Source organism: Mustelus asterias, chromosome 25 (genome assembly GCF_964213995.1).
Source record: "Mustelus asterias chromosome 25, sMusAst1.hap1.1, whole genome shotgun sequence".
Taxonomy (NCBI): Eukaryota; Metazoa; Chordata; class Chondrichthyes; order Carcharhiniformes; family Triakidae; genus Mustelus; species Mustelus asterias.
The window spans coordinates 7,461,673-7,533,761 of record NC_135825.1 but is presented as its reverse complement, the minus strand read 5'-3'; the positions used below and the strand labels follow the sequence as shown (position 1 = coordinate 7,533,761).

Here is a 72,089-nt window from a genome sequence, read left to right as displayed (position 1 = left end):
CACAGCGCCAGGGACCTGGGTTTGATTCCCAGCTTGAGTCACTGTCTGTACGGAGTTTGCACATTCTCCCCGTGTCTGCGTGGGTTTCCTCCGGGTGCTCCGGTTTCCTCCCACAGTTCAAAAGACATGCTGGTTAGGTGCGTTGGCCATGCTAGATTCTCCCTCAGTGTACCCGGACAGGTGCTGGAGTGTGGCAACTAGGGGAATTTCACAGTAACTTCATTGCAGTGTTAATGTAAGTCTACTTGTGACTAATAAATAAACTTTAACTTTAATTTCTTTCTTTCTTGTCTTCTTTCTCCTCTTCCTTTGTTTTTCTTTTCTTTCATGATGGTGACACAGTGGTTCGCACTGCTGCCTCACAGCGCCAGGGACCCGGGTTCGATTCCCGGCTTGGATCACTGTCTGTGTGGAGTTTGCACATTCTCCCCGTGTCTGCGTGGGTTTTCTCCGGGTGCTCCGGTTTCCTCCCATGGCATGAAAGACATGCTGGTTAGGTGCATTGACCCGAACAGGCGCCGGACTGTGGCGACTAGGGGAATTTCACAGTAACTTCATTGCGGTGTTAATGTAAGCCTTACTTGTGACTAATAAATAAAAGTTTTAAAACTTATTACTGTCTGTGGGATTCTCCCTCAGACCTGATTTGTGAGGTCCTAAGCAATAAAACCACAGATTTCTCTCTTTTCTCCCTTAAGAGTTTAGTGCCTTACGCCATTGTTGGTTGTGAGATGTTGCTGTCTAGAATGGCTGCTTCTGTGAGCTGTCAAGGAACCTTCAGCTTTGCTCCAAGTCTTGGCATTTTCACCTGAAAGACTAAAAGCTGTGGTTTCAAGTCTCACTCCGTAGACTTCAGGACAAAATTTAGGCTGACAATTCAGCACTGACCCTCCAACCATGCAGCACTCCCTCAGTACTGACCCTCCAACCGTGCTGCACTCCCTCAGTACTGAGCCTCCAACCATGCAGCACTCCCTCAGTACTGACCCTCCAACCGTGCAGCACTCCCTCAGTACTGACCCTCCAACCGTGCTGCACTCCCTCAGTACTGACCCTCCAACCGTGCAGCACTCCCTCAGTACTGACCCTCCAACCATGCAGCACTCCCTCAGTACTGACCCTCCAACCATGCAGCACTCCCTCAGTACTGACCCTCCAACCATGCAGCACTCCCTCAGTACTGACCCTCCAACCGTGCTGCACTCCCTCAGTACTGACCCTCCAACCATGCTGCACTCCCTCAGTACTGAGCCTCCAACCATGCAGCACTCCCTCAGTACTGACCCTCCAACCATGCAGCACTCCCTCAGTACTGACCCTCCAACCATGCAGCACTCCCTCAGTACTGACCCTCCAACCGTGCTGCACTCCCTCAGTACTGACCCTCCAACAGTGCAGAATACACCACTTGCCAAATCTAAGTTATTCTCTCAGGTATTTCTACGATGTACACAATCTCTACGTAAATTTTGGCAGATCCAATGGGATGAAGCAGCAGTATAATATGAAGGGTATAATATGAAGCAGTATAATATGAAGGGTACCATTCTTAGCAGTGTAGAGGATCAGAAGGACCTTGGGGTCCGGGTCCATAGGACTCTTAAATCGGCCTCGCAGGTGGAGGATGCGGTCAAGAAGGCGTACGGCGTACTAGCCTTCATTAATCGAGGGATTGAGTTTAGGAGTCGGGAGATAATGCTGCAGCTTTATAGGACCCTGGTTAGACCCCACTTGGAGTACTGCGCGCAGTTCTGGTCACCTCATTACAGGAAAGATGTTGAAGCCATTGAAAGGGTGCAGAGGAGATTTACAAGGATGTTGCCTGGATTGGGGGGCATGCCTTATGAGGATAGGTTGAGGGAGCTTGGTCTCTTCTCCCTGGAGAGACGAAGGATGAGAGGTGACCTGATAGAGGTTTACAAGATGTTGAGAGGTCTGGATAGGGTAGACTCTCAGAGGCTATTTCCAAGGGCTGAAATGGTTGCTACGAGAGGACACAGGTTTAAGGTGCTGGGGGGGTAGGTACAGAGGAGATGTCAGGGGTAAGTTTTTCACTCAGAGGGTGGTGGGTGAGTGGAATCGGCTGACGTCGGTGGTGGTGGAGGCAAACTCGTTGGGGTCTTTTAAGAGACTTCTGGATGAGTACATGGGATTTAATGGGATTGAGGGCTATAGATAGGCCTAGAGGTAGGGATATGATCAGCGCAACTTGTGGGCCGAAGGGCCTGTTTGTGCTGTGGCTTTCTATGTTCTATGTTCTAAATGCAAGTCTCTCTTTCCATTTAAGGAGCAGAAATTTCCTTCTCCTCACAAGAAGAGTGGTGCTCATCTATTTTAAAGCTGTTTTATTTGCTTTTGTTATATGCTCTCCTGCGGTGAATTCCCCCTGTGGTAATATTCTTCCAGGAGCTGGTGATAGATCTTTCTAAAACAAACACTGGTGTCAGGGTAACAGACTGTCTCTCTTCTGCTTCCTCGGCTTGCACAACCTCGATGATGTAATCCTTCGGGGTCAAAGGTTACCCGGTACCTGACATCAATTGTCCTCCAGGGTCGCAGGTCAGCGTTACTCTGAACTCTCCTGCCCTGTGCACTGTCTGCAAGCTCTCTGCGAAAGTAAGGGGTGGATTCTCCCAGCCATGTGGAGACAGGGTAGGTGGCAGAGGGAGTCAGGAAAATAGTGGGGAGCCATGTTATGACAGCTCCCCCATGCGTTCCTGACTCCGGGCGACTTTCCCAGGGACAGAATGGGAACCATACCTGCCACTTGCTTCATGGAGGAATGCAGCCAATTAAAGCATCCTTTAGGGGACCATTCTGCGCCTGAACCGGTATTTTGCCAATTTTGATGAAAACTTTCACTCCATTCTTAAAGTCACCAAGCCAATTATCAGAGTAGACCGGACAAGCCTGAATCCATCTCCTTGCTTGCTCCAAAAAAAAGATTCAAATTGAATCCAATTCATGGCTCCCGCAAGAGAGACAAACAAGGTCCAAGCTGACAAGATAAGGCATTGGGCCCTTTCCTGGGTTTGGTCTTAGCCAAAAGGCTGAGAAGGGGGTGGAAAGCCACACGCCATCCTGACTTGGAAATATATCACCGTTCCTTCACTGTCGCTGGGTCAAAATCCTGGAACTCCCCCCCCCGAACACCACCGTTGGGTGTATTCACACCACGTGTACTGCAGTGGTTCAAGAAGGCCACCACCTTCTTGAGGGCATTTAGGGATGGGCAATAAATGCTGGCGATGCCCACATCATGTGAAAAAATGAAGAAAATTCCCCTCCCCTTCCGGTCATTCAATCGCGGCTGCCGTCTGCAGGCTGGCCGGGGGGGGGGGGGGGGGGGGGGGCTATCGGGAAAAGAAACCCCACTCCCCATTCATGGGGTCACTGGGAAGAAAGGCTGCAGCCATTTCCATTTTCCCTCCAAACTGATGGCTCGACCTGGCTGAGGTTCCTCCATGTTGAAGCGCCCATGCTAGTTGTCTGCCTCAGTAACTTTCCCAGAGGGGCTGCTGGTCTGGGGTCGCTGTGTAGGTTGAGCCCCCAGCAATGGGAGGCTGCCATCTCTCCTTAATATGACTGTGAGTGTAAAGGCGACCAATTAGGAGACCACCTCCTGGAAAGATACGCCTGCGGACATGTTGCAGACCTGGTTGGGCTCCATAGAATAATGAGGAGCATAGATAAGGTGGATAGTCAACATCTTTTCTCAAAGGTAGGGGAATCTAAAACTAGAAAGCATAGGTTTAAGGTGAGAGATAGAAAATAATCCAGAGGGGCAATTTTTTCACACAGAGGGTGGTGAGTGTCTGGAACGAGCTGCCAGAGGCAGTAGTAGAGGCGGGTACAATTTTGTCTTTTAAAAAGCATTTACATGGGTAAGATGGGTATGGAGGGATATTGGCCAAATGCGGGTAATTGGGACTAGCTTAGTGATAAAAACTGGGCGGCATGGACAGGTTGGGCCAAAGGGCCTGTTTCCATGCTGTAAACATCTATGACTCTATGAGAGCCCCATACTCAATGCCCACTGGAAAATTTAGCCCAGAGTCTCATCTCCATGGACTTATGCAGCAATGACAATGTGGAATCAACCGGTCAGTGATGGCATTTGTCATTGAAGTTGTGGCCACCCCTGTTCCCAAATTCATTTATCACCATTTCCCTTCAGCCTGATCTATTCCTGAATGCTAACGTGGTCTCTGCCTCACTCACCAGCACATCACTCCGCAGCCTCAGAGCCTACAGCCTACAGTCAGTGAAATGTACCCATTGCATGGCCTGCTGTGACAGTAATGGGAAAAGTTGTTTCCACAACACCAAGCATTCCTTCCATTCCTCTCATGAGCCGGTTAAAGACAAGGCTGTCAGGACCTGTTGATATTGGCAGCTCGATGTTTCGGTTGTACATCGGCAAGCATTCCTCAACAACCACAACGTAAACCCACCTGTCCCATAGCAGTGCATTAATCTGCAAACATATCATTCTCCCTCCACCTTCATCCCCAATGTGTTGAAAGGAAGACTTGTCACCTTGTCCCCTTCCACAATACGTTCTTCTCCCGGTATAAAAGCTCACCAACTCTCCCCAAGTCTTCTCTTGCTTCTTTTACAGAAAGACATTCTGAAATACAAACTTGGCGATACCTAATCATCCTGGTCTTCTGAGCAACTTCTTTCTGTGAGCCGCCAATGGACGTTCAGCTTTGCTCTAAGTCTTGGCATTTTCACCTGAAACACTAAAAGCTGTGGTTTCAAGTCTCACTCCGTAGACTTCAGGACAAAATTTAGGCTGACAATTCAGTACTGACCCTCCAACCGTGCCGCACTCCCTCAGTACTGACCCTCCAACCGTGCAGCACTCCCTCAGCACTGACCCTCCAACCGTGCAGCACTCCCTCAGTACTGACCCTCCCACCGTGCTGCACTCCTTCAGCACTGACCCTCCAACCGTGCAGCACTCCCTCAGTACTGACCCTCCAACCGTGCGGCACTCCCTCAGCACTGACCCTCCAACAGTGCAGCACTCCCTCAGTACTGACCCTCCAACAGTGTGGCATTCCCTCAGTACTGACCCTCCAACAGTGCAGCACTCCCTCAGCACTGACCCTCCAACAGTGCAGCACTCCCTCAGTACTGACCCTCCAACAGTGCAGCACTCTCTCAGTACTGACACTCCAACAGTGCAGCGCTCCCTCAGTCCTGATCCTCTGGCAGTGCAGCACTCCTTCAGTACTGACCCTCCAACAATGCGGCACTCCCTCAGTACTGCCCCCCTGACAGCGCGGCACTCCCTCAGCATTGATCCTCCAACAGTGCAGCACTCTCAATACTGATCCTCCAACAGTGCAGCACTCCCTCAATACTGATCCTCCAACAGTGCGGCAGTCCCTCAGTACTGACCCTCTGACAGTGCGGCACTCCCTCAGTACCGACCCTCTGACAGTGCGGCACTCCCTCAGTACTGACCCTCTGACAGTGCGGCACTCCCTCAGCACTGACCCTCTGACAGTGCGGCACTCCCTCAGCACTGACCCTCTAACAGTGCGGCACTCCCTCAGCACTGACCCTCCGACAGTGCGGCACTCCCTCAGCACTGACCCTCTGACAGTGCAGCACTCCCTCAGTACTGACCCTCTGACAGTGCAGCACTCCCTCAGTACTGACCCTCTGACAGTGCAGCACTCCCTCAGTACTGACGCTCTGACAGTGCGGCACTCCCTCAGCACTGACCCTCTGACAGTGCGACACTCCCTCAGTACTGACCCTCTGACAGTGCAGCACTCCCTCAGTACTGACCCTCTGACAGTGCAGCACTCCCTCAGCACTGACCCTCTGACAGTGCGGCACTCCCTCAGTACTGACCCTCTGACAGTGCGGCACTCCCTCAGTACTGACGCTCTGACAGTGCAGCACTCCCTCAGTACTGACCCTCTGACAGTGCGGCACTCCCTCATCACTGACCCTCTGACAGTGCAGCACTCCCTCAGGACTGCCCCTCTGACTGTGCAGCACTCCCTCAGCACTGACCCTCTGACAGTGCGGCAGTCCCTCAGCACTGACCCTCTGACAGTGCGGCACTCCCTCAGCACTGACCCTCTGACAGTGCGGCACTCCCTCAGCACTGACCCTCTGACAGTGCAGCACTCCCTCAGCACTGACCCTCTGACAGTGCAGCACTCCCTCAGCACTGACCCTCTGACAGTGCGGCACTCCCTCAGTACTCTACTGGAAACATCAGCCGAGATTTTATGTTTAAGTCTCTAAGTTCGGACAAAGTCATGACATTCACACTTTAAAAGCCAGTCATTGTTTTTTCCAAAATTATTTGGAAACTGACACTTAAAAACAGGAGCGAGGTGCTGGAATTGGACAGAAGCAGCCAGGTTCCTGCCGTTTGTTACTGAGCTCTTTTCACTCTCTCCCTGTCTGCGTTTCCAGTGTGGATATTGTGTTCTCCATTCCTTGTGGCCAAGTCATTTGCAGTAAGGAGGAGCGGCCTAACGCGCACTGTTCAACAAATGAAAAATAAAGCCAGTGTTATCAGGAGACTGATTCCGCTGCTGCTAGATAATTCAGAAACGCTTACACAGGAAACCAGTTTAACTCAACTGCACTTCCTTCCAATGCATGTGCCAATTCCCATTGGGATATGGAATGCACAGAGACCTTGCGGAAGATTATTGATGTGGAGTGTGGGGTACAGATAGGGTTGTGAAACAATGTGATTGTAGAGGCATTAGGCCCCATTCTGCCCTGGCCTGTTATCCGTGTACAGAATGCTGATCAGAAACGGGAAAGGGGATTGATATATTCTATTTCTTAGAACCAGGAGGCACTCATGACAACTTGTCATGTTCTTCCAGTCCCTACCTCCTCATTCTGTAAAGCCCTCCACCATCAGTTGCTGATCACAGAATCCCTACACTTCCCTCAGAAGGAGGCCATTTGGCCCATCGAGTCTGCACAAACTCTCTGACAGGACATCTTACCCAGGCCCCACCCCCTGCCCTATCCTCGTAACTTCATGCATTTACCCCGATTATCCCCCCTAACCTACACAACCTGGGACACAATTTAGCTAATCCACCTTAGGTGCTAATCCACCTAACCTGCACATCTTTGGATTGTGGGAGGAAACCGGAGCACCCGGAGGAAACCCACGCAGACACGGGGAGAATGTGCAGACTCCGCACAGACAGTGGCCCGAGGCCGGAATTGAACCCGGGTCCCTGGCGCTGTGAGGCTGCAGTGCTAACCACTGTGCCACCGTGCCGGCCTTAAAGGATGTCAAGGATTTGCTTAGCAGCAAAAATAACAAGAATATAAATGGTCTGAAAGTTGGAAATCCGCCCAGCGACAGTAGCAGCCAGTATTTCCAGGGGCAGGCAAGCCTCTAGAAGTGATCAGGGAAGTCCACACTTCATAGTTAGAAGACAGTCTGCACCTCACAGCCAGGAGGTTGGGACCCATTTCACAGCCAAGGGTTCAGGTAACATCTTTTGTGTCTCAGAGATGTCGTACTGTTGCATGTAAGTCCTAAAACTGAAGCATTTCCAGAAACATGGAATCCCTACAGTGCAGAAGGAGGCCATTTGGCCCATCGAATCTGCACTGACCACGATCCCACCCCGCCACGACCCTCATATATTTACCCTGTTAGTCCCCTGACACTAAGGGGCAATTTTTGCATGGCCAATCTGCCTAACCCGCACATCTTTGGACTGTGGGAGGAAACCGGAGCGCCCGGAGAAAACCCAGGCAGGGAGAATGTGCAAACTCCACACAGACAGTGACCCAAGGCCGGAATTGAACTTGGATCCCTGGCGCTGTGAGGCAGCAGTGCTAACCACTGTGCCACCGTGCGCCTTTGCAAAGGCAGTTTAAATATCTTCATTGGACCAGGAAAAGGTGTTTCCCAGACTTGATCATCAGCCCTGCATTGTGTGGTAACTGTAAGTTGGATATGACTGATAGAATTATTTAATTTGAAGGTTGTTCGGGAAAGGGAAGTCTTAGTGAGTTCAGAGATTGCAGATATAACTTGGAGCAATAGTTAATTTCTACATGAACTCCATATATGTTAGTTATTCATGTACTTAAATGTCTTAGAGTATTACAGTCCTTTTCATTTGTAAAGTCAATAAATATTCTCTAATAGTTGTTTATATGATGACTAGACTGGATCCTCACTGGGGTTTTATTTGACTCCTCACAATATTCCAAAAAACTTACACCACCTTGAACCAGTGTTTCAAGTTGGGACACCCTGACAAGCAACATCTGTGTGTTTCGAGACAGTGATCGCTGTCTATTAGTGGACACATGATTGCAAGGGAGAGCGAGAGAGAGACAGGAGTGACCAAGTCTCTACAACACTGCTGAACTCTACAGTTCAGAACACATTGACTGTAAATTTATACCAGATTAAACTGATATTCTTGCCTTGTTTGAACTCCACCACAAAACAGAGCTTGTACCCTACAGCACAGGAGTGAATGGGATAGGGAGAAACGGAGGAATTAAACCTTTTAATATTGAGAGGGATGTTATCTGAGTCTATAACCACCAGGAGAGGATGGAGAAGGTAGCAGGTACCCGATTTTCTCTGCAAGACAAAAGGCTGAGAAGTGACCTGACAGAATTCTTTAAAATTATGTAAGTTTCGGAGAGAGTAGCCACAAAGGGTGTTCCCTACTTAAATTTCATTTATTTGTGTTACAAGTAGGCTTACATTAACACTGCAATGAAGTTACTGTGAAATCCCCTAGTCACCACAATCCAGCGCCTGTTCGGGTACACTGAGGGAGAATTTAGAATGGCCAATGCATCTAACCAGCACGTCTTTCAGATTGTGGGAGGAAACCAGAGCATCCGGAGGAAACCCACGCAGACGCAGGGAGAACATGCAGACAGGGCACAAACAGTGATCCAAGCCAGGAATCAAAACCAGGTCCCTGGCACTGTGAGGCAGCAGTGCTAACCACTGTGCCACCCTGTCGCCCACCTGTGGCTGAGAACAAAATTAAAGGTCACAAATGTAACACAGTCATTAAGAATCAAATTGGGAACTTGAGAGAAGCCTCTTTGCCAGAGAGTGGTGGGAATGTGGAACTCGCAACCACAGGGAGCAGCGAGGCAAATAGAATAGACGCATTGAAGGGCAAGCTGGATAAGTAGAGGAAGGAGAAAGATAAGCTCGTAGGGTGAGATGAAGAGGGGATGCAAGGAGTCTCAGTTGAAGCATAAATACTGAGACACACTGGGTGGGGTCAAGTGGTCTCTTTCTGCCCTGTATATCTTATGTAATTAGAAACTTAGAAACATTGCTTCAAGCCGGCTTCACCATTCAATATGATCACGGCACGGTGGCACAGTGGTTAGCACTGCTGCCTCACAGCGCCAGGGACCCGGGTTCGATTCCGGCCTTGGGTCACTGTCTGTGTGGAGTTTGCACATTCTTCCCGTGTCTGTGTGGGTTTCCTCCGGGTGCTCCTGTTTCCTCCCACATCCCAAAGATGTGCAGATTAGGTGGATTGGCCATGACAAATTGTCCATTCGTGTCAGGGGGATTAGCAGGGTAAATACATGGAATTACAGGGATAGGGTCTGGGTGGGATCATGGTCGGTGCAGACTCGATGGGCCGAATGGCTTCCTTCTGCACTGTCGGGATTCTATTCTACGGTTGATTCTCTATCTCAACACCATACCCCAGCACGCTCCCCACACCTCTTGACACCTTGAGGGCGGATTTCTCCAGCCGTGCTGGTCTAAAAGCCGGAAATCCCACTTGACCATCAATGGGGTTTCACATTATCTGCAACCCACCTGCTACAATTCCAGTGGTGGACACGATGGGAGAATTCCGGCCTTAGAGTCTAGAAATCTTAAATATGGGGTTGGACAATGGTTCAAGGAAAGACCAGACACAGCTAAGTTTTAGGGCGGCACGGTGGCACAGTGGCTAGCACTGCTGCCTCACAGCGCCAGGGACCCGGGTTCGATTCCTGGCTTGGGTCACTGTCTGTGTGGAGTCTGCACATTCTCCCTGTGTCTGCGTGGGTTTCCTCCCTCAGTCCAAAAATGTGCGGGTTAGGTGGATTGGCCATACTAAATTGCCCCATAGCGCCAAGGGAATTAACTGGGGTAAATGCATGGGGTTATGTGGATGGGGCCTGGGTGGGATTGTGGTCGGTGCAGACTAGAGGGGCTGAATGGCCTCCTTCTGCACTGTAGGAATCTATGCTCCAAATTCAGTGACCTGGCCTCCACAACCTTCTGTGGGAGAGAATTCCACAGGTTCAACAGCCTCTGAGTAAAGAGGTTTCTCTTCACCTCAGTCCTAAGCGGCCGACCCAGTATGGGGAAATATTCAGGGACTGTGGTTCCTTATTTTTTATTCTCTACCCCCACCCTCTCTTCAAAGTTTAATGCATTGTTTAAAAAGAAAGCACAGCGAGATTAAAAATGGACAGGAAGAATATGCAGGAAGCTCATTATAGTCAAAATAGTCCAACAAGAGCAATATTCAGCCTTGCTGGACTACTGTAGACTGAAGCTCTGCCAGTCCCTGTGCTTTACAACCCAGTGCAAGCACTTTGAACATTGTAATGCATTCCAGTGGCTTTTTTTTTTCAAATTAATCAAAATACTTGGAGTGAGGTGAATTTTCTGTTTGTTGGTTTTAAGGATTATTGTGACTAAAATTGGGGTTGTCTGTCATGACTCATGTTCTATATCAGTCTTACAGAGTACAGCCAGGATTATTCAGTAACTTTCCAGCATCACTGAGCTCTCCTACTGCCACCTAGTGTTTTATCATCCCATCATGAGGAAATCACAACAGCTACAACCTTGAGTTCTCAGCTGAAACACTTGCATACACTCAAAGCTCTCTCAGATCTTTTGTCTCATTGTTACATTTTAACTGGTATGATACTGAGCTCCACATAACAGGAAGCCTCTGTAAAGGGCAGCACGGTGGTTAGCACTGCTGCCTCACCGCTCCAGGGACCTGGGTTCGATTCCGGCCTCGGGTCACTGTCTGTGTGGGGTTTGCACGTTCTCCCCGTGTATGCGTGGGTTTCCTCCGGGTGCTCCGGTTTCCTCCCACAGTCCAAAGATTGTGCGTGCGGATTAGGTGATTGGCCGTGCTAAATTGCCCCTTAGTATCAGGGGGATTAGCAGGGTAAATATGTGAGTTTGCGGGAATAGGGCCTGGGTGGGATTGTGTTCGGTGCAGACTTGATAGGCTGAATGGCCTCCTTCTGCACTGTAGGGATTCTATTCTATGATAAAGTAAATCTCGTTTCAAAGTTTAGTGGTTTTCCCCTGAATCAGAATATTGGGAGTTTAATTCTCACTCCAGACATTGAAGTGTATAACCTTCTCATGAGGTATTGTTACTCTGCTAAACCGAACCCCTCCCCCTTGTCTTGGGTGGGCATGGAACGTCCCATTTTGAAGAAGAGTGGGGGAATTCTCCCACATCATCCCTCAACCAACAGTGAAAGCGTTTTCACCTTCTTACTTATCTTATTGTGTGTGGGACCTTCCAGTGTTCAAATTGTATTTTTAAAATTCATTTTTATGGGAAGTGGGTGTCACTGGCTAGGCCAGCATTTATTGCCCATCCCTAGTTGCCCTTCAGGAGGCAGATGCCTTCTTGAATCGCTGCAGTCCCTGAGGTGTAGGTAGATCCACAGTGCTGTTAGGGAGGGAGTTCCAGGATTTTGGCCCACTGAAAGTAAAGGAACAACGATATATTTCCAAGTCAGGATGGTGAATGACTTGGAGGGGAACCTCCAGGTGGTGGTGTTCCCAGGTATCTGCTACCCTTGTCCTTCGTGATAGTAGTGGTCATGAGTTTGGAAGGTGCTGTCTAAGGAACCCTGATCAGTTTCCTCAATGCATCTTGGAGATGTAACACACTGCTGCCACTGTTTGTCAGTAGTGGAGGGATTGAATGTTTGTGGAAGGGGTAGCAATCAAGCGGGATGCTTTGTCCTGGATGGTGTCGAGCTTCTTGAGTGTTGTTGGAGCTGCACCCACTCAGGCAAGTGAAGAGAATTCCACCACACTCCTGACTTATGCCATATAGATGGTGGCCAGGATTTGGAGAATCAGCAGGTCAGTTACCCGCCCCAGGATTCCTAGCCTTTGACCTGCTCTTGTAGCCACTGTGTTTATGTGGCTGGGTCCAGTTTAGTTTCTAGTCAATGGTAACCCCAGGATGTTGCTAGTGGGGGTTCAGCAATGGGAATGCCATTAAATTTAAGGAGAGATTGCCAGATTCTCTCTTGCTGGCTTTTTGAAAAATCTATCCAATTAGACCCACTGCTCCCACACTTTCACCTTATCCCTGCAAGTGATTCATAGAATCCCTACAGTGCAGAAGGAGGCCCATCGAGCCTGACAATCCCACCCAGACCCTATCCCCGCAACTCCATGTATTTACCCTGCTAATCCCCCCGACACTAAGGGGCAATTTAGCATGGCCAATCAACCTAACCCGCACATCTTTGGACTGTGGGAGGAAACCGGAGCACCCGGAGGAAACCCACGCGGACACGGGGAGAACGTGCAAACTCCACACAGACAATGACCCCGAGGCTGGAATTGAACCCGGGTCCCTGGCGCTGTGAGGCAGCAGTGCTAACCACCATGCCTCTGCTGGTGGATCATCCAGTTCCTCTTTGAAGGTTATTATTGAATCTGCTTCCGCCACTCTTTCTGACTGTGCGTTCCAGATCACAACCTGCCTCAAAGAAAAAACTTTCCTCTTAATTTCTGCAGATTGACATCCATGAAGAGAAACAGTGAGCGAAATGTTTGAGTTTGATGCCTGTTCCTCATCCAGAATTCAGAAGAGCACTGTTCTCCCAATACAGAAAAACATTACAGAGTGATTTGATAGAGGTGTTTCAAGTTGTAAAGGGATGGAACAGAGCAGATAGAAACTGAGGGGGTGATTCTCCCAGCCCACTGCGCTGCTCGAGTAGTGCAACGGGCGCGATACATCAGCAGCAGCCATTTTGCGGACTTCCCGCCGGGCTTCGCTGCCTCAGTGCATCTCCAAAGGTAGGTTTTTTGGCGTCATCAGCTGCGCACCGATTATCATGTGGAAATGTCATTCAAATTGATATTTCCATATGATTAGCGGGTCGGGATGGGATTCCAAGGCTGCTCGCACCTCTCGCACTGCTCACACCCCCCTCTCACCTCCCCCCCCCACCTCTCCTCCCCCCCCCCCCACCTCTCCTCCCCCCCCCACCTCTCCCCCCCCCACCTCTCCTCCCCCCCCACCTCTCCTCCCCCCCCACACCTCTCCCCCCCACCTCTCTTCCCCCCCCCACCTCTCCTCCCCCCCACCTCTCCTCCCCCCCCCACCTCTCCTCCCCCCCCCCCACACCTCTCCTCCCCCCCCCACACCTCTCCTCCCCCCCACCCCTCCCACTTCCCCCACACCCCACCCCCACCCCCACCGCCACCTCCCTACTGCTGGGAGCGGTTCCCTCCAGCGTCTTTTACAACTGCTCCCCACTTCCGGATAATAGCTAAGCTGCTTTATTTTGTTGGAGATATCATTAAACTGTGTAATTAAATAAAGTTTGTTTTTACTGTATAAGATCCCTAATCTGTCAGCGGAATCACTCCTGGAGTGAAGCATCCTTTCCTCACATTTGTGCCAAAATAGAAATTTTGTTGGGATCTTGCCTGGTTTCCTGGTGTAATTCGGGATTCTGGTTCAAGGCCCAAATAACATCGCTATGGTTCTGAAGTTGCATGTAGGCCAGACCAGGTAAGGATGGAATAGATTCATCAAATATTTGGTTAGTTGAACTGAACGTGTGTTTATCCAGGAAGATGCTTGTTACTGGCATGCACATGTGCTCAAATTCTTTCAGCAATATTTCAGGATCCTCCTTCTCTTCTCCCATTTGAGAGACAAATGAATTGTATTTCTCAACTGCCTTGGGACCTGCTAAACTTAGGAGTGCGTACAACTGTCTGATAGGCTGGCACGCACGGTGGCACAGTGGTTAGCATGGCTGCTTCACAGCACCAGGGACCGGGGCTCAATTCCCGGCTTGGGTCACTGTCTGTGCGGAGTCTGCGCATTCTCCCCGTGGGTTTCCTCCCACAGTCCAAAGACGTGCCGGTTAGGTGAATTGACCATGCTAAAATTCTCGCTCAGTGTACCCAAACAGGCGCTGGAGTGTGGCGACTAGGGGATTTTTGCAGTAACTTATTGCAGTGTTAATGTAAGCCTACTTGTGAATAATAGATGAAACTTGAAAAAAAACTTTAACTTTAGATTTGCCACTAATTTTCTCATCTTGTCCAGTTGTCTGCAACATCTCTGTCACTTACAAGTGGGAAGTGGAAAGTCACTCACAAGTGGAAACCTGAAGAAGGGGCTTAAGGCTCCGAAAGCTTGTGTGGCTTTTGCTATCAAATAAACCTGTTGGACTTTAACCTGGTGTTGTTAAACTTCTTACTGTGTTTACCCCAGTCCAACGCCGGCATCTCCACATCATGACTCACAAGTGTGTCAATGTAGTGATTTCCCTGTGCCAACTCCTGACACCATGTAGAAATACTGTGTTCCAATAACTGGTGACCAGGGATTAATCACAGTATGGCCTGGACCAGCAGGGGTAATCGGGTTGAGGCTGGGGTTAAAGTTTTTAAAAGTTTATTTATTAGTGTTACAAGTAGGCTTACGTTAACACTGCAATGAAGTTACTGTGAAAAAGCCCTAGTCGCCACATTCCAGCGCCTGTTCGGGTACACTGAGGGAGAATTTAGCGTGGCCAATGCACTGAACCAGCACGTCTTTCAGATCGTAGGAGGAAACTAGAGCACCCGGAGGAAACCCATGCAGACACGGGAAGAACGTGCAAACTCTACACAGACAGTGACCCAAGCCGGGAATCGAACCTGGATCCCTGGCGCTGTGAGGCAGCAGTGCTAATTACTGTGCCACTGTGCCACCCTCAGTCTGGGTGTTTAAATAATCATTCTGGGGATAGAAGTGATTTTATTTTCTTTCTAACTCTTTCAGAATAACTTTCAGGGTAAAACTGGCAGAACCATCTGAAGTTAGTGATTTAAATCACCTTGTCGGATGGTTCCTAGTCCAATTGTCCAGTGGAATTTAGCCCCTCTAGACAATTGCCTTATGTGGGAATTTTCTCGAGGGATTCCCCAGTACATCATTGGGGTAATCCCCAAATCTGATGCTGGAGAATCAGGAAATTACGGGTCTATATGTTTATTAACAATGACTGAACAGCTCTTACATGCTGTGTCTCTGCCGGCGTTCCGGGGAGAACTCCCGTGCTCCCAACACGTGACCCTTTTTTGTACGTGCAACATACCCAACATGCATTGGGCCACTCAAGGAGACACAGGTATAAGAATAAGTATTAGGGCGTAGGTGGCACGGTGGCACAGTTGGCACTGCTGCCTCACAGATCTAGGGACCTGGATTTGATTCCCGACTGGGTCACTGTCTGTGTGGAGTTTGCACATTCTCCCCGTGTCTGCGTGGGTTTCCTCCGGGTGCTCCGGTTTCCTCCCACAGTCCAAAGATGTGCGGGTTAGGTGCATTGGCTATGCTAAATTGCCCCTTAGTGTCCCAGGATGCATGGGTTAGAGGGATTTGTGGGGTAAATATGTGGGGTTACGGGAATAGGCCCTGGGTGGGATTGTTGTTGGTGCGGACTCAGTGGGCTGAGTGGCCTCCATCTGCACTGTAGGAATTCGATTCCATGAATAAACATGAAGGATTTGGGACAGAGAGCTTGAGGAACTTGTTTCATATCGAAGGATGTGTGGAATTTATTCGTGGAGTTAACAGTTGAAACAGAGAGCATGTCAAGATTTTAAAACAGTAAAAACATCTTGAGGAAAAGGGGAACAAAGAACATGGGGTCATAATCTCAGGATAAGGTGTCAGCAATTTAGGACTGAGATAAGGAGATATTTCTTTATCCAGAATATTGTGAATCTTTGGAATTCCTTTTCCCAATGAGTTATATGCTCCTCCTCGAGTATCTTCAAGATTGAGATTGATGGATTTTTTCCATATTAAAGGATTATGGGGATAGGACATAAAATTGGAGTATAATTGGAATGGTTGAGGACTCTGGGTCTGTACTCGTTGGAGTTTAGAAGGATGAGGGGGGATCTTACTGAAACTTACAGGATACTGCGAGGCCAGGATAGAGTGGACGTGGAGAGGATGTTTCCACAAGTGGGAAAAACTAGAATCAGAGAGCACAACCTCAGGCTAAAGGGACGATCCTTTAAAACAGAGATGAGGAGGAATTTCTTCAGCCAGAGAGTGGTGAATCTGTGGAACTCTTTGCCGCAGAAGGCTTTGGAGGCCAGGTCATTGAGTGTCTTAAAGACAGAGATAGATAGGTTCTTGATTAATAAGGGGATCAGGGGTTATGGGGAAAAGGCAGGAGAATGGGGATGAGAAAAATATCAGCCATGATTGACTGGCGGAGCAGATTCGATGGGCCAAGTGGCCTAATTCTGCTCCTATGTCTTATGGTCTTATGGTCTATATATCAAAAGTTAGCTATGGTGTTACTGAATGGCAAAGCAGGCTTGAGGGGTCGAATGGGCTACTCCTGCTCCTAGTTCTTGTGCTGTTATGACTTGTGTCAGTGGAATATGCTCTTGGAGTTAGTGATTGAAGAGGAAACTATGTCAACATCGTACAATAGGTTGTTAAATAGTTGGTTGAGGGAAATATAGGAAAGGCAGGGTGGCACGGTGGCACAGTGGTTAGCACTGCTGCCTCACAACGCCAGGGACCCGGGTTCAATTCCAGCCTCGGGAACTGTCTGTGTGAAGTTTACACCTTCTCCCTGTGTCTGCATGGGTTTCCTACGGGTGCTCCGAGTTCCTCCCCCATTCCAAAGATGTGCGGGTTAGGTGGTTTGGCTGTGCTAAATTGCTCCTTAGTGTCCAAAGATGTGTAGGTTAGGGGGATTAGCAGGGTAAATATGTAGGCCTGGGTAAGGTGCTCTATTAGAGAGTCGATGCAAATCGGATGGGCGGAATGGCCTCCTTCTGCACTGTAGGGATTTGATAACAGGGTGGGTATGTGGGATTAGGGTTCAGGAAGATCAAAGTAACACAGACAGGACAGATTGTGTTATAATTTCTGAGAAATTTGGTCTTTCTCTATAGATTCTGAGTGGCCTGCTGCGTGTTTCTACATTTTCTGTTTTCATAGAATTATAGAATCCCGACAGCGTAGAAGGAGGCCATTCGGCCCATCGAGTCTGCACCAACCACAATCCCACCCAGGCCCTACCCTCATAACCCCATGTATTTACCCTAGCTAGTCCCCCTGACACTAAGGGGCAATTCAGCATGGCCAATCCACCTAACCCCCCCACAGCTTTGGACTGTGGGAGGAAACCGGAGCACCCGGAGGAAACTGACGCAGACACGGGGAGAATGTGCAAACTCCAAGCAGACAGTGACCCAAGCCGGGAATCGAACCCGGGTCCCTGGCGCTGTGAGGCAGCAGTGCTGACCACTGTGCCGCCCCAAGTGAGAAAAAGTTGTACTTGAGGTAGGAATATAATTAATGACTATTTAAGGGTAATAATTTAAAATTTATTTTCATTTAAAGGTAAAATGATATATTTATCTCTCCATGTATATTTATTGGCAAGGAGTAATCCATCACGTGACTTGTCCAGTGAGATAACAATGTACACCCACACAAGGCAAAGACAAGGAAACAATCACATTCATTGAAGCATAGAAAAGGCTGTGAATAGTAAACTAGTCTCCAATTGTCTGTACATTTACATTTTGGCCGTAAATCAAAATATCTTAATGGTGAGCTGTAGGCATCTGAGTTGCTACACAATTCCTAAAGTTTGCTGAGTGAGATAACTGCACACTTAATGAAGTCCTTCATTTATTCATTGTTCTTGTGTTTTATGAGTTAAAATGGCTGGCAGCTATTTTGTGCAGCATTAACGCTGGGATTACATATATAAAAAAGAGAACTTGCATTTACAATGTACCTTTCATGTCTTCAAGACTTCCTGAGGCGATTTCCAATCAATGAGGTACTTCTGAATTGTAGTCACTGTTGCAGTGCAGGAAACCCAGCAAGCAAATTATGCATAGCAAGCTGCCAAAAGCAGCAATGTGATACGCGATGATGTTTTATCGATGTTGGTTGAAGGGTAAGCATTGACCACAATGCCGGGGTGATCTCACACCCCAACTGCCCCCCCCCCACCCCCACACCCGCACCCTTTGCCTCCCCCCCCGCCCCCCCACCCACCCCACCCCACTCCCAACCGCATTTCTTCAAATTAGTCCTATGGAATATTTTGGATCCACCCAAGGAGTTAAGCAATACCTTGGTTTAGCTTCTCATTCCAAACTCTGACAGTGCAGCACACCCTCAGCATTCCACCGGAGTGTTGGCCTAGATTATGCACTGATATCTCTGGACCACATTTGGAATATTGTGTGCAGTTCTGGTCACCTCACTATAAGAAGGTTGTGGAAGCGCTGGAAAGAGTGCAGAGGAGATTTACCAGGATGCTGCCTGGTTTGGAGGGTAGGTCTTATGAGGAAAGGTTGAGGGAGCCGGGGCTGTTCTCTCTGGAGCGGAGGAGGCTGAGGGGAGACTTAATAGAGGTTTATAAAATGATGAAGGGGATAGATAGAGTGAACGTCCAAAGACTATTTCCTCGGGTGGATGGAGCTATTACAAGGGGGCATAACTATAGGGTTCGTGGTGGGAGATACAGGAAGGATATCAGAGGTAGGTTCTTTACGCAGAGAGTGGTTGGGGTGTGGAATGGACTGCCTGCAGTGATAGTGGAGTCAGACACTTTAGGAACATTTAAGCGGTTATTGGATAGGCACATGGAGCACACCAGGATGATAGGGAGTGGGATAGCTTGATCTTGGTTTCAGATAAAGCTCGGCACAACATCGTGGGCTGAAGGGCCTGTTCTGTGCTGTACTGTTCTAGGTTCTATGTTCTATGACTTGGGCAGGCATCCATGACCTGCTCGCTGATGCCAAGACGGGAGACAGCAACACCACCCCCCCCCGCCCCCCACTCCCTCCTCCCCCCCCCCCCCCCCCCCCCACTCCCTCCTCCCCCCACCCACCCCCAGCCACAACTGGCGGAGAAACAAGGCACAAGGCACATCAGATAGTCCTTGCCAACATTGTTTTATTTTAAAACTATTTCTTTTTCCGTGAGGGAGCTGAATTCCTCAGTGTCTCCCCATTGATTATTTTGCTGGGGGGTGCCTGTGTGGTTAACTCCCAGACATCTCTCCCCAATGACCACACAGTGAGTAATGTTGGAACCTGTCCACTTATCGATTTTGGAGTGAGGTAAGGACTGAACTGTTGCCAGCTCCTGAGGAGTGTCCCAGAATTAAAGATTAATCTCCAGTACACTGCGGAGAACAACGTAGAGGAAAGAAAATCCTTAAAATTCTTATTTTCTTTGAGCTCTATTGTGCATAAAAACATCAAACAGAGAGAAGAAAGACGATTAACAGAATCATTCAATTAGGTAATGAAGAATCTGTTTATTTTCATAGAATCCCTACAGTGCAGAAGGAGGCCATTTGGCCCATCAAGTCTGCACTGACTACAATCCCACCCTGGCCCTATCCCCGTAACCCCACATATTTACCTTGCTAATCCCGCTGACACTAAGGCGCAGTTTAGCATGGTCAATCCACCTAACCCGCTCATCTTTAGGCTGTGGGAGGAAACCGGAGCACCCGGAGGAAACCCACGCAGACACGGGGAGAATGTGCAAACTCCACACAGACAGTGACCCGAGCCGGGAATCGAACCCAGGTCCCTGGCGCTGTGAGGCAGCAGTGCTAACCACCGTGCCACCGTGCCGCCCCATTGGTTGAGGCTGGTGGGGCAGGCAGTTGGAGGTGACGGCTGGCTAATGTTGGGAATGGGGGCGGGGGTGGGGCAGTTGGATGCTGGAGATGATGTGATCAAACAGCCAGGAATATGTCCGGCCAGAGTTGGCAACTCCAGCAGCACTGTCCCCCCAGACGATTGGCTGACCTGTCAACGCTTATTGTTCATGTCCCTGTGTGAGATCCCAGAGGATGTTCATTGCCCGAAACAGTCGCTGAGGAGACAAAAAAGGGAAACTGTGGGAGGCGGCAAGAGAAGGAGTAGCCAACTGTAGCCGTTAAAGCTTGTCAGAGGTTTTCCTTGTGTTGCCCCCGTATCCTGTCCCTGATCACAATGAGTATTCCATCTTCTCAGCCCAGGCTGTTATCTTATTTAAAGTTTATTTATTAATGTCACAAGTTGGCTTACATTAACACTGCAATGAAGTTACCGTGAAAATCCCCGAGTCGCCACACTCCGGCGCCCGTTCGGGTACATTGAGGGAGAATTTAGCATGGCCAATGCACCTAACCAGCACGTCTTTTGGACATATTCCAGTGACCCAAGCCGGGAATCAAACTGGATCCCTGGCACTCTAAACCTAATTATAGTTTAGAGTCATAGAGGTTTACAGCATGGAAACAGGCCCTTCGGCCCAAATTGGCCATGCTGTCCCATTTTTTAACCCCTAAGCTAGTTCCAATTCCCCGCATTTGGCCCATTTCCCTCTATACCCATCTTACCCATGTAACTGTCTAAACGTTTTTTAAAAGACAAAATTGTACCCACCTCTGGCAGCTCGTTCCAGACGCTCACCACCCTCTGTGTGAAAAAATTGGCCCTCTGGACCCTTTTGTATCTCTCCCCTCTCACCTTAAACCTATGCCCTCTAGTTTTGGACTCCCCTACCTTTGGGAAACGATGTTGACTATCTAGCTGATCTGCGCCCCTCTATTTTATAGGCCTCTATAAGATCACCCCTCAGCCTCCTACGCTCTAGGGGAAAATGTCCCAGTCTATCCAGCCTCTGTCTCTGAGTGTGTTTGATGAACACTTCTTAAACAAACACACTTAGAGACAGAGCAGCCATGAATTGTAAAGTGCGCATTAAGGGATTCCGAATGTGACCTATTTGAGTATCTTGATGTTGTTCCAATATACAACAGTCCGCGATGGATTCAGCACACTGTGTGTGTGTGTGTGTTGGTGCCAGCAATGCTAACTGGATACAGACTTCCTACTTATAAATCCTGAAGGTGATTCACCCATTGTTTGGCTTCTGATGACGGCTTTAATCAATAAATCTTTGAACTTGAGATTTAAGGTCAACCATCCTTTCCATCAATACACATTTCAACAGCAGTTCCAATGGTACAAGGAGCGATTGTAGGTTTCAGTGTTTTTAATTACTCCTGCACATTATCACTTTCGTGGGCAATATTCTTTTGCTGTTGCCATTCTCTAATCATCATCTGTCTGTCATCCTATTGTCCACAAGCCAACCTGTCAGTCCCAGGAAAAGATCACCATATTGTCCTCATTTTCACAATCTCTGCTTTATTCCTCTGTCATTTTGTCGAACATAATTTCACCCCAGTGCCTTCTCCTTTTCGATCAGGATTTGTGGCAGGCATTGACGATGCAAGTGCCAGTAAACGTGGGAATGACTAGGCTTTGTATGAGGCTGAGTAAAATTTCAGGAAGACCGAAGTCATTGGTGGGGCCATTTCCAACAAAAGAAATCTAAGTGCCCAAAGGGCGGGAGGACGGGAGAAGCACAGAGAGCCAAAATTCATCCCACCCGGGCTTTTGGGCCTAGTTAGTGGGATGAATTTTGGCACTCTGGGATTCGCTGAGTCCGCCAGGGGATTCACACCACTAAGGTGGGGCAAGGTCTAATCCCCGCCCGAGGCCGGCGTCAGCGCGCTGACGGGGCCATTGCGCATGTGTCGATCTGTGACTGGGGAGATTGGTGCATGCGTACTGCCCCCCCCACCCCCATCGTCGGCCTCCGTGACCCACCCCCCGATTGCCGGCCTCCGTGATCCCTCCACCCCCGATCGTCAGCCTCCATGACCCCACCCATGGCCAACCCTGAACCCTTCTTAATGGCGAGCCCCGAAACCCCCCCACAGCCAGCCCTGATCGCTTGCCTCACTCCCCCTCCCACTGATCCCTAATGCAGAGTGTGCGGCAGGTCCCCCCACTACCACCACCGATCGCCCCCACCCCAAGTAGGCGCCACCCTCTCAAGCCCCACCCTCTTGGCACTGCCCAGTGGGAAGTGTCAGGGTGTCTGGTGGGCAGTGTCAGTGTGCCCGGTGGGCTCTGCCAGGCTGGCACTGCCCAAGGGGCAGCCCCCCTGTCCCTGACCTCCTCGGGGGGGGCCTCAATCCCCACCAGTGGGGTGATCACGCCTGATCCCTGTTGATGGGGACCATACGTGATCCCCATTGGTGGGAATCTCTCCCAGTGGGGTGGGGAACATTAGCGAGCCTGGACAATACCATCCCGGGCTTGCTAATGATATGGAAATGACGATATCCTTGTTGTATTCAGCATCACACCGGGAATCAGCATTGGGAATAATGGCCTGGGTAAGCCATGATCGGCTGGACGCTAGTCCTGAATCCCGCTACAGGCCCCTGCTGACATTTCCCGTCCTGCTGCGTTACTGCGCTAATAGGTGACTTCACTCTCTGCCTCACGACTGGGTCTATTCATAGAATCATAGAATCCCTACAGTGCAGAAGGAGGCCATTCAGACCATCGAGTCTGTACTGACCACAATTCCACATGGGGCCCATTCCCCGTAGCTCCATGTGTTTACCCTGCTAGTCTCCCTGACACTAAGGGTCAATTTAGCACGGCCAATCCACCTAATCCACATACCTTTGGACTGTGGGAGGAAACCGGAGGAAACCCATGCAGACACGGGGAGAACGTGCAAACTCCACATAGACAGTGACCCAAGCCGGGAATCGAACCCGGGTCCCTGGCGCTGTGAGACAGCAGTGCTAATCACTGTGCCACCGTGCCACCCCAAATTAATAGAAACGACCGGCTGTGATTAGTTATTCATTTGACAGTACGGAACTTGAGTATTGTTGAAAAAAACACACGTCAGCCAATCAGAGCTCTCTTCTCAGGTAGTATAAATTGTTGTTCCTTTTACATTTTAGTATTCTTGCAATTTGTCCTGATGAGTGCAAAACCAAAAGCTTCAACCGCATGTGTATTTTTCAGCATCTTTATTATTACTGTATCATGTGACCAGCAGGATACTAGTAGCCAAACTAGATGAATCCTGGTCTTTCTTCAGTTAGTAATTCCCACATTCCTACGGAATTCGGTAAAACTGTTTCATTTCGAGTGAACACCATATAAAAGTGACCACGGAAGCTCCTGGAATGGCACAGCTGACTCACCAATAGATTTCGGAAAACACCAGTCCCAAATTATGCGGGTGAATCTCAGTGCCCTCTGGGAAGGTCGAGTAAACTAACTGTGTGGTCAGGGCAACTAGGAATGGGCAATATACCCCTGACATCCTCAGAGCAATGAAAAGATAAAACAATCTCCGACCTATTTCAAACATCCCTCTGTTTGATTCAATCACCAGAACAGTTCACTATTCCCATGGACAATACTTACACGCCATGGTTCAATGAATAGTGCTCACTGTTGTCGTGTACCTTTAAGGGATTGCAGCATGGCATCACTTTTAGGGAAGTGTGTCAGTTTCACATCGGGCTGGAGCACAACACGCACACACAAACTCATACACTCACACACTCACATGCACACACACACACACACTCTCACACGCACACACATACATGCACACACACACACACACACACGCACATACACGCACTCACTCACACCCACTCACACACTCACACGCACATATGCTCACACTCACATACACACACACACTCACACACACACGTACACACACACGTACACACACACGTACACACACACGTACACACACATACACACACACACGTACACACATACACACTCACATACACATACACACTCACATACACACACACACACTCACACACACACGTACACACACACACACACACACACATACACACACACACACACACGTACACACATACACACTCACATACACACAATAAGTTAAATGGAAAGATTCACCCAGTATGCACCACATATGACAGAACATTCTAGAAGCTGTGAGTACCGTGTGATGTACCGCAGAGTGCAACATGACCAGTGTATATAGTTTGAAAAGAATTGCACTCTCCGCAATGAAAATATTGAAATGTTTGTAATGTTCTCATTACTGAATTGAAGCATCTCAGAGTGCGTCTGGATCTTGTGAATATCGTTGCACTTTACTGTTAGAACAATTGAAGTGAAAATGGTCGAGAGCTTCAAGTTTCTCTGTGTCCAGATCACCAGCAACCTGTCCTGGTCCCTCCACGCTGATGCTTTAGTTAAGAAAGCCCAACAATGTTTCTACTTTCTCAGGAGGCTAAGGAAATTCAGCATGTCCACGATTCTCATCAATTTTTACAGATGCACCATAGAAAGCTTTCTTTCTGGTTGTATCACAGCTTGGTATGGCCCCTGCTCTGCCCAAGACCACAAGAAACTAAAGTTTAAAGTTTATTTATTAGTCACAAGTAAAGCTTACATTAACACTGCAATGAAGTTACTGTGAAAGTCCCCTAATCACCACTGTCTGATGCCTATTTGGTCAATGTACCTAACCAGCACATCTTTCAGACTGTGGGAGGAAACCGGAGCACCCGGAGGAAACCCACACAGTCACAGGGAGAATGTGCAAACTCCACACAGACAGTGACCCAAGCCGGGAATCGAACTCAGGTCCCTGGCACTGTGAAGCAGCAGTGCTAACCACTGTGCTACCGTGCCTCCCCGGTACAAAGGGTTGCGAACGTAGCCCAATCCATCAGGTAAGCCAGCCTCCCATCCATTGGCTCTGTCTACACATCCCGCTGCCTCAGAAAAGCACAATCAAGGACCTCACACACCCCGGACATTCTCTCTTCCACCTTCTTCCATTGGGAAAAAGATACAAAAGTCTGAGGTCACGTATCAACCGACTCAAGAACAGCTTCTTCCCTGCTGCCATCAGACATTTGAATGGGCCTACCTTGCATTAAGTTGATCTTTCTCTACACCCTAGCTATGACTGTAACGCTACAGTCTGCACTCTCTTCTTTCCTTCTCTATGAACGGTATGTTTTGTCTGAATAGCGCGCAAGAAACAATACTTTTCACTGTATGTTAATACATGTGACAATAATAAATCAAATCAAATGGAAATGTTTTGTTCCACGTCTTTTAGATTTTATATGAATAAAGTATATTTTTGCAACAAGAAAAATCTCAGTGTGGTGCAAACTTGCTGTGCGTACAAAATGAAATGGGAAGGGCTCGGGGAAAGGGCACTGGAATAATTAGCGATCAGCAAACATTTAGTTAAACAGCAATCTGCAGATTTACTGATCGTGATCCTGGATTTAGAAATATTTCACTCAGCCACAATTGTCTTATTTCAATAGAAAGGGTCTTTAACCTCAATGCAAAACTTTTCAAACATTCCTTCTGTTTCAGAAACAGTAAAGGCCAATTAGCTCATCGCAAATACTGTTTAAACTTAAAGCAAATAAGAAATAATTAATGTTTTTGTTTTCAGATGTGGTTTCGTTCACTCCTGTGCAACTCTGGGCATGTTGAGGCGAGAAGAATTCTTTTCAGTGAGACCAAGAACTTTTGTCTTTTTTCCAAAACTTGTTTCCAACTTGTGGTTTGAATGAAATAAAAGCAAAATACTGCGGATGCAGGTGATCTGAACTAACAAAAACAGAAAGCGCTGGGAAAACTCAGCCGGTCTGACAGCATCTGTGGAGGGAGAAATGTTTCGAGCTCAGTACGACTCTTCTACGGAAGAATAATAATTTTGGACTCAAAACATTAACTCTGTTTCTCTCTCCACAGATGCTGCCAGACCTGCTGAGTATTTTTGCACCCCTAACTTAGGGGTTTAAAAAAAAAGGGTGCAATGGACAAGTTGGGCCAAAGGGCCTGTTTCCATGCTGTAAAACTCTATGTCTCTATGGTCCTCTGTACTTCCTAGTGTCCTACCTTTCATTGTGTATTCCCTTGCCTTGTCAGTCCATAACATATAGGAGCAGAATTAGGCCACTCGGCCCAACGAGTCTGCTCCACCATTCAATCATGGCTGATATTTTTCTCATCCCCATTCTCCTGCCTTTTCCCTATAACCCCTGATCCCCTTATTAATCAAGAACCTATCTCTGTCTTAAAGACACTCAACAACTTGGCTTCCACAGCCCTCTGTGGCAATGGGTTCCACAGATTCACCACTCTCTGGCTCAAGAAATTCCTCCTCATCTCAGTTTTAGAGGAGCGTCCCTTCACTCTGAGGTTGTGCCCTCGAGTTCTAGTCTCTCCCACGAGTGGGGGCCCAGACTCCTCAACTGCTCCTCATATAACAAGCCCTTCATTCCTAGGATCATTCTTGTGAACGTCCTCTGGACCCCCTCCAGGGCCAGCACATCCTTCCTTAGATACGGGGCCCAAAGCTGCTCACAATATTCCAAATGGGGTCTGACCAGAGCCTTATACAGCCTGAGTAGCACATCCCTGCTCTTGTATTCTAGCCCGCTAGAAATGAACGCTAATATTGAATTTTCCTTCCTCCCAAAATGCATCAACTCACACTTACACTGTTGTGTTCTCCAGGAGGAGAAGGTGAAAGGGTGTTGACAGAGCAAAAAACTCCACCGAAAGCCCTCCAGTTTGAAGGGGAAACCACTGATAACATGTTAGTCTTTAATCCTGCTTCACATTTTCTTTCCTAATATCCTCTTTACAAAATGTTAGTCCTGATGTCTTGTTGTGACTGTTTGTTACAGACTGACACATCAACTAATCTCATTCGCACCTCAAGTTTCCACTGTGAACCTCAGCCCTCCTGCAACTTCACCAAGAACAGTCAGACTTGACCCAATCAGATGGTTATTCCCAGATTGTACGTTTAAAACAAATAACACGACTAATCGCTTCCAGCACCCTTCCCAGGACTGCATTACAAATTCTTTCACACCTAGAACATGCCAGGCGTATGGGCTACAGCGCTGTAGCAACAATGTCATTACACCAGTAATGATGTGGAGATGATTTCCACTCCATCTGATGAAGGAGCAGCTCTCCGAAAGCTAATGGTATTTGCTACCAAATAAACCTGTTGGACTTTAACCTGGTGTTGTTAAAACTCTTACTGATTACACCAGTAATCCAGAGACTGGAATGAGCCAGAATAATAAAATGACAGCAAGTCACACATTGAAATATTAGGACAAATGAAACGGAGACGTTATGAGACATCTGAAGCATCCATTGACTCCATCTACACTTCCGTCTACACTTAGGGGCGGCACAGTGGCACAGTGGTTAGCACTGCTGCCTCACAGCGCCCAGGATCCCAGGTTCAATTCCGGCCTCGGGTCACTGTCTGTGTGGAGTTTGCACATTCTTCCCGTGTCTGCATGGGTTTCCTCCGGGTGCTTTGGTTTCCTCCCACAGTCTAAAGATGTGCAGGTTAGGTTGATTGGCCATGTTCAATTGACCCGAGTGTCAGGGGGATTAGCACGGTAAATGCATGGAGTTGCGGGGATAGGGTCTGGGTGGGATTGTGGTCAGTGCAGACTTGATGGGCCGAATGGCCTCCTTCTGCACTGTAGGGATTCTATTCTATGATTCCCGCTGCCTCGGCAAAGCAGCCAGCATAATTAAGGGCCCCACGCACCCCGGACATTCTCTCTTCCACCTTCTTCCGTCAGGAAAAAGATACAGAAGTCTGAGGTCACAGACCAACCGACTCAAGAACAGCTTCTTCCCTGCTGCTGTCAGACTTTTGAATGGACCTACCTCGCATTAAGTTGATCTTTCTCTGCACCCTAGCTATGACTGTAACACTACATTCTGCACTCTCTCCTTTCCTTCTCTATGAACGGTATGCTTTGACTGTATATTGCGCAAGAAACAACACTTTTCACTGTATCCCAATACATGTGACAATAATAAATCAAATCAAATCTCTGAAAAGGAGAGATGGAAAAAGAGAGGTGCAGAGATTTAGGGAGGAAATCCCAGACCTTAGAAAGCTGAGATCATAGCCATGAGAAATGGTGGATATCAGATATCTCAGAGGGAGGTTATAGTGAGAGAGACGAAAGGGTTTGGAGGGATTTTGAAACAAGGGTGAGAAACTTAAGATCGAGGTGTTGTCGATATAGGTTAACAAGCACCGCCAACATTGCATTTCTCCCAGACACAGGCAAGACACAGGCTGCTCAGCCAACCAGCTGACCAGGATGCATGGCGGCCAAGGTTAGTTTTCTCCTCCTATGCAGTCACACCTTTGACTCTTTTCTCAAATGTTCATCGGTTCTGGGCACCATCGGCAAGGCCTAACATTTATCGTCCGTCCTTCATTGATCTTGAGAAAAAGTCACCTTCTTGACGAGAGCTGAGTGGGTTTGTTGGGCCAATGTGGAGAGAACTTCAGGGTCTGAGCCACATTGCTGTGGGTCTGGAATCACAACCAAGACGGACCAGGTAAGGATGGCAGATTTCCTTCCTTGAAGAAGGACATCAGTGAACTAGATGGGTTTTGAAAGGGTTTTGTTTGACAATAGATAAAAGCAAATTACTGCGGATGCTGGAATCTGAAACCAAAAGAGAAAATGCTGGAAAATCTCAGCAGGTCTGGCAGCATCTGTAAGGAGAGAAAAGAGCTGACGTTTCGAGTCCAGATGACCCTTTGTCAAAGTGTCAAAGCTTTGCTTTGCTTTGACAAAGGGTCATCTGGACTTGAAATTTCAGCTTTTTTCTCTCCTTACCGATGCTGCCAGACCTGCTGAGATTTTCCAGCATTTTCTCTTTTGTTTGACAATGTTCTGCTGAAGCACCTTGGGACGGCTTATGGGTGGCACGGTGGCACAGTGGTTAGCACTGCTGCCTCACAGTGCCAGGGACCCGGGTTCAATTCCGGCCTCGGGTCACTGTCTGTGTGGAGTTAGCACATTCTCCCCGTGTCTGCGTGGGTTTCCTCCGGGTGCTCCGGTTTCCTCCCACAGTCCAAAGATGTGCGGGTTAGGTTGATTGGCCAGGATAAATTGCCACTTAGTGTCAGGGGGACTAGGAGGGTAAATATGTGGGGTTACGGGGATAGGACCTGGGTGGGATTGTTGTCGGTGCAGGCTCACTGCTGATTCCATGATTATCTTTTAAAGATGTTATAAATTGTTATTCTTCACATTGTTGGGTTGAGCAGCACTAGAAAGTTCCTGGTCATTCAGAAGGAGGGTTAACTGGTGAACATTGTAAATGTCAGATATGATTGCTTCATTGCACTGATGCTAGGACCCCAATCCCCCTCTTCCTTCCCCCCACAACCCCTCTAATCCCCCCCTAACCCTCTAATGCACCCCAACCCCCACCTCCAATTCACCTCAACCTCTGTAAATTGGAGAAAATGTTTCTAGTTGAAGTGACGCTCCGTGATACAGATGGCCAGGGAGGAAGGTGGAGCTGTGAGCTGACCTTGCTGCCTCTGATTTGTCGTGTGATAGTTAATCTATCTTATCTGTCTTTTGAAGAAATTGCAAGAGATTCTGTAAATTGCAAAATTTAAAAGCGGCTATTGCTAAACACACAGTAAGCACCACCATTTCCATTGCCAACTGGACTAATACATCAAAGGATAATAATGTGTTAATGAGAAATCAGCTCCCATGCGAATGGAAGTGACTCTCCTTACTGTAATAACTAATCATGGTCAACAATTAAATCCCCACAGCAGCTTAGTGAGGTACACAAGTCTATGGCTGTTTCCTTCGAGTTCACAAGGCAATTTGCAGTTTATCAAACAGCTGAGAGGTTGTAACTATCAGAAAAGATTGAACAGGCTGGGACCTGCTTCTCTAATAGACAAGACTAATAGTCTTGGGCTCTGGTCAGACCCCATTTGGAGTATTGTGAGCAGTTTTGGGCCCTGTAGCTAAGGAAGGATGTGCTGGCCTTGGAAAGGGTCCAGAGGAGGTTCACAAGAATGATCCCTGGAATCAAGAGCTTGTCGTATGAGGAACGGTTGAGGACTCTGGGTCCGTACTCATTGGAGTTTAGAAGGATGAGGGGAGATCTTATTGAAACTTACAGGATACTGCGAGGCCTGGATAAAGTGGACGTGGAGAGGATGTTTCCACTAGAAGGAAAAACTAGAACCAGAGGGCACAACCTCAGGCTAAAGGGACGATCCTTTAAAACAGAGATGAGGAGGAATTTCTTCAGCCAGAGAGTGGTGAATCTGTGGAACTCATTGCTGCAGAAGGCTGTGGAGGCCAGGTCATTGAGTGTCTTTAAGACAGAGATAGATAGGTTCTTGATCAATAAGGGGATCAGGGGTTATGGGGAAAAGGCAGGAGAATGGGGATGAGAAAAATATCAGCCATGATTGAATGGTGGAGCAGACTCGATGGGCTGAATGGCCTAATTCTGCTCCTATGTCTTATGGTCTTATGATAGAATTCCTCAAGATTATGAAAGGGTTTTGGCAGGTCACCTGCAGACAAGACCACAACTTGAGGCCATAAGTATAAGGCAATCATTGATAAATTCAGTAGGGGTTCAGAAGAAACGCCTTCACCCAGAGAGTGCTTAGAATGCGGAGCTTGCTGCCATAGGCTGTAGTTTAGACAAATACTATAGATGTATTTGAGGAGAAGCTGTGTAATCAGGTGAGGGAGAAAAGTATAGAAGAATAACAGTCGAACAGCCCAAAGATGTATGGGTTAGGTGGATTGGCCATGTTAAATTGCCCCTTAGTGTCAGGGGGACTAGCTAGGTTATGGGGATAGGGCCTGGGTGGGATTGTGGTTGGTGCAGGCTCGATGGGCCGAATGGCCTACTTCAATGATTCTATAATATTCTGATTGTCTAAGAGGAAGAGGAATGAGACAAGTGTGGCACATAAATACTAGATAAATACTTCTTGCTGTGTTTACCCCAGTCCAACGCCAGCATCTCCACAACATAAATACTAAGCATGGACGTGTTTCTGTGCTGTAAATACTTTTAAAATCTCTTCCTATCTCTTGTATTCTCCTCCAGCCCTTTAACTCTCGGAGATCTCTGCATCCCCCCAATTCTGACCTCTTGTGCATTGTTGATTTGAATCATTCCGTCAACTCTCTGGGCTGTAAACTCTGGAATTCCCTCCCCAAGCCTCTCCACCCCTCTACCCACCTCCTTCTTTGAGACACTCATTAAAATCTACCTCTTTGACCAAAATCGTGGTCACATGACCTAATGTCACCATAGGTGTGAAGTTTTACTGTGAAGCCCTTTGAGATGTTTTACACGGTGGCACAGTGGTTAGCACTGCTGCCTAACGGCGCCAGGGACACGGGTTCGATTCCCGGCTAGGGTCACTGTCTGTGCGGAGTTTGCATGTTCTCCCCATGTCTGCATGGGTTTCCTCTGGGTGCTCTGGTTTCCTCCCACAGTCCGAAAGACGTGTTGGTTAGGGTGCATTGGCCATGCTAAATTCTCCCTCAGTGTACCCGAACAGGCGCTGGAGTGTGGTGACTAGGGGATTTTCACAGTAACTTCATTGCAGTGTTAATGTCAGCCTACTTGTGACACTAATAAATAAACTTCAACGTTCAAGGTGCTGTATTAAAGCAGCTTATTGTTGTTGCTGCAGTGGTACCGCCCTCTTCAATTATCATAGAATCCCATTCGGCCCATCGAATCTGCACCAACCACAATCTCACCCAGGGCCTAACCCCTTGCATTTACCCTAGCTAGTCCCCCTAAGGGGCAATTTAGCGTGGCCAATTCACCTAACCAGCACATCTTTGGACTGTGGGAGGAAACTGGAGCACCCAGAGGAAATCCATGCAGACAGATGGAGAACGTGCAAACTCCACACAGACAGTGACCCGAGCTGGGAATCGAACCCGGATCCCTGGTGCTGCGAGGCAGCAGTGCTAACCACTGTGCCACCCATGTTTCAATCAACAGGCCACCTTATTATTCGAGTCCCAGGGCTGTAAGTTAGTACAAGGCCCCTTGTAGGTCTCCCATTTGTGGCTTACAACTAGTCTAAAATTAGGCCTTTGACCTTTAGGTCAGGTACTAATTGCACTTCCAGTGTGTCCATTTGAAGCAGATTAATTTTGGTTCAAATTGCCCCCCCCAGTCTAAAATCACCTTACAATCCATTGGGAGCAATAGTTAAACTTGGCCTGGGAGCAATGCTCTGTGTTAAAACTCTTCACTCTGCATGTTCCTCGCACAGTTCAACGGGAAGTCAGAATTTTGTTTCACAAAGGCTGGACACATTCACGTGGGCCCAACCTTAACTCACTTAAAGCCCATTCACTTAGAATCATAGTATCTCTACAGTGCAGAAGGCGGCCATTTGGCCCATCGAGTCTCCACCAACAACAATCCCACCCAGGCCCCATTCCCGTAACCCCACGTATTTACCCTGCTGATCCCCCTGACACTAAGGGGCAATTTGGCATGGCCAATCCACCTAACCCGCACATCTCTTCTCCAATCACACCTCCCATATCAGAAAGTGTGGCCAACACTAATACCTATATTATTACACAGAAATTACAGTGCAGCAACAGGCCATTCGACCCGCTTGGCCCATACAGGTCTTTTTTTCCACATGTGCTTCTTCCCACTTCCTGCATCTAACCCTATCAGCAGAACCTTTCTCTCTCATCTGATTATCTAGCTTCCCCTTGAAGGCATCAATGCTATTTGCCTCCACAGCACACTCTACATCAGGGCTACAGGGAGAAGGCGAAGGAATGGCCTTTCAGGGAGCCAGCAGAGATACAATAGGCCGAATGGCCTTCCTCTGTGTTATAATGATTCTGTGATTCTTTTGTCCAAGGGCTGAGAGATATGGTAACACTGCTGAAATACATAAATTATAGAAAGTCAGAGAATAGTACACCTATAATAATGTAGCGAGCATTATAATCACGATGTGGAGATGCCGGCGTTGGACTGGGGTGGGCACAGTAAGAAGTCTCACAACACCAGGTTAAAGTCCAACAGGTTTATTTGGTAGCACAAGCCACAAGCCCTCTGAAAGCTTGTGACTTGTGCTACCAAATAAACCTGTTGGACTTTAACCTGGTGTTAAAGAACAAAGAAAATTACAGCGCAGGAACAGGCCCTTTGGCCCTCCAAGCCTGCACCGACCATGCTGCCCGACTGAACTAAAACCCCCTACCCTTCCGGGGACCATATCCCTCTATTCCCATCCTATTTATGTATTTGTCAAGATGCCCCTTAAAAGTCACTACAGAATCCGCTTCCACTACCTCCCCCGGCAGCAAGTTCCAGGCACCCACCGCCCTCTGTGTAAAAAATCTGCCTCGTACATCTCCTTTAAACCTTGCCCCTCGCACTGTAAACCTATGCCCCCTAGTAATTGACTCTTCCACCCTGCGAAAAAGCTTCTGACTATCCACTCTGTCCATGCCCCTCATAATCTTGTAGACTTCTATCAGGTCGCCCCTCAGCCTCCGTTGTTCCAGTGAGACTTCTTACTCCATTATAATCACACCAGTGCTAATGCAATATGCAATAACAATCAGCCGTCTCAAACTTTCCTGCAATACTTGTTTTGCTGTCTTGTTGGGTGACAGCCTCAGTGTCTTGTCTGAGTTAAAAAGTTTCTCTGAGAAATTACCAAGTAGTAAACTATTGGAATTATCAGTGACCTTCTAACGATCATGATGCTTGGTTTTGGACTTCCCCCACAAGTGCAAATACCTTCAGATGGAGAAGCGGATGTACATGAATAGTATCCATTCTAATTACAGTACGTGCTCAGAATTCTCCTAGTGGCTAAGTCCAGGTATTTAGAACCTTTTATCTAACTCCTATCAAGCACAGGGTTTAGATTAAACTGCCCTGAGACTGTGGCGGAGGCTTGTCCAATCGAGGCATTCCGGAGGGAATTGGATTATTATCAGAAAAGGGGGAAAGTGCAGGAGAAGGTGAGGGAGTGGCATTAGATGTATTACTCCTTCAGGCAGCCAGCACAAACTGGATGGGTTGAATGGCCTCCTTCTGTGTTGTAATGACTCTATGATTCTGTTGTCTAAGGGCCGAGGTATATGGTAACACTGCTGAATTATATCAGTTATATACAGAGTTGCGATACAGGGAACAACGCAGCTACACTAACACAGTTAACATTCTAGTCACACCAGCACCATTGCAGTATGTGGGATCACACACTCTGCAGTTTCCTAATATGTGCTTGCTGGGTCATCCAATTGGCTGTCTTGTTGGTTAACAGTCTTGCACCTCAAACCTGGTACACCCTTTGCCATGGGGTAGTGGCACAGCAGCGCAAGGGGAAAGTACCATAAAGTGCGAACTGGAATTCCCTCCTGTGGTGTGTGGGCGCGCAAGGGGACTCAAAGAGCCTTCCCGATTGGTCAACGTGATGCACTCAACACTTATTGAACATCTGGAAGCATCCACAGGTGCTTGTGCTCAGGAACTTTGTCTGAATAAGTTAGCTTGTGTAGAGTCCGTATTCAGGAATGGCAAAGGTTCTTGGTGCCTTGTTAGAGACAAAGCTGTGGTCTGTTCAGGTTCCTGGTCGAGGCAAAGCATCGAGAGATCTTATTTTCAACCAACCTGCCCCTGGTTGGTCGATTAAGTTGGCTAATTAATATTTTTCTGCCCATGCCCTCTGTTCGGTTTCCTCCGGTTGCTCCGGTTTCCTCCCATAGTCCGAAAGACGTGCTGGTTAGGGTGCATTGGCCATGCTAAATTCTCCCTCAGTGTACCCGAACAGGCGCCAGAGTGTGGTGACTAGGAGATTTTCACAGTAACTTCATTGCAGTGTTAATGTAAGCCTTACTTGTGACTAATAAATAAACTTTAAACTTTACGAAACATTGTTGACGATTAACATTGGTGACTCCGCCCTTCCAATAAATTCCTCTATTAAAAAACATACTCTATCTCCAGGACAGTTAACAATTCAGTGACTGCTACTTCCAAGAGAAACAAAAACTCTTGGACAAGTTCCCTGAGCTCTGGGGGAGAGGCTGAGGAGGGAGGAAGGGAGGGGATTGGACGTCCTAGGACTGAAACTTTGTGTTCCATGGAGAAGGGGCAGTGAGACTGTGAGCCAAGGCCCCACTGGAATGGCCTGAACTAAATCACAGGAGCTAAATGACAAGAGTTGAAGGATTCGCCTGCCGTGTCCCAGGGGGAGTGAAGGAACTTAGCTCCCTCCTGCATTCCGACACTGGAGTTGAGCAGAGAATGCAACAGCCTTCCTGTTGAATACCCAGGAACAAAAGTGAATTAAACCCTCGAGCAGGAGGCTTTCGTTCAGCCCTGGATGAGGGCTCCTCCATCCTCTCAGCCATCTTGAGCATCTACGAGTCTGCCAGGTACAGAGCTTCCACTGCGTTGCTGGGCCCATGTGACACTCCACCAATGACCAGGAGACGGTTCTTAAAGACGATACTGGAGCAGGAGCAGCGGGCGGTGGGCATGGGTGGCAGCCGCTCCCACCTATTCTTGATTGGGTGAAAGGCCTCAGCTGAGCCCAGGACTGTTGGCTGGTCACCTGAGAAAACAGACACACCTGTTAATGCATCCTGACCTCGTCTGCAGGCTGTGCCACACATTTGGTCCCCATTCCCCGAGCGCTGGAGATGTCCATTCCCCGAGCGATGGAGATGTCACCGGGGGCGGGGGGGGGGCTAAATCCAAATTGGATTGGGTCGAAAGGTCTGAGTAAAAATTAGCACTGCTGCCTCACAGCGCCAGGGACCCGGGTTCAATTCCCGGCTCGGGTCACTGTCTGTGTGGAGTTTGTACGTTCTCCCCGTGTCTGCGTGGGTTTCCTCCGGGTGCTCCGGTTTCCTCCCACAGTCTGAAAGACGTGCGGGTTAGGTGCTAAATTCTCCCTCAGTGTTACCCGAACAGGCGCTGGAGTCTGGCAATAGAGGATTTTCATGGTAACTTCATTGCAGTGTTAATGTAAGCCTCACTTGTGACACTGATCAATAAACTAACTTAAACTAAATTCAGTGAAAGGTTTGCCTTGTGTCTGCAATATTTAATTCCTTTGCCCTCCTGCCCAGTTTGTTCCCCTCATTTGGTGGTTCACACTGGGTAATGGTCTCCATGGAAACATGATGACATGCCACCTTTCACCTGTGAGAAATCAGGGAGTGAGTGTTTGCAAGCTATTCAACTGCAGGAAGCATCACAGCCACAGCTGCTCCCATCATCCTTTCAACCCACAGACTTGCACAACCTCAGCAGAAAGCAAAGGCATTTTTAAACCCTGGTTGGATCAAATTATTTTTTGATTGATGGGTCTTCACTCAGATCGATTGCTGTTCTCTCTGCTACCGCGACCCCTTGCACTGATTGTATTGGGGGAAAAGCAGCATCAATGTGCAAAGGGGGCCCCATCCCTGGCCCCCACCCATCCGCGATTCCCGGCTCTCTGCCAACTGCTCCCACCCTCTACCTTGTGATCTGCCCCACCTGTCCCTGCGTCCTCTCTGGCGTTCCCCTGCCACCATTCCCTGTACCCCTCCACGCTCCCCAGCTGTCTGTCTCCAGCTGGTCTCAATACTGATCCACTCAATACTGACCTGCTCACTGCAGGAACAGTGCTGAAAGTTCAGGACAAGAAGGGAAAGGTTTGGCTTATGTTGAACTGGATGAAGGGAACCATTGCAGGATGGGAAGTGTTTCTAGAGAAAAGGTGAAATCTGCCTGAATTTGATGAGTGAGTACTCGACCTGGCTTCGCTGTGGCTCCAATCCTAGCCCAACGCGGCTGATTCCGAACTGCCCTCTGAAATTCCAGGGAAGGTTTCATCAAAGCTGCTGAAGTGAGATTTCTTCCTGACACAAAGTGGCAGCTTAGGCTCAGTTTGGTCTCGCTCCCAACTCCAACCTTTTTAAAAATTAATTCATGGGACATGGGCGTCGCTGGCTAGGCCAGCGTTTATTGCCCATTCCTAGTTGCCCCTTGAGAAGGTGGTGGTGAGCTGCCTTCTTGAATCGCTGCAGTTCATGTTCTGTGGGTTGACCCACAATGACATTTTGGAGAGAATTCCAGGATTTTGACCCAGCGACTGCGAAGGAACAGCGATATATTTCCAAGTCAGGATGGTGAATGGCTTGGAGGGGAACTTGCAGGTGGTGGTGTTCCCATGTATCTGCTGCCCTTGTCGTTCTAGATGGAAATGGTCGTGGGTTTGGAAGGTGCTGTCTAAGGATCTTTGGTGAATTGCTGCAGTGCATCTTGTAGATAGTACACACTGCTGCTACTGAGCGTCGGTGGTGGAGGGAGTGGATGTTTGTGGATGTGGTGCCAATCAAGTGGGCTGCTTAGTCCTGGATGGTGTCAAGTTTCTTGAGTGTTGTTGGAGCTGCACCCATCCAGGCAAGTGGAGAGTATTCCATCACACTCCTGACTTATGCCTTGTAGATGGTGGACAGGCTTTGGGGAGTCGAGTTACTCACCGCAGTATTCCTAGCCTCTTGTAGCCACAGTGTTTATGTGGTGAGTCCAGTTGAGTTTCTGGTCAATGGTAACCCCAAGGATGTTGACAGTGGGGGATTCAGTGATGGTAACACCATTGAATGTCAAGGGGCGGTGTCTCTTATTGGTGATGGTCATACCTGGCATTTGTGTGGTGCTAATGTTACTTGCCACTTGTCAGCCCAAGCCAGGATATTGTCCAGATCTTGTTGCATTTGAATATGGACTGTTTCAGTATCTGAGGAGTCGCGAATGGTGCTGAACATTGTGCAATCATCGGCGAACATCCCCACTTCTGACCTTATGATGGAGGGAAGGTCATTGGTAGCTTCATCAGCAGCTGAAGATGGTTGGACCTAGGACACTCCCCTGAGGGATTCCTGCAGAGATGTCCATCTTCTTATGTCATGATGTGGAGATGCCGGCGTTGGACTGGGGTAAACACAGTAAGAGTTTTAACAACACCAGGTTAAAGTCCAACAGATTTATTTGGTAGCAAATGCCATTAGCTTTCGGAGCGCTGCTCCTTCGTCAGATGGAGTGGAAATCTGCTCTCAAACAGGGCACAAAGACACAAAATCAAGTTACAGAATACTGATTAGAATGCGAATCTCTACAACCAACCAGGTCTTAAAGATACAGACAATGTGAGTGGAGGGAGCATTCAGCACATCTTCTTATGTACCAGGTATGACTCCAACCAGCGGAGAGTTTGCCTTCTGATGCCCATTGATTCCAGTTTCGCCAGGGCTCCATGATGCCACACTCGATCAAATGCGGCCTTGATGTTAAGGGCTGTCACTCTCACCTCATCTCTGGAATTCAGCTCTTCTGTCCATGTTTGAACCAAGGCTGCAATGAGGTCAGGAGCTGAGTGACTCTGGTGAAACCCAACCTGGATGAGCAGGTGCTGCTTGATAGCACTGTTGATGACCCCCTCCCATCACTTTACTGATGATCAAGAGTAGACTGATTGGGCGGTAATTGGCCAGGTTGGATTTGTCCTGCTTTTTGTGTATAGGACATACCTGGGCAGTTTTCCACATCGTCGGGTAGATCCAGTGTTGTGACTGTACTGGAAGATCTTGGCTAGGGGAGCGGCAAGTTCTGGAGCTCAAGTCTTCAGTACTATTGCCGGAACGTTATCAAGGCCCATTGCCTTTGCAGTATCAGTGCCTCCAACCACTTCTTGATATCATGTGGAGTGAATCGAATTGGTTGGAGACTGACATCTGAGAAGCTGGGGACCACTGGAGGAGGCCGAGATGGATCATCCACTCGGCACTTCTGGCTGAAGATTGTTGCGAATGCTTCAGCCTTATCTTTTGCACTGACGCGCTGGGCTCCTCCATCATTGAGGATGGGGATATTTGTGGAGCCTCCCCCTCCAGTGAGTTGTTTAATTGTCCACCACCATTCACGGCTGGATGTAGCAGGACTGCAGAGCCTAGATCTGATCCCTTGGTTATGGGATCACTTAGCTCTGTCTATCACTTGCTGTTTGGCATGCAAGTAGTCCTGTTTGGTAGCTTCACCAGGTTGACACCTCATTTTTAGGTATGCCTGGTGCCACTCCTGGCATGCCCTCCTGCACTCTCCATTCATGTGTTGAAGATTAAATGCTCAGAATCCATCCCAGAGACTTGAGGCTGACACTCCAGTGTAATACCGAGGGAGTGCTGTGCTGTTGGAGGGGCTGTGTTTCAGAGGGGTTCTGTTTACCCTCTGAGGTGAATGTTAAAGATCACGTGGCACTATTCAAAGAGCCAATACCCCTCAAAACCGCTAGAGTACTACCAGCCATTATCACCTTGCTGTTTGTGGGAGCTTGTTGTGTGAAGATTGCTTTTCCCATCCTACAGGAGTGACAACACTTCAAAAAGTGCTTCATTAGCTGTGAAGACATCCTGACGTATGAAGAGTGTTGTAGAACAGCAGGCATTCAAAAGAGTAGTCAACACATGAATGGAATGGAATTCTCAGTAGGACGCTTGGGGCTTTGGAGTAATTGAACAGATAGTTTGATGCTGTATGAGGAAAGACAAGGGTTTTTCACCTGGGCAAACAACCAACCTTATTCATCCCCAGCTTGTGACAATTTTGCTTCTCTTTGCCTCTGGCTACCTCTGCTGGTGACACCTGAGAATTGCAACCCCTTGAATTAAAGGCTGCAGACATTTCTTCGAAAATAAAACCGACGAAAGCGCTCCCTTGACTCTTCCGCCTTTCCTTGGGTCTCCTCGCTGAAGATGAGGAGGAACTTCTTCAGCCAGAAGGTGGTGAATCTGTGGAATTCACTGCCACAGCCAGGTCATTGAGTGTATTTATGACAGAGATTGATAGGTTCTTGATTGGTAAGGGGATCAAAGGTTACGGGGAAAAGGCGGGAGAATGGGGTTGAGAAGCTTATCAGCCATGATCGAATGGCGGAGCAGACTTGATGGGCCGAATGGCCTTATTCTGTCCCTATATTTATGATCTCACCCAAAACACATTCCCACTTGGGGAGGGAGGTGAGTGAGAGGCTGCAAGGACACTCTGAAAAGAAGAGGGGGCCACTGAACATTCTGGAGTGACTAGCAGTCTGTTACTGGCAGCTTGTGTCAGCTCTGGCTCAGTGGGAGGGTCTCGCGAAGTTCAGTCACAAGGTTAAAGATTCAAGTTCCACTCCAGAGACTCGAGCACAAAATAAGAACGTAAAGAGCATAAGAAAGAGGAACAGGAGTGAGGTAATTCAGCCCCTCAAGCTTGCTTCACCACTCAATATGGTCATGGCTGATCTCACCTCAGCCTCACCTAGGCTGACGCTCCATGGTGCCAGTGCTGGAGGACAGCTGCACTGCCAGAGGTCATGTTCCCTACATTACTTCAAAAACTACTCCATTGGCTGTTTAAGATGTCCTGAGCCTGTGCAAGGCGCTACAGGAATGCAAGTCTTTCTTTCTTCAACTAAGTGATAGGATCTGGACACGTCGGCTGCACAGTTTGATAGGCTTCATAAAGTGTGACCTGAAATGGGAGGCACGGTGGCGCAGTGGTTAGCACTGCTGCCTCACAGCACCAGAGACCAGGGTTCGATTCCCGGCCTTGGGTCACTCTCTGTACGGAGTCTGCACATTCTCCCCATGTCTGTGTGGGTTTCCTCTGAGTGCTCCAGTTTCCTCCCACACTCCAAAGATGTACAGGTTGGGTTGATTGGCCATGCTAAATTGACCCTTAGTGTCAGGGGGGACTAGCTAGGGTAAATGCATGGGGTTACAGGGATAAGGCTTGGGTGGGGTTGTGGTCGGTACAGGCTTGATGGGCTGAATGGCCTCCTTCTGTACTGTAGGGATTCTATTCTATGATGGAAATGCTACTTTATTTGGTCCGGGCTAATGCTCTGGGGTTTCAGGTTCAAATCCCTTCACAGAGGCTGGTGAAATTTAAATCCAATTAATAATGGGCAACATGATAGCACAGTGGTTAGCACTGCTGCCTCACAGTGCCAGGGACCCAGGTTCGATTCCCGGCTTGGGTCACTGTCTGTGTGGAGTCTGCACATTCTCCCCGTGTCTGCGCGGGTTTCCTCCCACAATCTGAAAGATGTGCTGGTTAGGGTACATTGACCCAAAAAGTCTGTGGTGACGAGGGGAATTTCACAGTAACTTCATTGCAGTGTTAATGTCAGCCTTACTTGGGACTAATAAATAAACTTTAAACTTTTAGAATTCCGACAGTGTAGAAGGAGGCCATTCAGCCCATCGAGTCTACACCGGTTGGGATGAATGACCTGTTTTGGACAATATTTAAACACTGGCTGTAAGATTCTATCATTCTATGAAAATTCTGGACACTCAATGTAAAGAACGAGGCAGTGTTAACAGGGCAGGATGACCACAAGAGCTGTGAAGATGAGGAAGCACATCCCGCCCATTTCCATTCATCCCTCCAAAGCAACCCGACACTCAGTCCAGTTGATGTATCTTTGTTTCCGAATGGTTTCCAGACCACCAGCTTGGTTACTCTGTCCAGAGTCCATTCCAAATGTTGATGAAGTTTCCATTAATTTTCCCCACGATGGCTCTCTCAACACCTCACGTGTGATTCTGTTGCTGGACTCCAGATTCTTGGACTCATGTGTTCAAAACCCAACAAAGAAGTTTGAGAATTTAAATGAAGTACATAAAACTCTGGAAATAAAGAGCTTGCATCAGTAACAGTCACCAGGAAGATGCTGGATTGTTGCATAAACCAAACCGGTTCATTCATGTCCGTTAGAGAAGGAAACTTGTCCTCCTTACCCAGCCTGGTCTATATGTGACTCCCATCCCACATCAACTTGTGGTTGACTCTTAATCGCTTTCTGCATGGCCTGAAAATCAAGCGGTTGTATCAAACTTTCTGAAAGGTAACTAGCACCACACAATAAATGCTGGCCTTTCCAGTAACACTCAGATCAACCATTTTAAACATCCACTCCCTCGTCATAATGGCAGCAGGGTGAACCATCTATAAGATGCATTGTAGCAACTCGCTAAAGCTGCTTTGACAGCGCCTTCCAAATGCTTGACCTCGACCTCCTAAAAGGACAAGGGCAGCAGATACAAGGGAACACCACCACCTGCAAGGTCCCCTCCAAACCACTCACCATCCTAATTTGGAACGGTCACGCCATTCCTTCACTGTGACTGGGTCAAAATCCTGGAGCCAATATCACTGTGGGTGTACCTACACCACGTGGACTGCAGCGATTCGGGAAGGCAGCTCACCACCACCTTCTCAAGGGGAGGTGATGGGCTAGTGTTATTATCGCTGGACTATTAATCCAGAAACCCAGCTAATGTTCTGGGGACCCTGATTTGAATCCCGTCACGGCAGATGGTGGAATTTGAATTGTATAAAAAATATCTGGAATTAAGAATCTACTGATGACCATGAAATCACTGTCGATTGTTGGAAAAACCCATCTGGTTCACTGACGTCCTTTAGGGAAGGGAATCTGCCGTCTTTACCTGGTCTGGCCTACATGTGACCATTCCAACCAATATTCATGTAAATTGAGTCTGTGTCTTTATAAGCTCTGTTTGTGAACAGAATTCCCACTCACCTGAAGAAGGGGCTGAGAGCTCCGAAAGCTTGTGTGGCTTTTGCTACCAAATAAACCTGTTGGACTTTAACCTGGTGTTGTTAAACTTCTTACTACATGTGACTCCAGAGCCACAGCAATGTGGTTGACTCTCAACTGCCCTCCAAAGGCAACTAGGGATGGGCAATAAATGCTGGCCCAGCCAGCAAAGCCCATGTCCCACGAATATAAATAAAAATTAGAATTGGCGATAAATGCTGGCCCAGCCAGCTCACATCTCATAATTGAATCAATTTTTTTTTAAAGTCACAAGAGTGAAGCATTTTTTTAAAAGATGCAGAGTGAATTCCAAATCTGAAACCAAAAGAGAAAATGCTGGAAAATCTCAGCAGGTCTGGCAGCATCTGTAGGGAGTGAAAAGAGCTGACGTTTCGGGTCCAGACGCGAGAAACAATCGAATTCAAGCACCATCTAGTGGCTGGAGGTATTTGGAACATCAACAAGCTGCAAGCAGCTAACCCAGACTATCGCCAAACGGTACAAGAGAACCTCAACACTGCACAAAAGGTGGACCGATATTCCGATGGGATAGGTGAGTGAGTTACCTAGGCCTCCGGCCACGATCACCCTGCCTCGGAGATATTCCGCCACAAAGTCTGCTCGCTTCTTCTTCATGTTTAAACGCTGCTCTGTCTTCATCCAGCCTCCTGGTTCGTAAACAGGAAAAGGGCAGAGAAGAAAATTAGATTGTTAGCAAAATATGGAAAGAAGAGAAAGTGAGAGAGAGAGAGAGACGGAGAGAGGGAAGGAGAAAATACAGTGATGGACAATTGGTGAGGCAGAGAACACAAGAACTTGAGAAATATGATTAAATCGTTATGAAGTTCTTCGAAAGGTTAGTCATGGCACGAATCAATTCCAGCCTCCCAGACTACCTGGATCCACTACAGTTTGCCTATCGCCGCAACATGTCCACAGCAGACGCCATTTCCCTGGCCCTGCACTCAACCCTGGAACACCTGGATAACAAGGACACCGATGTCAGACTTCTACTTATTGACTACAGCTCAGCCTTCAACACTATTATTCCCACGAAACTCATCTCCAAACTCCGTGGCCTGGGCCTTGGCACCTCTCCCTCTGCGACTGGATCCTGAACTTCCTAACTCACAGACCACAATCAGTAAGGAGAGGCAACAACACCTCCTCCACGATCATCCTCAACACCGGTGCCCCACAAGGCTGTGTTCTCAGCCCCCTACTATACTCCTTATGCACCTGTGACTGTGTGGCCAAATTCCCCTCCAATTCGATTTTCAAGTTTGCTGATGACACCACCGTAGTGGGTCGGCTCTCAAACAATGACGTGACGGAGTACAGGAATGAGATAGAGAATCTGGTGAACTGGTGCAGGAACAATAATCTCTCCCTCAATGTCAACAAAATGAAGGAGATAGTCGTCGACTTCAGGAAGCGTAGTGGAGAACATGCCCCTGTCTACATCAATGGGGACAAAGTAGAAAGGGTCGAGAGCTTCAAGATTTTAGGTGTCCAGATCACCAACACTCTGTCCTGGTCCCTCTATGCCGACACTATAGTTAAGAAAGCCCACCAACACCTCTATTTTCTCAGAAGACTAAGGAAATTTGGCATGTCAGCTATGATTCTCACCAACGTTTACAGATGCTCCATAGAAAGCATTCTTTCTGGTTGTATCACAGCTTGGTTTGACTCCTGCTCTGCCCAAGACTGCAAGGAACTACAAAAGATTGTGAATGTAGCCCAATCCATCACACAAACCAGCCTCCCATCCATTGACTCTGTCTACACTTCCCACTGCCTCGGCAAGGCAGCCAGCATAATTAAGGACCCCACACACCCCAGACATTCTCTCTTCCACCTTCTTCCTTCAGGAAAAAGATACAAAAGTCTGAGGTCACGTACCAATCAACTCAAGAACAGCTTCTTCCCTGCTGCTGTCAGACTTTTGAATGGATTCGCCTTGCATTAAGTTGATCTTCCTCTATACCCTAGCTATGACTGTAACACTACATTCTGCACTCTCTCGTTTCCTTCTCTATGAATGGTATGTTTTGTCTGTATAGCGCGCAAGAAACGATACTTTCACTGTATGTTAATATATGTGACAATAATAAATCAACTCAAATCAAATAGGATCTGGAGTGACTCACTGTGGGCATTATGGTCGTTCAGATCTGTTCTGCCATCCAATAAGATCATAGTTGATCTTCTACATCATCCTCACTTTCCTGCACTATTCCCACCTCAATTGATTCCCTTAGAATCCAAACTACTGCTGGAGCCTAAACCAGGGTGGCTACTTGTTTGAAAGACTTCTCAGTTTGCTTTCCATTCCAATGAAGACAATGGAAAGTTAAGGCTGCATCCATAACTCACATCACCCACAGTCTGTCTGGGAATAATAGTGATTGTGAAACAAAGCATTCAGCTTGAGGACAGTGCCTGCACAAGCCTCATTCCATCCCCTTTATTTAACTCTCTTATCCCTCAATCCTTCCTCCTGCATCTCCCCCAGGGTTAGACAGGGTAGGTTCAGAAATAATGTTCCCAATGGTGGGGGAGTCCAGAACTAGGGGTCATAGTTTGAGGATAAGGGGTTAACCTTTTAGAACTGAGGTGAGGAGAAATTTCTTCACCCAGAGGGTGGTGAATGTGTGGAATTCACTACCACAGAATGTAGTTGAGGCCAAAACGCTGTCTGATTTCAAGAAGAAATTCGATATAGCTCTTGGGGCTAAAGGGATCAAGGGATATGGGGGGGAAGGGGGGATCAGGATTTTGAATTCGATGATCAGCCATGATCAAAATGAATGGTGGAGCAGGTTCGAAGGGCCGAATGGCCTACTCCTGCTTCTATTTTGCATGTTTCTATGTTTCTATCTATATTATTTGCCTCAACTGCTACCTGTGTAGAGTTCTTCATTCCAACAACTCGCTGGTTAAAGAAGTTTTCTCCTGAATTTCTCACTGGGTTTATTAGTGATTATCTTTGATTTATGGCTCCTACTTTTGGCTGGCCTGCAATTTATTGAGGAAAGTTGAAGATTAGCCCCGGGGGATACTGGTGATGAATGTTTCAGCTCAGTCTAAATAATCCCTTTATCAAGTGTGATTTACAGTCACAGAGACCTCACCACTGAATGCTTAGTAAGCGAAATACTCTAAAACAGAGGAGTTAGCGGCACGGTGGCACAGTGGTTAGCACTGCTGCCTCACAGCGCCAGGGACCCGGGTTCGATTCCTGGCTTGGGTCACTGTCTGTGTGGAGTTTGCATGTTCTCCCCATGTCTGCTTGGGTTTCCTCCGGGTGCTCCGGTTTCCTCCCACACTCCAAAGATGTGCAGGTCAGGTGCGTTGGCCATGCTAAATTCTCCCTCAGTGTACCCGAACAGGCGCCGGAGTGTGGCGACTAGGGGATTTTCACAGTAACTTCATTGCAGTGTTAATGTAAGCCTACTTGTGACTAATAAATAAACTTTAACTTATGAAGAATTAGCACAAACATTTCACTGAATACTGGCACATCAGAAGCAGACTGGGGAAATGCCAGGATTTATCTCTGGCTGTGACTGAGCAAGCTTCTCCCAGGTGAAGTTCCAGAAATTAACCATTACAGTTCCAGGTCCAGAAAGAGTAAAAGGACAGTGGGTGGGATTTTCCTGCCGCGCCCGCCCCAAAACCAGAAACCCCCACCTGAGGTCGACGGACCTTTGCGTGTTCTGCCCCCTGCCCCACCCACCCACTACGAGGATAAGGGGTTAACCTTTTAGAACTGAGGTGAGGATAAATTTCTTCACCCAGAGGGTGGTGAATGTGTGGAATTCACTCCCACAGAATGTAGTTGAGGCCAAAACATTGTCTGATTTCAAGAAGAAATTAGATACAGCTCTTGGGGCTAAAGGGATCAAGGGATATGGGGGGAAGGGGGGATCAGGATTTTGGATCAGGGACCCGGGTTCGATTCCTGGCTTGGGTCACTGTCTGTGTGGAGTTTGCACGTTCTCCCCGTGTCTGCTTGGGTTTCCTCCGGGTGCTCCGGTTTCCTCCCACACTCCAAAGATGTGCAGGTCAGGTGCGTTGGCCATGCTAAGTTCTCCCTCAGTGTACCCGAACAGGCGCCGTAGTGTGGCGACTAGGGGATTTTCACAGTAACTTCATTGCAGTGTTAATGTAAGCCTACTTGTGACAGGCAGGATGGGAACATGTATCCTGCTCCTGATCACTGTTTAGTGATCCTTCCAGTAAACGTGTCCAAATAGATGTCAGATCGGAGCAGGATTTTGACCCAGTGGCAGTGAAGGAACATGTCCCCTGCTCCATCACGGAATATCCTGCATACACTAGGTGATCAGGGGATTCAAGAGGGCTGGTAGAGAGAAACTATTTCCTCTGGTGGGGAATTCCAAACTGGGTGATATATAATCTGAAAGTTAGAACTCAGTCAATCAGGAGAAGAATCAGGAAGCTCTTTTTCACATCAGGAGTAGTGGAAAAATGGGGCTCTCGCCTCTTAGAAACTGTGAGTCCCTGGGGAGCAATTGGAGCTTTTAATTCCATGAAGGATAGTGGTGGCGTTCCCATGTATCTGCTGCCCTCGTCCTTCTTGATGGAAGTGGTTGTGGGTTTGGAAGGTGCTGTCTAAGGATCTTTGGTGAATTGCTGCCGTGCATCTTGTAGATAGTGCACACTGCTGCTACTGAGCGTCGGTGGTGGAGGGAGTGGATTTTTGTAGATGTGGTGCCAATCAAGCGGGCTGCTTTGTCCTGGATGGTGTTGAGCTTCTTAAGTGTTTGTTGGAGCTGCACCCATCCAGGCAAGTGGGGAGTATTCCATTCCTGACTTGTGCCTTGTAGATGGTGGACAGGCTTTGGGGAGTCAGGAGGTGAGTTACTCACCGCAGTATTCCTAGCCTCTGACCTGCTCTTATAGCCACTGTGTTTATGTGGGGAGTCCAGTTTCTGGTCAATGGTAAACTCAAGGATGGCGGAGCAGGCTTGACAGGCCAAAGTGCTCCTGTTCCTTTGTTCCTAACATGTTCCTTCACTGCCGCTGGGTCAAAATCCTGGAATTCTCTCACTAAGAGCATTGTGGATGTACCGAGACCACATCACCACCTTCTCAAGGGCAATTAGGGATGGGTAACAAATGCTGGCCTAGCCACATCCTGAAGAGGAATAAAAAGCAACACCGAGTATCACATACTCTCCATCTACCAGACACCCATACATCAGAACTTTCTTCGAGGTTGACCTCTACTTACTTTAAAGTTTATTTATTTATTTGAGTCACAAGTAGGCTTACATTGACACTGCAATGAAGTTACTCTGGTCGCCACACCCCGGCGCCGGTTTGGGTACACTGAGGGACAATTTAGCATGGCCAGTGCACCTAACCTGCACATCTTTGGAGTGTGGGAGGAAACTGGAACACCCGGAGGAAACCCATGCAGACATGGGGAGAACATGCAGACTCCACACTGACAGTGACCCTGGCGCTGTGAGGCAGCAATGCTAACCACTGTGCCACCGTGCCGCCTTACTGGGCTGGTACTCTCCACTGGGGGGACAGCGAGGGGGGAGTGGCGCACATACCCTGCTCAATGTCAAACACATCAACTGTCTTCACAAACTTGGGCCTCTTGTAGCCTCGATTCTGCTGTAAGCCTCCGAGGCTAAAGAAGTTCTTCTCGGTCATCACACAGCTGGAGAAGGCGCGGCGGGTAGGAATGTTGGGAAGCCTGGTCCATGACTTTGCCTCAATGTCATAGACCTCAAAGGCAGTGACCGGATTCTTCGCCTGTCTCCCACCTGCCACAGGACAAACATACAACATTATTTCAGCTCCAGCTGCAGAAATTCACAGCCGCAGATGCCAAACAGGAAAATCTTCAGGAGTAGAGGGGAGAGAAAGGTGAAGGAGAAGAGAATCAGAACTGTTCAAAAAGCAACATTAAACAACACTTCTCCAGGGCAGGACTGAGGGAGTGCTGCACAGTCCGAAGTGTTGTCTTTCAGAATGACATGTTAAACTGAGACCCTCTCAGGTGAGTGTGAAAGACCTCATGGCATTAATTGAAGGAGAGACGGAAGTTCTCCCTGGTGCTCTGGCCATTAATTATCCTTCAAACAACATTAGAACAAAGAACAAAGAAAAATACAGCACAGGAACAGACCCTTCAGCCCTCCAAGCCTGTGCCGATCATGATGATGGCCTGAACTAAAACCGTATGCACTTACAGAGTCCATATCCTTCCATTCCCACCCTATTCATGTATTCATCTAGTTGTTCCTTAAATGACGCTATTAATAAGGTCGTTATCATTTTGGGAGGGGAGGGTAAAATGCACTCCTGGGTGGAAATTTGAGATTTGGGGCTATTTTAACCCCTGAACCTAAAACTTTACTAGTTGTAAAGTTAGAGAAAGGAGGTTTGCAGAGAGGCTCTCAATGGGTAAGGAGGGCAGGAGAGACTATAGGGAATGACAGAGTGTTCCCACTCCTCCCCAACACCACAAAGGAAGGTAAACATTAATTAGTTCATTAGAATCATAGAATCCTACAGTGCAGAAGGAGGCCATTCAGCCCATCGAGTCTGCACCGACCACAATCCCACCCAGGCCCTATCCCTATAACCCCATGCATTTACCCTCACACTAAGGGGCAATTTAGCAGGACCAATCTGCCTAACCCGCACATCTTCGGACTGTGGGAGGAAACCGGAGCACCCGGAGGAAACCCACGCAGACATGGGGAGAATGTGCAAACTCCACACAGACAGTGACCCAAGCCGGGAATTGAACCCGGGTCCCTGACGCTGTGAGGCAGCAGCGCTAACCACTGTGTCACCCTTACGGCCTCCCCATCTTCCCGGCAGTTCCTGACTCTCATTAGCCCGGGTGAAAAGTCCCTTTGCCCGAACCGGAGTTTAAATCACAGAGTCCAATCTGCATAGTGAAGGAAGGACCCCGCTGTCTTTGGGGACTGGTTTAGCTGTCCATTCAAAATCCCGAGTAAATATTGGAGATATCGGAGTAGATTTTCAGCGGTTCACTGGACTCAGGCTGGGGTTAAACTGTTTTAATGTTGAATACAATCAGTTGGGATACAGATCGCACCCTCTGATCTCATTGAATGGCAGAGCAGGCCGAATGGCCTACTCCTGTTCTGAGTCACACTGAGCATCATGGTTCTGCCAAGAACCAACAGAATCGAGAAAGCAAAGGGAGAAACAGTTGAAGCTCTGGAAATCTCAGAGCAAACACAACGTGGCCAGAATTTTACATCACTCTGGCAAGCGCACACCCAACCTGGAAGTGCGTGAAATCGTGTGAGAGGGTCTCGGACCCGCCCCTCAATGCCATCCTGCACTCACGCAATGCTTCAGTCAGCGGGCCTGAGCGAGAGTTTGAAGTGGACCATTGACAATCAAGGTGGCAATTTAACCCCATTAAGGGGCTAATTGAATACAGTTTAACCTGTGGCCCCTTTGTCTTTATGGTTGGCGGAGCGACGGATTGGCCAAGTGGCCTTTACGTTTCAGCTACCACCTCGATCCAGGGCAGGGTGAAAGGTCAGGGCTGGAATCACATTTGAAAAGGTGTCTGGGGACTGAGCTTTGTGTTTGAATGTGCTGCCCACACACTCTTTGCAGCATTCCTCCATTGTGATGTATTTGTTACAGGTCTGCAGCTCCCTGAGACCGCTCCGCAGCTGCTGTCCCACCCACTGAGGGAGCACATTATAAACCTCAGCCTGCACCCCCCCCTATTCTCAGCGCCCACCCTGTTCCTGTCCCCCCTCCGGCAACGCTGAGCCTTTCCCAGTGTACATTTCACACTGGCTACCCGTTAATTTGCCGACCAACATGAAGTCGCATTCAGATTGTAGCCGGAATCATGTTTCTTGCCCACTTCCAGACCCGCCCAAGCCCACATGGCCAACAGGCACAGAATGATAGAACCCCGACAGTGCAGAAGGAGGCCATTCAGCCCATCAGGTCTGCACCAACTCTTACCCAGACTTACCCCATCATCCCACGTATTTATCCTGCTAATCCCCCAATTTATATATCTTGGGACACTAAGGGACAATTGTGCATGACCAATCCACCTAACCCGCACATCTCTGGACTGTGGGAGGAAACCGGAGCACCCGGAGGAAACCCACGCAGACACGGGGAAAATGTGAAAACTCCACACAGACAGTCACCCAAGGTCGGGATCGAACTCGAGTCCCTGGCGCTGTGAGGCAGCAGTGCTAACCACTGGGCCACATAAAATTCAGGCCTGTGTTAACAAGAGGAGTGTCCCTGGCTGCCACAGGAGCCCCGCCTCCTGTTAATGAACAGGAAAACCTTGGCTGACACTCGCCGTACGGAGGGAGTACTGTCGGAGATGTCTACCGGAATTTTATCACCTCGCCCGCCCGAGGCTCGTAAGATCCTGCCCGAGGTCAACGGAGAATACCATTCTGCTAGCCTCACCCCCATCCCCCCCCCCCCCCGCCCCCCCCACACACACCGATTCCGGGACGGGCATGTTGGTAAAATTCCAGCCGCCATCTTTGCATAAATTTAGCTGATCACAGGCAGAGTGGCAGCGAACCCCCCCTTCCCCCCCACCCCCAACCGATCTCAAGCAGAGAGCTGTCAGACGCTAGGCACCTACCTCCTCACTAACTGGCGCGCCCGAATTGGAGTTCTATGGAGCACGTCTGTTTCACGTTGTATCTGGATGGGCGTACACGGTGGTAGAGGGGGAAGTGGCGGTAAAGTTGGGCGTGCAGCCCATTGAGTCAATTTAAATGCATGCGGTCGGTCCCGATCGTGGCCATTTTCGGGCCTTGGCAAAGGGGGAACTGGCGCGGAGGAGGGCGCAGACAGCGCTATTTGCCTCACACCCGACTTTACCAAGTTTTCAAGCCCGAAAACAGGAGCAATGCGATGGTAAAATCGGGCCCGCTGTTTCTGGGAGCTTGCTGCGTGCAAACTGAGTGCCACATTTTAAAAGTACTTCATTGGCTCTGAAGCACTTTGGGATGTCCCAAGGTCCTTCAAGTTGCTCTGTTGATGCAAGTTTTCCTTTATTGATCTCTCAGGACTTACCAAACACGTATATCTTGCTCCCTCGAAGGAAGGTGCTGGCCGCATATCTGGGTGTAGGCATGGCCGGGAGTGAGAGCCAGAGGTCCTTCATGATATCGTATTGCTGGAGGTGGGCTTGCGGACATATGTCCGATCCCATTCCGCCCACTGCATACACGCGACAGTCTGGAATCACACAAGTCTTTGAACTCATCACAAGTTTCAAACCAAACATTAGTTATCCAACAATCCTCCACAACATCCCCACCCTCCTCTCTGCTGGAACCGACCACTGCTAGCTCGAGGCAGCCTCCTGCTCCCTTAGCTCACTAACAGCCTATCCATGTATCTGAATTTAGATAGTGACCTGTTGGACCACTGGCCTAATCCAGTCTGAAGCAAATTTGAAGTCCACGCGTGTACAGAGAAAAAAGAATGTGCATTTAAGTTTAAGTTTATTTATTAGTGTCACAAGTAGGCTTAGTTTCGTTTTATTTTAGTGTTAAGGCTCCCTCAAGAACTTCAGCACAAAAATCGAGGTGGACACTTCCAGTACGGTACTGAGGGAGTGTGGCACTGTCAGATGTACAGTCTGCCAGGTAAGACATTAAAATGAGATTCCATCTTCTCTCTCAGGTGGAGGTAAATGATCCCATTGCACTATTTCATAGGAAGTTAGGGGAATTATCCAAGATGGCCTGTCCAATATTTATCTCTCAATTAACATCATTAAAGGACAAATTATCTGATCATTGATATTTGAGGGAGTTTGCTGCCACACTTCCTACATTACAGCAGTGGCTAAACTTCAAAAATACTTCATTGACTGTAAAACACTTTGAGATATGCTGAGGTTGTGAAAGACACAACAGAAATACAAAGCTTTCTTTTTAAAAAAAATTTTCCTTCAACAAAATCCCCCATAATTTTGAACAACTCTATGAAATCTCTCCTTAACCTTTCTGCTCTCGGGGGAACAATCCCAGCGTCTCTCCGCCTAACTGAAGTCAGTTGTCCCCAGGATCAAGGTTACCTTTTACCGTCACAGACACTCCCATGGCAGCTTCGCACAAGGAACTCTTCTGCACCCACTTGCCCTCTTCCACGTTGTACATCTCCACCGTTGACAGGGGGTTCTGATGGACTCCCACACCCCCAATTACCAGTATCTGTTTGCCCAGGGCAACCACGGCCACACCTACCCGTGGCGTGGGCATGGGTGGCAGGGTGGTCCACTGATTGGCCTCCGGGGAGTAAACCTCGCAGTTGCTCATCGGGGTCCCATCTTCATCGCAGCCTCCGATGAGGTAAACCTGCCCCCCGCTCTCCACAGGTGTGCAGTAGACACGGCCGGCGGGTAAGGGTGCCAGGGGCTGCCAATGGAATGACTTGGTGCTGGGCACAGCCATCGCCTTCGACCGTGTGTGTTAGTGGGAATTCACCCCCATTTCCTGTCAAGCAGCCCTCCGAAGTGTCAGAATGAGAAGCCCATCGTAGTAAGCCTTGTCTTCATTTCCATAGATCTTTCTTGAATCAGCCAACTGCAAGTGCTGAGTCAATTGGAAGGGAGTTGAGGCTGGAAAGAAGAAAAGAAGGCAAATGATTTGATTTGATTTATTAGAACATAGAACATAGAACAGTACAGCACAGAACAGGCCCTTCGGCCCACGATGTTGTGCTGAGCTTTGTCTGAAACCCAGATCAAGCTATTTCATCCCTATCATCCCGAAGTACTCCATATGCCTATCCAATAGCTTCTTAAATGTTCCTAAAGTTTCTGACTCCACTATCCCTGCAGGCAGTCCATTCCACACCCCAACCACTCTCTGAGTAAAAAACCCACCTCGGACATCCTTCCTATATCTCCCACCATGAACCCTATAGTTATGCCCCCTAGTTACCGCTCCATTCACCCGAGGAAATAGTCTTTGAACGTTCACTCTATCTATCCCCCCTCATCATCTTATGAACCTCTATCAAGTCTCCTCAACCTCCTCCGCTCCAAAGAGAAAAGCCCAAGTTCCCTCAACCTTTCCTCATAAGACCTACCCTCCAAACCAGGCAGCATCCTGTTAAATCTCCTTTGCACTCTTTCCAGTGTCTCCACATCCTTCTTGTAGTGAGGTGACCAGAACTGCACACAATATTCCAAATGTGGTCTCACCAAGGTCCTGTACAGTTGCAGCATAACCCCTCTTAAACTCAAACTCCCTGTTAATGAACGCCAACACACTATAGGCCTTCTTCACGGCTCTATCCACTTGAGTGGCAACCTTCAGAGATCTATGGATATGAACCCCAAGATCTCTCTGTTCCTCCACATTCTTCAGAACCCTACCTTTGACCCTGTAATCCACATTTAAATTTGTCCTACCAAAATGAATCACCTCGCATTTGTCAGGGTTAAACTCCATTTGCCATTTTTCAGCCCAGCTCTGCATCCTATCTATATCTCTTTGCAGCCTACAACAGCCCTCCACCTCATCCACTACTCCACCAATCTTGGTGTCATCAGCAAATTTACTGATCCACCCTTCAGCCCCCTCCTCCAAGTCATTTATAAAAATTACAAATAGCAGACGACCAAGCACTGATCCCTGTGGCACTCCACTGGTAACCGGTTTCCAGTCTGAAAATTTTCCATCCACCACCACCCTCTGTCTTCGATCAGATAGCCAGTTACCTATCCAATCGGCCAAACTTCCCTCTATCCCACACATCCTTACTTTCTTCATAAGCCGACCGTGGGGGACTTTATCAAACGCCTTACTAAAATCCATGTATATGACATCAACTGCACTACCTTCATCTACACACTTAGTTACCTCCTCAAAAAATTCTATCAAATTTGTGAGGCAAGACTTGCCCTTCACAAATCCGTGCTGACTATACTTATTATTGTCAAATGTATTAACATACAGTGAAAAGTATTGTTTCTTGCGCGCTATACGGACAAAGCATACCGTTCAGAGAGAAGGAAACGAGAGAGTGCAAAATGTAGTAGAATGAAGTTTTAGAAGCATCAAATGAGAGTAAAAGATAGAATTAGAAGGTATGCTGGGCACAGCTTGCAAGAAGTCACCTCGCGCTGGCACCATCTTGGATTTTGAGGATGGCACTGCTGAAATATGTAGCGAGTGACTTTGACTCATTCCAGAGAACAGTCCCAGGATGGGGAGGGCAACCAGTACCTTCCCAAGGCCACCATTTTTCCCACGGGGAACTGGACAGTGAGTGACAACAGGATATTCCGTCTTGTGAGGCAGCAGGTCAGGTCAGACCATCTTCATAGTGGACACATGGATACAAACACAATTTACAGCCTGGTCAAAATCATCAGGAGCATGAGTTTGGATGCTTTCCACCCTCCTTGGATCAGACTCAGTTGCAACACCCACTCAATTCAGGTAACTTAATGCAGAGGGGAGCATCGGGGCAGCAGGTGGCACAGTGGTTAGCACTGCTGCCTCACAGCGCCAAGGACCCGGGTTCAATTCCTGGTCATAAATAAATCCAATAAATCACTAATAAATTCAGGAGAAATTTCATCCCTATCATCCCGAAGTACTCCATATGCCTATCCAATAGCTTCTTAAATGTTCCTAAAGTTTCTGACTCCACTATCCCTGCAGGCAGTCCATTCCACACCCCAACCACTCTCTGAGTAAAAAACCCACCTCGGACATCCTTCCTATATCTCCCACCATGAACCCTATATTTCTACTGCAGGGAGTAATTGAGGTGAAACGGGTAGATGGCATTTAAGGGGAAGCTGGATGAACATTGTGAAGGGGGGGGAAAGGAGTAGAAGGGAATGCCGATAGGATGAGATGAAGAAAGGTGGAAGGAGGATTGTGTGGAGCATGAATGGCAGCAAGGGCCAGTCAGACTGGATAACCTGGTGCTGTGTTGTAAACTTAATGTAAACCCATGCCTGCTTTCTAAGAATTAAAGAAAGTGCAAAAAATGCTTGCATTGATATAGCGCCTTTGATGCCTCGTGATGTCCCAAAGCACATTGAATAGTCAGAGAGTCACTACAGTACAGAAGAAGGCCATTCAGCCCATCGAGTCCATACTAACCACATGACAGCCAATGAAATATTTCTGAAGTGTAAACACTGTTGCAATGTTTGGAATGCGGCAGCAGATTTATGCACAGCAAGCTCCCACAAATAGCACTGTGATAATAAGCAGGTGGGGGAGGGATAATTCTTGGCCCTAGGCACCAGGGAGAGAGGTTCCCTCCCCGTCTTCATGTTAGTGACCATGGGATCTTTTACGTCCACTGAGAGCACAGTCGGGTTTAAAGTCTCGTCCGAAAGCATTTCTTGAAGTTACAGTTTCGTTTGGGCCCTCACTCCCCTTTGTGTTGGGTTTTAACACAAGCCTGGAGGCAGTCAGGCCTCCGGACCCATCAGGAAGTAGTTTCATCTACTCACTGTGCGTGGGAAAGAGTTGAGCCACAATAACTGACATGTGCGACCCATCGCCCTCAGCCAAAGACATTTCATCTGTGGGGAAACAAAAAACTGCTTTTGTAATTTTGTACCTACTGTCTGTGTGGATTCTGCACATTCTCCCCGTGTCTGCGTGGGTTTTCTCCAGGTGCTTCAGTTTCCACCCACACTCCAAAAATGTGCGGGTTAGGTTGATTGGCCATGCTAAAACGGAGGTTAGAGGGATTAGCAGAGTAAATATGTGGGGTTACGGGAATAGGGCCTGGGTGGGATTGTTATCGGTGCAGATTCGATGGGCTGAATGGCCTCCTTCTGCACTGTAGGGATTCTATGAAAGTAATGGGAAGAATATTTTGTCCAACCTGGCTTTCTCAACCCGAGGGTCCCTAACTCCATTAACTTCTCATCAACTCTCAGGAATTGCTGTGCCCAAGATTGCTTCCCCCCCGTGGTATAACCAAGATTGAATTCATAAATAGTTTAATGTTCGTTGTGGTACTCTGCTCAAGATCATGGCCACAAAACAGGAAGAGCCAAATCCACAAATTCCATGGAGCAGAAAGCAATGACACATTGCACAAAAAGGATGCATCACTGGCAAAGTTACACACTTCTGTAGCATGACCACAAATTGACCATAAATGCAGCACTCTGAAATTACTGGTTAACCCATTGCGACACAGCCAAGGTATTTGTGACATTGTGAAGTGATTAACAGCATAAAACAAAAAAATAAGTAAAATGCTTCTGGGAATCAGAAATGTGTTGGAAACACTCAGGCAGCTTCTGTGGAGAGATGTTAACTTTTTAGATTAATGGCCCTTTGTCAGAGAATTTAAAAAAGCTTGTACTCCAGGAAGTCCACCCAGCCTGGATTGGCCCAGAATGATAGAGTGAACCCGAATACTCAATCACTAATGTCCTTGGGGGAAGGAAATCTGCCGTCCTTATCCAGTCTGGCCTACATGTGACTCCAGAACCACAGCAATGCGGTTGACTCTCAACTGCTCTCCAAGGGCAACTTGGGTTAGATGCATTGGCCATGCTAAATTCTCCCTCAGTTTACCCCAAAAGGCACCAGAGTGTGGTGACTCAGGGATTTTCACAGTAACTTCATTACAGTGTTAATGTAAGCCTATTTGTGATACTAATAAAACTTTATAAGATGGGCAATAAACGCTGGCCCATGTCCCACAAAAGAATACAAAAAAAATTGCTTCTCATCACATCCTCAGGACATCCCAAAGACAATCCATTCCTTTTCCGGAGTGTGCTTGCTGAGTTTAAAAAGAATGAAAGGGCAATTTCAGTGATGCGTGCACAATTCTTCCAGGGCTCAACAAGCAGGAAGGATGTTTACCCTGGCCAAAGACTCACATTCCAACCATTATCTTGTAAATTGAGTTTGTATCTATATATGCCCTGTTTGTGAACACAACTCCCACTCACCTGATGAAGGGTCAGTGCTCCGAAAGCTTGTGGCTTGTGCTACCAAATAAACCTGTTGGACTTTAACCTGGTGTTGTGAGACTTCTTACTGTGCTTACCCCAGTCCAACGCCGGCAACGCCACATCTGCTCCTATGTCTTATGGTCATTCATTGAATTGAAATTTCACAGCTTCCATTGTGGGAATTGAACCTGTGAACCCAGAGCTGTATTAGCCCAGACCTCTGGGTTACCATCGCCCTCCATATTCAATGTTGTTCTCTGAAAGAAACTGATCGAACTTGCATTCTAAGGGGAACCGTTGCAGAGATTGGCCATTTGCGAGCTTAAATAGTTGTTTCAAAATAATTTAATTCCCTTTCTCCATCCCATTTAAATGTGACATGTTTTTTCTAAAAAGTAATAGCTGTTTCTATTGGTTGATCTTTTCCAGTTTGACCCAGAGCTGTGTAGTCCAATGTCAATCACAGGCATCTAGCCAGCGGACAAATGTTTACAGGTGGGTAACTGTTAGCATGCGTCTCATTCTCTCATAAGAACATTAGAACTTGGAGCAGGAGTAGGCCATCTGGCCCCTCGAGCCTGCTCCACCATTCAATAGGATCATGGCTGATCTTTTCGTGGACTCAGCTCCACTTGCCCGCCCGTTCATCATAACGCTTAATTCCTTTACTGTTCAAAAATGTATCTATCCTTGCCTTAAAAACATTCATTGAGGCAGCCTCAACTGGGCAGGGAATCCCACAGATTCACAACCCTTTGTGTGGTGAAGTTCCTCCTCAACTCAGCCCTAAATCTGCTTCCCCTTATTTTGAAGCCATGCCCCCTAATTCTAGTTTCACCTGCATGTTATCGACTCTTTTAGATTGCTGAAGCCTCTGACCTGAGTTTGAGTGACACATCTCATTACTTACAGAGCTCTGACTAGTCTATTTTCTCGTTGGTTGGTTTCTCTGGTGGGTAGAGTCAGAGTTAAGTGCCAGGAAGCTCCTGTCCTCATCAGTTACCTTCAGCAGCAACAAGGAGTCTTAGTAGCAGCTGACGTGACGTTTCGGTAGCCAGGCAACAGATTCTTCCCCCTCCCTGTGTCGTTGATAACCTGTCACTTCTCTGCTAAATAATCCCATCAAATCTATCTCAGCTGCGGTCGCCTTCTCCCAAGCGCTGTTGAGATGAAAAACTGCAGAAGGTGACAGCAGTTCTCACCTTGACTGTGCGGATTTCTCAGCTCATTTCCAGTACAGCATTTAATGAAGTCTCCCTCAGATAGTGCCGGAGTCGGGCATCACTGAATTAGATTTCACATCACTTACCTGGATGAAATGTTCTCTGAACAGGTCGCAAGGACTGGCCCCGTGAGGTGGTGCATTGCAAGATTACACTTGGAATCTTGCACACTCGCCATTCCACTTACACAGAATCATCTCCGAGGATGCATCTTGAGAATTAAAACAAAGAAAAGCAGGGGGAAGGGGGAGAAAAACCCCAGTTCTAATTTTCTCCAGCACACTGCTCAGTCCCACAGGACGACAAAAGCAAATTACAGCGGATGCTGGAATCTGAAACAACAGCAAGAGATGCTGGAAAATCTCAGCAGGTCTGGCAGCACCTGTGGAGAGAGAATGGAGCCAACGTTTCGAGTCTGGATGACTCTTCCAGCACTGATAGAACACTTTGGAATGTCATGAAAGATGCAATATAAATGCAACCTTTTACCTCCCATACTTTCTGCTCTTGCTTTCTGTCCTGTGTCTCCACATGGGACACATGTGCACAGCTGGATGTAACAAGGAACACTGGCTAAGGGGGCACAATATCCACTTGTAACTCCAGTACTACCACCCATCCTGCCTTGAATAGGTTGGCCATGATGTGGAGATGCCGGCGTTAGACTGGGGTGGGCACAGTAAGATGTCTCACCACACCGGGTTAAAGTTCAACAACACTCACCTCATGAAGGGGCAGCGCTCCGAAAGCTCGTGATTCCAAATAAACCTGTTGGACTTTAATCTGGTGTTGTGAGACTTCTTACTGAGCAGGTTAGCTCCACACTGGGTGGATCACCGAGCTACTGACTCCAATCTCACAGCAGAACTGAACCAAAAGTGTATTCATACAGGTACTCCGGGGGTGGCACAGTGGCACTGCTGCCTCACAGCGTCAGGGATCCGGGTTTGATTCCTGGCTTGGGTCACTGTCTGTACGGAGTTTGCACGTTCTCCCCGTGTCTGCGTGGGTTTCCTCTGGGTGCTCCAGTTTCCTCCCGCACTCCAAAGATATGCTGGTTAGATCCATTGGCCATGCCAAATTCTCCCTCAGTGTACCCAAACAGGCGCTGGAGTGTGGCGACCAGGGGATTTTCACAGTAACTTCATTGCAGTGTTAATGTAAGCCTACTTGTGACACTAAGAAATAAATAAACTGTAAATAAATACCTTGGCCAATAATGAGGGAGCGCAGAGGCAGCTAGCAACAGAGAGAAACTGAGATGAAATGAAACAGGGTAGGATAATTTAAATAATTCACTGCTGTAAATCATTGCGAATTAATGCAGCTTAGGCATCAGCTATTTTTTTCTCATTCCCTGACGCCACTTATTCACGCAATATGAAAATCGTGTTAAAATCCTCCTTCAGCCACACTATTGATCGCGATTGGTTTTCCTTTATAAGCAGCAGTTCAAGGTCAAACTTTAGTCCAGAGTTGTAAAGCCCTGGGCTGGAAAAACAGCAAGTAAAAGGAAACCGTTTTGAAATCAAAGAGTAAAATACTGCAGAGTTTACCGGAAAACTAAAATAAAAACAGAAAAAGCTGGAGAGATTCAGCGAGAAACAAGGTTGATGTCTCAGCCCAATGACCTTTCATCTGAATTCCTTAGCTCTTGCTTTGTTTCTCCTCACAATTGCTGCTGAGACCTGCTGAGAGTTTCCCACATTTTCTGTTTTAATTTTAAAATAGATTTTGTACAGAGTGCTAATTTCTTCTTGGCCAATCTCCTATAATTAGACACTAATTAGCAATCTCACCTAACTAGTCATCAATCACGTCACTAAGTCCTAACGGGAACAGTAGCATGCCGGTTATGTAACTGGACAATCCAGAGGCCTGGACTATTTTTTCCAGAGGTGAGTTCAAATCCCATGACACCACGTGGGGAATTTAAATTAATGCATAAAATAAACCTGGAACAAAAGGTCAGTAATGATGATAATAAAGCCGTTGGATTGTTGAGATAATCCATCCAGTTCACTAATCATAGACTCATACAGTGCAGAAGGAGGCCATTCGGCCCTTCGAGTCTGCACCGACCACAATCCCGACCCATCCCCATAACCCCATGCATTTACCCTTGCTAGCCCCCCTGACACTAAGGGGCAATTTAGCAGAGCCAATCCACCTAAAGCGCACATTTTTGGGCTGTGGGAGGAAACCGGAGCACCCGGAAGAAACCCACGCAGACACGGGGAGAACGTGCAAACTCCACACAGACAGTGACCTAAGGCAGGAGTCGAACCCGGGTCCCTGGCACTGTGAGACAATAGTGCTAACCACTGTGCCACCATGCCACCCTAAGGCCTCTTCAGAGCCAGGGATCTGCTGTCCTTACCTGATCAGGCCAATATGTGACTCCAGACCCACCACAACGTAGCTCAATCTGAAATAGCCTTGCAAGTCAGTGTGTACCATCTACAAGATGCACTGCAGCAACTCACCAAGGTTCCTTCAACAGCATCTTCCAAACCCATGAACTCTTCTACCACTTTGAAGGTCAAGGGCAGCAGACGCAATGGGAACACCACAACCTGCAAATTCTCCTCTGAGCCACTCACCATCCTGACTTGGAAATATATCACCGTTCCTTCACTGTCACTGGGTCAAAATCCTGGAACTCCCTTCCTAACAGCACTGTGGGTGTACCTATGGTACCAGTGGTTCAAGAAGACAGCCTTCTCAAGGGCATTCAGGGATGGGAAATAGCTGCTGTTCTAACCAGCGACACTTACACCCCATGAACGGATATAATAAAGTCAATTGTATTCAAGAAGGCTGCTTGCTGCCACCTCCTCAATCACAGTGGAGAATAGAATGTAAAAGCTGGCTTTGTTCCAATACTCACAGGAATGCCAATCAGTGATGGGGACCGGGAGGGTACCAATGGGTATATCAGTGCAATGGTTATGACACTAGGCTAGTAGTCCACAAAATATGAATTCAAATCGCACTCGCCTGGATGGGTGCAGCTCCAACAACACTCAAGAAGCTTGACACCATCCAGCCAGCTTGATTGGCACCACATCCATAAACATTCACTTACTCCACCACTGACGAACTTTGGCAACAGTGTGTACTATCTACAAGATGCACGACAGGAACTCACCAAGGTTTCTTAGGCAGCAACTTCCAAACCCACGACTGCTACCATCGAGAAGGACAAGAGCAGCAGGTACCTGGGAACACCACCACTTGTAAGTTCCCCTCCAAGTCACTCACCATCCTAATATATCGCCGTTCCTTCACTGACACTGGGTCAAAAACCGCCCTAACACATCTGTTGCAGTACCCCTACATCTCAGGGTCAGCAGCGGTTCAAGGAGGCAGCTCACCACCACCTTCTGAAGGGCAAATAATGATGGGCAATAAATGCTGGTCTGGCTAATGAGACACGCATCCCATTAAAAATACGTATGAGAAGCATGAAGGTTGGACATTTCAGTGAGGTTGTTAAGGGATCTAGACACTGAATCCAAGTAAATTCAATGAACATGAATTTAATTTGGTAGAGGCTTTATTAGTTTCAATGTGCCCATTTTCCATGAAGATTTTACATTGTAATTAATGTGTGTAGATTTCAGAAAATCATGCGAGACCATTATTTTTTAATGAGGTTTTTTAATGGATTGATTCAAAAGCAGTTGATTGCATTACCGTAACATGAACAGGAATGGGCCAATCAGCCGATCAAGCCTTTCCATCTGTCCACCTACCCTCTTTGTCTCCACAAATCTTCACACCCTTAGACAAGAAAACAACCTATCAATTACAGCGTTGTAATTTTCAATTGACTCTCAGCCTCTAGGGTGACACAATGGTTAGCACTGCTGCCTCACGGTGCCAGGGACCCGCGTTCGATTCCTGGCTTGGATCACTGTCTGTGTGGAGGTTGCACGTTGTCTGTGTGGGTTTCCTCCGGGTGCTCCGGTTTCCTCCCACAGTCCAAAGATGTGCGGGTTAGGTTGATTGGCCATGCTAAATTGCCCCTTAGTGTCAGGGGGACTATCTAGCGTAAATGCATGGGGTTATGGGGCTAGGGCCTGGGTGGGATTGCGGTCAGTGCAGACTTGATGGGCTGAATGGCCTCCTTCTGCACTGTCGGATTCAATAAATAAGTTCACATTTTCCCACATTATACTCCCTTTGCCAAATTGTTGACACTCACTTAACTTCTCTATGTCTCTTTGCGGATTCTCTCCCTCCTCTTGACTAGGGGATTTTCACAATAACTTCATTGCAGTGTTAATGTAAGCCTTACTTGCGACTAATAAATTTACTTTACTTTACTCTGTTGAATTTTGGGGGGGTGAGTTTGAGATTTCCATTGACCTTTGTGTGAAGAAATGCTTCCAGACATCACAGCTGAATGGGCTGGCTCTAATTTTTAAGTTTAGTCAGAATTTTATGCTCCTCTCCAGTGAGGTTTGAGGTGGGGAGGGGGGAGTGTGAGATTGCATAGATGGGATTCCCTCAGGGTTCCTGCCCACCGCAACCTGGTAGTGAATCTACCCTGGTGTGGGCAGGACTTCAGACTGGAAGTCACCCTTGCCCCATTTAAGACCCTTAGGTGGCCTCTTAATTGCCGCTTAAAGCCGCTTCCCGCCCAGCCTCAATTTTTAGGCAGGCGAAAAAATGGCAGCTCAGGGTGGATATGTGTAAACATGGAGAGCTGGATTTTGGGCAGCGAGGATCTGGGGCCTGATGACCACCAGATCTCCCTTCCACCCCGGCGTACCCCACCCCTCAGAAACCGCCCCCCCACCCCCCCCCCCCCCCACCCTCCACCCCCAAGCATTCCCTACTTTCTCTGCCCTGGGAGCCCGGCCACATTCCTTGTCCTCTGGTTCCCAGGACTTGGCGCCAGTCAGCTCCCTGCAGTGCCTCTTCCAACCACTGCAGCACTATTGCTGGAGGAACTGGAGCATTTTATGGCTATCAGTCAATTCGATTGGCAGTCGACTCTCCAAAATGGGACTTGCTCCTGAGTGAGGGGGAGGAAGTCTTGCCTTTGGCCAATCAAGGATGTGGCATCAGGGATGCTGGAGTTGGTGGGGATGTGATCCCAACGACTCTTTGGATTTCAGGGGCTGAACCTCCGCCATGTTGAAAATTCCAGCCTTTGTTACAGACTCCCCCACTGGGGAATGCTTTAATCATCTTAAACATTTTAATTCGTTTACGCCTTATTCCTCTCTGCTGAAGGGAATACAAGCCAATTTATCCAACATATCCTCATAAATTAATCCTTTTAGCCCTGGTATCAACTAATATCAAATCAACACTGGAACAGGCACTGCAGGAAGATGCCTGGCACTAAGTCCTGGGAACCAGAGGATGAGAAATCTGGCAGGGGTCTCAGGTCAAGGAGGGCAGAGAATGCTTGTGGTGGGGGGTGGGGGGTAGGTTCTGAAGGTGGGGTACGCTGGAGTGGGAGGGAGATCCAGAGGTCACCAGGCCTTAAGGGGATATCAGGTATAACTAGGACATGAATGCTGAGGTGACAACACATTGACAGTCAGAATCTTTGTCCCAGAGTTGAAATGTCTACTACTGGTTAGGCCACATTTGGAGTACTGCGTCCAGTTCTGGTCGCCGCACTACCAGAAGGACGTGGAGGCATTGGAGAGAGTGCAGAGAAGGTTTACCAGGATGTTGCCTGGTATGGAGGGTCTTAGCTATGAGGAGAGATTGGTTAGACTGGGGTTGTTCTCCTTGGAAAGACGGAGAATGAGGGGAGATCTAATAGAGGTATACAAGATTATGAAGGGTATAGATAGGGTGAACAGTGGGAAGCTTTTTCCCAGGTCAGAGGTGACGATCACGAGGGGTCACGGGCTCAAGCTGAGGGGGGCGAAGTATAACTCAGACATCAGAGGGACGTTTTTTTACACAGAGGGTGGTGGGGGCCTGGAATGCGCTGCCAAGTAGGGTGGTGAAGGCAGGCACGCTGACATCGTTTAAGACTTACCTGGATAGTCACATGAGCAGCCTGGGAATGGAGGGATACAAACGATTGGTCTAGTTGGACCAAGGAGCGGCACGGGCTTGGAGGGCCGAGGGGCCTGTTTCCTGTGCTGTACTGTTCTTTGTTCTTTGTACTAGGGGACATGCACTTAAAGTGAGAGGGGAAAGTTCAAAGGAGATGTGAGGGGCAAGTTTATTTGCACAGAGAGTGGTAGGTGTCTGGAATGTGCTGCCAGGGGTGGTGGAGGCAGATACAATCGGGGCGTTTAAGGGGCTTTAATATGAATACGCAAGGAATAGAGGGATATGGACCAAGGGCAGACAGAAGGGATTAGTTTAATTTGGTGCCAACACAACATCGTGGGCCTAAGGGCTTGTTCCTGTGCTGTACTGTTCTTTATTATATTGTTCCCGCAAGTGCTGAGGTCACCTCGTGGAACCACACACTGGGACAAAAACCTGGCTCATTGGAAACCTCTAAAGATCCATCTCAGAAGCTTTCTTTTTCTTTAGGAAGAAGGTCGACCGACTGAAACCAAAAGAGAAAATGCTGGAAAATCTCAGCAGGTCTGGCAGCATCTGTAAGAAGTTTAACAACACCAGGTTAAAGTCCAACAGGTTTATTTGGTAGCAAAAGCCACACAAGCTTTCGGAGCTCCGAAAGCTTGTGTGGCTTTTGCTACCAAATAAACCTGTTGGACTTTAACCTGGTGTTGTCGAACTTCTTACTGTGTTTACCCCAGTCCAACGCCGGCATCTCCACAGCATCTGTAAGGACAGAAAAGAGCTGACGTTTCGAGTCCAGATGACCCTTTGTCAAAGCTTTGACAAAGCTCTTTTCACTCCTTACAGATGCTGCCAGACCTGCTGAGATTTTCCAGCATTTCCTCTTTTGGTTTCAGATTCCGGCATCCGCAGTAATTTGCTTTTATCCAGTGACTGACCTACTTCAGATGTTAGTGTGACACTCAACCCGTGTGAGTGAAAAGGTTGTAAATCCATCCCGCGACAGAAACCCCAGCATGTAATCCCCGCTGGCACTCCAGTGTAGCACTGAGGGAGTGCTACACAGTTGGAGGTGCTGTCTTGAGAATGAGATTTTAAACCGAGTGCCCGTCTGCCCCCTCCAATGGACATAGAATGACACAATGTTGAAGAAGACCGTGGGGTGCTCTGTTGGGTGTCCTGGACAACATTGAGCCCTCGATCGACATCACCAAGTTACAGATTATCTGCTCATTATTTCTGGGGGGGTTTCCTGTGCACAAATTGGCTCCCATGTTTCCTACGTTGCAACAGTGGCCAAACTTCAAAAATACATCACTGGCTGTAAAGCACTTTGAATAATTCAATAATTATGGCAGTGTGGTGGCACAGTGGTTAGCACTGCTGCCTCATAGCATCAGGGACCTGGGTTCAATTCCCGGCTTGGGTCACTTTCTGCGTGGGGTTTGCACATTCTCCCCGTGTCTGCGTGGGTTTCCTGTGGGTGCTCTGGTTTCCTCCCACACTCCAAAGTTGTGCGTGTTAGGTGGATTGGCCATGCTAAATTGCCCCTTAGTGTCAGGGGGACTAGCTAGGGTAAATATGTGGGGTTATGGGGATCAGGCCAGGGTGGGAGTGCGGTCGGTGCAGACTCGATGGGCCAAATGGCCACCTTCTGCACTGTAGGGATTCTATGGTGCTAATTGTGAAACACACGACACAAATCCAAGGTCTTTTTTTCACTGTCAAATGAACCGTCGCGATGTGGAGTTCACATCCTGCACAGTTATTACTCGATAGAAGAATATTAGGGAAGGATTAAATCACTCTTCAGCTTTATTGCTAATATTGCAACAGTTGGATGAAAAGCAGTGTTCCATCTTTCACATTGGAATACTAGGATTTGCACGTTTCTGGCTCTGACCAATGGTCCCCGCTGAGGGAGAAGTAAATTGACCAAAACACGTGGGATCTGTTCCGCTTTCAGAGGTGATAAATGATACAACGACCCTGGTAATTAAACTGGGGTAGTAATTTCCAATAGGATGACAGATGCAGGTCCCACTTGCCCAGTTCAGCCACTCATTAAAAGTGAGAGGGTCTCTCATTCCAGCTGTTTGGTTTAACCCTCTGTCTCTCTGTCTGTGGCTGAGTGGGTGTTAGACCTGTCAAAACAGAAGGTGCTGATTCATAGAATTATATGGTTCAGAAAGAGGCCATTCGGCGCATCGAGTCTGCACCGACCACAATCCCACCCAGACCCTATCCCCATAACCCCATGCATTTACCCTAGCTAGTCTCCCTCACACTAAGGGGCAATTTAGCATGGCCAATCCACCTAACCTGCACATCTTTGGAGTGTGGGAGGAAACCGGAGCTCCCGGAGGAAACCCACGCAGACACGGGGAGAATGTGCAAACACCTCACAGACAGTGACCCGAGCTGGGAATTGAACCCGAGTCCTTGCCGCTGTGAGGCAGCAGTGCTAACCACTGTGCCACCGTGCTGTCCAGGATCAGCACGGGCCAGTGTTAGTGACGGAGAGATTATCTTCGTGTCCAGCTCTGCAGGATGAAAGAAAATCCTGCTCAGTGTGGCAGTGTGAAAGCAGATTCAATATCCAACCTGTGACCAGCTGGATGAACATCAGCAAGGAGACAGCTTGGGCATGATCAGCTTTGGCGCTTGCTGGGTGGGTGTGGAGGGAATCAGCCAGAGTTCCTACAGCTCATAATGATCTAATGTCCCTCTCCCAGAAAATGCAAGTGCATGAACCTCTAGCGTGACATCTTACATGGTCAAATAGCCCGTTGAATAGAATCAGAGAATCCACACAGAGCAGAAGGAGGCCATTCGGCCCACCGAGGCTTCACCGACCACAATCCCACCCAGCCCCAATCCCTGTAACCCCATATAGTTACCTTGCTAGTTTGCCCTGAAACAAAGGGGCAATTTAGCGTGGCCCATCAAGCTAAATTTGGACTGTGGGAGGAAACCGGAGCACCCGGAGGAAACCCACACAGACACGGGGAGAAGGTGCAAGCTCCACACAGACAGTGACCCAAGCCGGGAATTGAACTCGGGTCCCTGGCGCTGTGAGACAGCAATGCTAACCACAGTGCCAGCATGCCGCTCTTAGCTCTCCAAGCCCATTGGGCACTTGGGTGGAGAGAGGACAATGCCCAGAAGCCCCTCAGACAATGATTGGCATCTTCACCAACAAAGTGCAGAATATTGACAAATATATTGCTGGTTCCTCCTCTGTACAAATAACATTGTCTCTGGAACAAGTTAAAGTTTATTTATTATTAGTCACAAGTAAGGTTTACATTAACACTGCAATGCAGTTACTGTGAAATTCCCCTAGTCTGGCGCCTCTTCGGGTCAATGCACCTAACCAGCACGTCTTTCGGACTGTGGGAGGAAACCGGAGCACCCGGAGGAAATTCACGCAGACACGGGGAGTACGTGCAAACTCCGCACAGGCAGTGACCCAAGCCGGGAATCGAACCTGGGTACCTGGCGCTGTGAAGCAGCAGTGCTAACCCCTGTGCTACCTATTCTCACAATGCATTTAGCAACGTTAAGTTTTAATACTATAAAAAGTGTAAATACCCCCAATGGACTGAAATCTTTCATGTAGAAATCCTTCCACTCTCCTCCTTGTTTAGACTTGTCCATCCCAGCGCTCCTGCAGAGACAGCAAACAACTGGGTCCTACAGGTCAAAGGTTCAAGGTCAAACCAGGTCATTAACTCACTCCTGTCTGAACTGTGGCTCAGTGGTTTCAAGGCCCACTCCAGACATTTGAGCATAAAATTCAAAGTTTAAGTTTATTTATTGGTGTCGCAAGTAGACTTACATTAACACTGCAATGAAGTTACTGTGAAAATTCTCGAGTCACCACACTCCAGTGCCTGTTTGGGGTCAATGCACCCTAACCAGCACGTCTTTCAGAAGTGCTTCCTGACATCACCTCAGAGCAGCCTGGTTCTATTCTTAAGGTTATGACCCCTTGCTCTGAACTCACTAATTACTGTAGCAAAGCTGTTCTTAATTTGGCACCAACTAATGCAGCATTCTCATCGTCAATCAGAGAATCATAGAATCCCTACAGTGCAGAAGGAGGCCATTTGGCCCATCGAGTATGTACTGACCACAATCCCACCCAGGGCCTATCCCAGTAACCCCATGCATTTACCCTGCTAATCCCCCTGACACTAAGGGGCAATTTAGCATGGCCAATCAACCTAACCAGCACGTCTTTGGGAGGAAACTGGAGCACCCAGAGAAAACCCACGCAGACACGGGGAGAATGTGCAGACTCTGGGCAGTGACCCAAGCCGGGAATTGAACCCGGGTCCCTGGCACTGTGAGGCAGCAGTGCTAACCAACAGGACACCCCAGTTGACCCTCCAAAGCAGAACTTGGGGGGTGCTGCACTGTCGGAGGTGCCGTTCGTTTTGTTTGTGGATGACGGTCTGTCTGCCCTCATCCAGTAACAAACTTGGCCTCAGAACCGTTTTGAGAGAGGTTCCCATTCCAGACAGCGAGGGAGCAAATAATCCGCTGTGCAAAATAAACTAAAATAGCTGAACATAGTCTCAACAGAAAATGAGAACATTCTTACTGCTATTTTTCAAACCGAGTTCTTCTTCATTACCTGCGGGAGGGAGGGCTGCCTGATCGACTGGCCACAGTCAGAAAACTTGCCTCTCGATTGACGAACGCGAAGATCAAAGCTTTCTGCAGCTTGTAACGTGAGTGAGCAATTCCCCGGCTGCTGCCTTTGTCCCATTCATTCAAACCCTCAGAGCGGCTGTAGCCACACTCAACTTCCCAGGACAGCGGCACAGGTTTGCTGAGCTGCTGGTTCGGGGCTGGCTGCCTTGGTGTCTCTCTGTAAGAGGGGAGATACACACACACACTGTTCCTCTACAACACATCCCAACCAGCCAAAAAAGACGCTCCTTTTGTCCACACCTCCCTGACTGGCACAGCTCACCCCTCCCCAGTGTCCTTCAGTAAGCGACTGGAGGCAGCTTCCTCCCTGAGTTAAGCAGACGCTTGTTTTTGTAAATGACGTTTTTGTTTTAAAGTTATCTCCATACCTGAGGGGGGTTGTTCGGGTCCTCAGGCTGCTTGCTGAGTGCATCGACTGAAATGTGCAGTACCTGTAGATGGTGCACTGAAAAAAACCGACTCCTTCCTGCCCATCATTCAGAACCAACCCTCCTACACATTCCAATAAGGAGGTAGCTTCAGAATATTGCATCACTTGTTCATGCCACAAAATAACCCCTTCTGGAACACACTTTCTGAGAGGGTGTGAGGGTCCTTGAGAGGGTGCAGAGGAGATTTACCACAATGGCTCCAGGGGTTGGGGTGATTTTAGCTCCAAGGTTAGGGTTTGGAGAAGTTGGGGTTGTTCTCCTCCGAGCAAAGGAGGTCGAGGGGAGATTTGATGGCGGTGTACAAGGTCATAGATCATGGAGTCCCTACAGTGCAGAAGGAGGCATTCGGCCCATCGACCCTGCACCGACCACAATCCCACCCAGGCTCTAACCCCATGCATTTGCCATAGCTAGTCCTCCTGACACTAAGGGGCAATTTAGCATGGCCAATCCACCTAACCCGCACATCTTTGGACTGTGGGAGGAAAGCGGAGCACCCGGAGAAAACCCACGCAGACACGGGGAGAACGTGCAGACTCCGCACAGACAGTGATCCAAGCCGGGAATCGAACCCGGGTCCCTGGCGCTGTGAGGCAGCAGTGCTAACCAATGTGCAAGATGATGATGGGTTTAGAGAAGGCAGCCAAAGAAAAGCTGTTCTCGCTGGTTGATGGTATAAGGACTAAGCAGATACAGATTTAAGGACAATACATAGGCTGGGGAGGGGGTGGAGAAAAAATATTATTTTACACAGTGATTGGTAACAACCTGGAACTCACTGTGTACGAGGAAGCAATGACAATCATTGATAGAATCATAGAGATATTTAGCACGGAAACAGCCTAGATCTCTAGTGGAAATTAATAACTTTACCAGAAATGTTTATTATTGCACATTATAAATTTTAAGCAATGTCCACGTCGAGAGATTAGTTGAAAATATAGAGCAACAAAAATCTGTCATCTTTTAAAAAAAAACTCAGCAGGAGAAGCTCTTCTTGGGGAACAGTTGCTATTGTGGTAATGTCACTGGATGAGTAATCCAGAGGCCCAGGCTAACATCTCTGGGGACATGAGTTCAAATCCCACCACAGCAGCAGGTGGAATTTAAATTCAACTAATAAAATCAGGAATTGAAAGCTAGACTCGGTAACAATGACCACAAAACTATCATCAGTTGTTGTAAAACCCATCTAATGCCCCTTTAGGGAAGGAGATCAAAGTTAAAGTAAAGTTTATTTATTAGTGTCACAAGTAGGCTTACATTAACACCACAATGAAGTTACTGTGAAAAATCCCCTAGTTGCCACATTCCTGTTCGGGTACATTGAGGGAGAATTTAGCATGGCCAATGCACCTAACCAGCACGTGTTTTGGACTGTGGGAGGAAACCCACGCAGACAGGGGAAGAACGTGCAAACTCCACACAGACAGTGGCCCAAGCTGGGAATCGAACCTGGGTCCCTGGCACTGAGATTTCAGCATAGACTGAGATTCAATGCTGGGATCTTTCTATTCCTATCCCAAATGATATAGAATCATCGAATCCCTGCAGTGCAGAAGGAGGCGATTTGGCCCATCGAGTCTGCACCGACAACAATCCCACCCCGGCCTTATCCCCGTAACCCCATGTATTTACTCTGCCAGTTTGGGGGTGGCATGGTGGCACAGTGGTTCGCACTGCTGCCACACAGCGCCAGGGACCGGTTTCAATTCCGGCCTCGGATCATTGTCTGTAGGGAGTTTGCACATTCTCCCCATGTCTGCGTGGGTTTCCTCCAGGTGCTCCGGTTTCCTCCCACAGTCCAAAGATGTGCGGGTTAGGTTGATTGGCCATGCTAAATTGACCCTAGTGTCAGGAGATTTAGCAGGGTAAATATGTGGGGTTAGGGGAATAGGGCCTGGGTGGGATTATGGTCGGTGCAGACTTGATGGGCCGAATGGCCTCCTTCCGTACTGTCGGGATTCAATGTTTAGCCCCCCTG

At 48.1% G+C, this 72,089-nt stretch overlaps 1 protein-coding gene across 1 annotated transcript; it reads right to left on the bottom strand.

The window, feature by feature from the left end:
* Positions 1-35,478: 35,478 nt before the first annotated feature.
* Positions 35,479-53,212, bottom strand: klhdc8a (kelch domain containing 8A). The gene is made up of 5 exons (XM_078197890.1): positions 52,837-53,212; positions 51,825-51,989; positions 48,314-48,529; positions 43,286-43,387; positions 35,479-35,672 (listed from the first exon to the last, which is right to left on the bottom strand). Exons 1-5 carry the CDS (start codon positions 53,210-53,212, stop codon positions 35,479-35,481), a joined length of 1,053 nt encoding a protein of 350 aa, XP_078054016.1.
* Positions 53,213-72,089: the final 18,877 nt, after the last annotated feature.

Bases quoted from the DNA above. Each gene is read 5' to 3' on its own strand.
- klhdc8a (XM_078197890.1), bottom strand. From the start codon at position 53,212: ATGGCTGTGCCCAGCACCAAGTCATTCCATTGGCAGCCCCTGGCACCC. The intron at 43,388-48,313 runs GTATGTGCGCCA...TTTACGAACCAG, and splicing joins TGTGTTTGACATTGAGCAGG to GAGGCTGGATGAAGACAGAG. The intron at 35,673-43,285 runs GTAACTCACTCA...CTGTTTTCTCAG, and splicing joins GATCGTGGCCGGAGGCCTAG to GTGACCAGCCAACAGTCCTG.